At 48.4% G+C, this 68,997-nt stretch overlaps 14 protein-coding genes across 14 annotated transcripts in view; 9 read left to right on the top strand and 5 right to left on the bottom strand.

Moving 5' to 3' along the window:
• The window catches only part of F5J12DRAFT_787214 (uncharacterized protein), a gene marked incomplete at both ends in the record, with an annotated part of 2,246 nt that extends 1,982 nt beyond the window's left edge, over positions 1-264 (top strand). Inside the window, one exon of the mRNA XM_051743601.1 lies at positions 1-264. This exon is cut by the window's left edge and continues 116 nt beyond it. Coding sequence (XP_051594517.1) covers positions 1-264 — 264 coding nt within the window.
• A 574-nt stretch (positions 265-838) lies between these two features.
• Positions 839-2,149, top strand: F5J12DRAFT_787213 (uncharacterized protein; the record flags this gene model as incomplete). The annotated part of the gene is made up of 6 exons (XM_051743600.1): positions 839-1,006; positions 1,052-1,120; positions 1,161-1,677; positions 1,725-1,794; positions 1,834-1,864; positions 1,916-2,149. 6 exons carry the CDS (start codon positions 839-841, stop codon positions 2,147-2,149), a joined length of 1,089 nt encoding a protein of 362 aa, XP_051594516.1.
• Positions 2,150-8,784: 6,635 nt separating this feature from the next.
• Positions 8,785-11,795, top strand: F5J12DRAFT_973704 (TPR-like protein; the record flags this gene model as incomplete). The annotated part of the gene is made up of 2 exons (XM_051750127.1): positions 8,785-9,431; positions 9,943-11,795. Exons 1-2 carry the CDS (start codon positions 9,212-9,214, stop codon positions 11,793-11,795), a joined length of 2,073 nt encoding a protein of 690 aa, XP_051594515.1. The 5' UTR covers positions 8,785-9,211.
• A 5,085-nt stretch (positions 11,796-16,880) lies between these two features.
• Positions 16,881-17,612, top strand: F5J12DRAFT_728770 (uncharacterized protein; the record flags this gene model as incomplete). Its single annotated transcript, XM_051741911.1, has 1 exon — positions 16,881-17,612. A coding segment is annotated over one exon (732 nt), but the record flags the coding sequence as incomplete, so codon positions are not given.
• A 2,588-nt stretch (positions 17,613-20,200) lies between these two features.
• Positions 20,201-22,116, top strand: F5J12DRAFT_787210 (uncharacterized protein; the record flags this gene model as incomplete). Its single annotated transcript, XM_051743599.1, has 7 exons — positions 20,201-20,261; positions 20,414-20,562; positions 20,611-20,772; positions 20,823-20,942; positions 21,003-21,130; positions 21,195-21,289; positions 21,710-22,116. 7 exons carry the CDS (start codon positions 20,201-20,203, stop codon positions 22,114-22,116), a joined length of 1,122 nt encoding a protein of 373 aa, XP_051594513.1.
• Positions 22,117-22,454: 338 nt separating this feature from the next.
• F5J12DRAFT_787209 (uncharacterized protein) lies at positions 22,455-24,560 on the bottom strand (the record flags this gene model as incomplete). The annotated part of the gene is made up of 12 exons (XM_051743598.1): positions 22,455-22,526; positions 22,581-22,658; positions 22,690-22,881; positions 22,906-23,004; positions 23,058-23,219; positions 23,349-23,461; positions 23,511-23,585; positions 23,641-23,794; positions 23,897-24,120; positions 24,171-24,248; positions 24,303-24,470; positions 24,518-24,560. The coding sequence occupies 12 exons, from the start codon at positions 24,558-24,560 to the stop codon at positions 22,455-22,457; spliced, it is 1,458 nt and encodes a 485-aa protein (XP_051594512.1).
• A 22,136-nt stretch (positions 24,561-46,696) lies between these two features.
• Positions 46,697-47,250, top strand: F5J12DRAFT_787208 (uncharacterized protein; the record flags this gene model as incomplete). Its single annotated transcript, XM_051743597.1, has 3 exons — positions 46,697-46,809; positions 46,884-46,935; positions 47,110-47,250. The coding sequence occupies 3 exons, from the start codon at positions 46,697-46,699 to the stop codon at positions 47,248-47,250; spliced, it is 306 nt and encodes a 101-aa protein (XP_051594511.1).
• Positions 47,251-47,700: 450 nt separating this feature from the next.
• On the bottom strand, positions 47,701-47,886 carry F5J12DRAFT_728758 (uncharacterized protein; the record flags this gene model as incomplete). Its single annotated transcript, XM_051741909.1, has 1 exon — positions 47,701-47,886. The coding sequence occupies one exon, from the start codon at positions 47,884-47,886 to the stop codon at positions 47,701-47,703; it is 186 nt and encodes a 61-aa protein (XP_051594510.1).
• Positions 47,887-49,044: 1,158 nt separating this feature from the next.
• F5J12DRAFT_577002 (uncharacterized protein) lies at positions 49,045-49,890 on the top strand. Its single transcript, XM_051740138.1, has 3 exons — positions 49,045-49,251; positions 49,300-49,820; positions 49,874-49,890. The coding sequence occupies exon 2, from the start codon at positions 49,302-49,304 to the stop codon at positions 49,791-49,793; it is 492 nt and encodes a 163-aa protein (XP_051594509.1). The 5' UTR covers positions 49,045-49,251; positions 49,300-49,301; the 3' UTR covers positions 49,794-49,820; positions 49,874-49,890.
• An 849-nt stretch (positions 49,891-50,739) lies between these two features.
• On the top strand, positions 50,740-56,252 carry F5J12DRAFT_787205 (uncharacterized protein; the record flags this gene model as incomplete). The annotated part of the gene is made up of 16 exons (XM_051743596.1): positions 50,740-50,795; positions 50,830-50,917; positions 50,955-50,990; positions 51,063-51,141; positions 51,263-51,734; positions 51,975-52,003; positions 52,110-52,197; positions 52,233-52,311; positions 52,502-52,685; positions 52,773-52,891; positions 53,056-53,132; positions 53,187-53,281; positions 53,323-53,966; positions 54,001-54,432; positions 54,565-55,264; positions 55,468-56,252. The coding sequence occupies 16 exons, from the start codon at positions 50,740-50,742 to the stop codon at positions 56,250-56,252; spliced, it is 3,963 nt and encodes a 1,320-aa protein (XP_051594508.1).
• Positions 56,253-59,430: 3,178 nt separating this feature from the next.
• Positions 59,431-60,201, bottom strand: F5J12DRAFT_728752 (heterokaryon incompatibility protein-domain-containing protein; the record flags this gene model as incomplete). The annotated part of the gene is made up of 1 exon (XM_051741908.1): positions 59,431-60,201. A coding segment is annotated over one exon (771 nt), but the record flags the coding sequence as incomplete, so codon positions are not given.
• Positions 60,202-61,617: 1,416 nt separating this feature from the next.
• F5J12DRAFT_868325 (uncharacterized protein) lies at positions 61,618-61,927 on the bottom strand. Its single transcript, XM_051747078.1, is given in 2 exon segments — positions 61,618-61,873; positions 61,885-61,927. The coding sequence occupies 2 exon segments, from the start codon at positions 61,894-61,896 to the stop codon at positions 61,655-61,657; spliced, it is 231 nt and encodes a 76-aa protein (XP_051594506.1). The 5' UTR covers positions 61,897-61,927; the 3' UTR covers positions 61,618-61,654.
• A 1,764-nt stretch (positions 61,928-63,691) lies between these two features.
• F5J12DRAFT_576838 (uncharacterized protein) lies at positions 63,692-67,399 on the top strand. Its single transcript, XM_051740136.1, has 4 exons — positions 63,692-63,734; positions 63,784-63,845; positions 63,891-63,949; positions 64,005-67,399. The coding sequence occupies exon 4, from the start codon at positions 64,052-64,054 to the stop codon at positions 67,184-67,186; it is 3,135 nt and encodes a 1,044-aa protein (XP_051594505.1). The 5' UTR covers positions 63,692-63,734; positions 63,784-63,845; positions 63,891-63,949; positions 64,005-64,051; the 3' UTR covers positions 67,187-67,399.
• A 91-nt stretch (positions 67,400-67,490) lies between these two features.
• Positions 67,491-68,469, bottom strand: F5J12DRAFT_868318 (uncharacterized protein; the record flags this gene model as incomplete). Its single annotated transcript, XM_051747077.1, has 1 exon — positions 67,491-68,469. A coding segment is annotated over exon 1 (476 nt), but the record flags the coding sequence as incomplete, so codon positions are not given.
• Between the last annotated feature and the right edge of the window lie 528 nt (positions 68,470-68,997).

Below are 68,997 nucleotides of genomic sequence, written 5' to 3'. Positions count from 1 at the left end.
GAAAAGGCAGCCAAAGATCTCAAAATCACTAGATGTGCCAAGTTCACATTCCTTAATGACCTGTCCAAATTGAGGCTGGATTCCAAGGTCTCACAATATTTTCAAGATCTAATCCCTCTGGCTAACAAGTGGCACATATTGCTTGGGCAGTCCCTGCTGAGTGGAACTGCAGTGCAGTTCTCTGATGTTATCTCCCTTTTTGATCATTTCTTGGCCAGCATTCCATATGAGAAACCACTGGAGATGATGAATGCATTCCAGTAGATCATCACCCAGCACAAAGTGCTTAATTCAAGCATGTGTCCAAGTCAGGAGAACAATATGGATGTTATGTCTTTGGCAATTATGTCTTCTAAACACCTTTGTGAAGAGGTAAGGAGCATGGATAACCCTCCTATACCCAATAAACACTTCAAAGGCATGTAGTCTTAGCATGAATTTTATGTTTAGTTCATGTTCTGTGCATTATGTGTAAAGTGTTTCAATTCATTTTCAGCAGGTAACCATCTCCATGCATCATTTTGTTTTACATCTTGCAATGAACCTGTCAATGTTTATATAGATTCACAAGATGTCATTTTGTCATGGTCCCCAGGCTTCCATCTTATACTGTTCTCTGCTTAACTGCTTGTACCTTCAGATGTCCACCCAATCTGGAACAATCCTGCCAAAAAAGAAGGATAGCAAAAAAGCCAAATGATGACCAGAGGCCAATGGAAGCACTCGACCTGCAAAAAACCAGCATCTAGGAAGCCCACCCATCAATCTCAAAGAGTCTCAGTCTGTTGCCACAGCAGGACTCCATCATAGTGGAAGGGCAAGGGTGGGTTCAGGTGGAATGGCCAAGCAATTGGAGTGGATTGGTACTGCCCTTGAAGGCCAAGCTACATGGCCACAAAAGTCAATGGATCTCCCCAACAATTCTGTTGTAAATCCTCTTGCACCTCCACCCACTCAGTGGGAAAAGGGTGGGGGCTGCAGTGCTGGCCAGAATGCAAAACTGAAGGTCAGTTCTAGTTATTTGCAAATATCAAGCTAACTGCTTGCAAAGTCCAATGTTGCCCCACCACCCTATGCACCTCCCATTGTGAATGGTCCTAGCCCAGCTGATATGCCTCTGGTGAGTGTCTTTTCATACTGATATACAATGTTCATTTCAGAATCCTGTCCCTCAGTCTTCATCAGCAGTAGCAACACCTATCTTCCATCAGTGCCCCACAGACTCCCATTGCTTTGGTTTCAGTGTTCTGGCTCAACAGCCAGGTCATATCATGCCTCCCAGGATGGAACCTGACCTTCAAGTGCTCAATAATCCTTATATCACTGCAATTCAGGGTGACCAAGTTCCCAGTAATACATCTTGTCCACAAACACCCCAGCCCAACTACCAGTCTCAGTTTATCCCCCACCAGCTGCCTGCTACCAACCCCAACTCTTGTATTGACCCCTCCCTTGATAACTTGCTCTCATTGAGACAAACTTTGGCAACTGCTGATGTTTGCCACAAGAGTTTGGAGAAGCTGTCATCAGAGGGCTCCTCAGAAGAGGAGTCAGAGTCCTTGAATAATAACCCATCAGATGCAGAGGCTGGTGAGGTCTCCAGCAATGAGTCTGACAAAGATGAGGACAATGCATTTGGATGGGGTGCAATGAATCTTAGGCAATCAACTCATCCTGGTATGTGTCAGAGGTTATTATGGTATTGGCTCAACATTCTTTGTTAGGCTTCTCCCAAGAAACAATGACAAGCAATCCTATTCACCACAATTCCTTACCCCCTGACCACAAGTTTCAGTACTCACATGACAAGGATGATGATGTGGCTCTGTGAAGCTTACAATCCAAGGACAAGGCTCAGCCAGAGGTATGAAAATGCCATTCCTGCTAGCTTTATTCATTCAGATTGTTATTTTAGGGTTCCCAACATGGCACTCTCATCAATGTTCTTGAACACCACCATCACACTAATGGCTGTCCTTCTGTTCCCAATTGTGATCTTCTGACCCTTGCACATGACTCAGTCAATGAAGTATCTCAGCACACCAGAGCCCCTCATAACTCCAAGAAAGCTAAGGATGAGGGCCCATTGCCTTCACAACTGAGATTTTACAAGGCAGTATGGAAGGACTGTCTCAAAGACACTAAGTGAGAATGCAGGGCTGCACATGCACTTTCTAACCTGTTCCCATCAAAATCTCATGACCTCAACCTCTCCATAACAGAGGTGCTTGTCACTGTTGTCATTGAGCAGAATCAACATGGTGTGCAATTTGAAGATGGTGAGTAACAATATTTTCACTTTATGCATGTCTTGTTATCCTAACTTTATAGGTTACTGGCCTGACCACAAGCAAGATATGACATGCCTCATAAGTAGTCCCATCTTTCGGTTACAGCTACTGACATACCACTAGTAGTTCCTTGGTGATATATCTACCTGGTGTTTGGAATTGAAGTCAGTTATGCTGGCAACCATGCCATCCACATTCAATCTTATCCCTCCTTCTGATGTTGCACCATGGGTTCATGTACAATGGATAGAGACTGCTGCCACAAAGCTCCTTGACAACTCACTTTTCCTGCAAGACAGTTTTGACAAGAATGTACATTCACATGGTTCATTGTCTGCACTACTAACAGATTGGTTTATCAGGGAAAAACCAGGAATTTCGCTCACCCTGCCCTCAAGGAAGCTGTCATACAATTCTACTATACTGGGACCTATTGAATCACAGATAAGCGTCCTGAGTCCTTCAAAAATTCAGTTCCCCTTTCCTGTCTGGCTCTCATTGCAGCTGCAGTGAGTTATTTTACACCCCAAGTCACAGCAACTCAAACATTTCTCACAGTATCATTGTGTGTTGGACAGATTTGCAAAGAATGGCACAGGAAAGATGATGCCTCAATTCTCTAGCAAGGCTTACAATTCCATTTTCCATGGCACATCAGGAAATTAACACTTTACTATTTTTGACCTTTTTGTGTCTTTTTTTGACTTTTTTGTGACTATTGTAGCTATTTGTGACTTTGGGAAGGAACCTACTATCTGTACTTTTTTTTGACCATATACAGCATTTTGAAGAATGAAAAGAGAACAGAATCTATTGAGACAACTAAGTGATGATATATCTAAGCCAAGAAGACTAGAAAATGTCTGAAAATTCAGAGATATTGAGCCATTGGTGTGATGCACACTGTCTGAGAGAAAAATCACAATATCTCTTTGGAACCTCCATCAATTTGAATGTATGTGGTATCTACTGAAAGCTATGAATTAGGTGGTTTGAAAAAGACCAAAATCAGCAAGAAAAGTACAGCCATGCTTGCAGGACATGGGTAATGATAGTAGATTCCTTCCCAAAAAGTCACATTAGTCACAAAAAGTCAAAAATAGTAAAGTGTTATTTTCCTGATGCATGATGAAGGTGCTGAACAACATCCTTCATAATCCCTATCACAGTGTGAGGTTATGTGTCACAGAAATCTATAGCAAGATCTCAGTCGAGTGCGTGAGCGGCAAACATCTGTATTCGCATTACCTATAGCAAGATCTAAGGTAACGATGTGAGCGTGAAGTACACAAACATGGGAACAAAACACTATACCCACCTCAGTCGAGTGCACGAGTGGCAAACGTCTGAGGTGGTGTTACTACAGTAATGAGTTAAATATGCTGTACGAAACAAAAGGGTGAGACACGGGTGTTGAACCTGGTATTGAAACTACAAGCACGGTCATAGCGTGAGTGCTTGTACAGTTAATTATACATATGAAACATTTGGAGACAATGAACCAAAAATTACCACGCTGTATTGTCAGCGCTCGAAACAACTAAGTACAGTGGTCTTGTAGACCCGTAAACAGGAAGTGTTTCCCATGGTAAGGAAAAGTAGCATCAATTAGTGAACGAAGGCTATGAGCAACTTGCCAAATCTAACAGTGTGATCAGCTTTCTCAGTGGGCAAAGGAAGGATGGTAAGTACTGGGGTGGCTGATGTGCTTGCACTGACTCCTCATATCAGGGCTGCACTGCAAGAGGTTGATTCAAATGTAGAGAGGTACCAGCACATTCAGGCAGTCCTTGATTGATTTCATAATACCTAGTCCTGTCATACCTGTCATTACACATAGTACACAATTGATGCCAATGCTCCTGTTCCTGTCATACCTGCTGTGAACTGTTCCTAGTTGTGGAGTGATCACATGTTTGCGAAGTAAATATTGAGATGGGGAGTACTGGACAACACCCCAAGGAGAATACAGTCTGGCCAGTTTTGTACAGTGATATCTAAGCATGAAAGTTCCATAGCAATCCATAGTAAGTAAGATACTGGACAAAGTTCCATGACAATGTGACCATTCCATAGTAACAGGCAACTAGCCATAGCAAAAAGTGTTGTTGGGTGCATCTGTCCAGCCTGGACCTAGCTAGGGGACTCTGTGTATTATGGAGCACTGTGGAGAGCTCCACAGCTCAAAGTGATTTACTGATGTTGTGTTTAGTGTCCTAGGCCACATTGACAAGCCTGTACAAGTGTGGCCTGTGCTTCCCTAATCACCTGCCCTCTCCCAAGTCCCACACACAGGTGAACTTCTCTGAGCCTGTCTCCAACTTGTCTGCTACTCAGAGGACCATAGCCAAATTTACTCAGGCCTTTCCAGAGAATTCACACCTATCGGTGAGGATCCTATTGGTCTGTCATTGCACTATATGCATTTACCTGTGTGTAGCCTTACCGATTTGAGAAGCACTTAATTGACAATCACGATTGCTCACCTTGTGCGTTTGCTAGTTCCAAGGATAACGTATAGTTCAACCTTTCCTGTCTTGTTACAGCTGATCACCAAACCTAGCACAAAGGCAGAACCACTGACTTTCCACCTCCTGTATCCTCTGCAGTCGAGCGCTTTATTTATCAAAGTGGTAGCAATTCAGTGCTTGAACTGCATTTACTCCAATGCAAGAAATAATAGCAAATTTAAACCTGGCCGCTACTACGAAAAGGGAAGCCTCTTCAACATCTTCAACAGGCGACATTTCCTGCAAATGAGAAGAGTCGGAACACTATCATCTAGGGCAAGATGGCCAGGACGTTGCACATGCCCTCTTCGAGAGATTCAAAGAAGATGGTAAAATTGATGACTTGAACGAGGCAATCGATTTATGCCACACTGCTGGAACTCACCACTGTGGGGTGAGTACACTCAGAACGGCTCACAACGACGACAGAATGTGGACAGGTGTGTGGGGATTAGAAAATCAAGCATATATGCTGATACAAGATGCTCAACAGAGCAAGTGAGAGGAAAGAGAGAAAAGAAGAGATGACCTGTGCATACATGCAGCACCAGTATATATACCCCCAGGGTCCAAACAGTGCAACACAGCAGGAGGGATCTGCATGCCCAGACAAGGGCACAACTGAGGGAATAGGAGATGTGACAATGTGAAGCGATAGCATGAACAGTGCATATGGCGTGCGAGTGGCAAGCAGTAAGTGGTAAGGTAAGTGAATGCTTACACCCTCCCAGCCCATAAAAAAAGGCAACCAGGGGGAGAGGGAGCGTGAGTGGGTGTGAACCCTGCATCTTCTTCAGCATCTTCTTCGTCAACCTCAACATCTTCTTCATCAACCTGTTCTTTGTCAACCTCAATGCCCTACGGTGGGTGTTCCCTTTCCCAAACATCTAATGCCTCGCAATCCTCCAGATCCTTCTTCGTCAACCACTCATCATCCTCCAGTCCATACCCTAACCACTACACCAAATACTTCTTCATCCTCCCAACCCGCTTCTCATCCAAGATCTGCTCAATCAAGTTCTCCAACTGACCATTCTCTGTGACCACAGGGCCCGGGCGAGGTAGCTCGTGAGAGGGGAAGAGTGTTGTATCATTAGGCACGAAGGTGTGTAGTTGACTGACATGGAACATGGTGCATGCGTTGGCTGCACAAGGCATGTCTAAGACATAGGAGGTTTCGGGCAAAGCCGACAAGATGGTGTAGGGGCCATCATACCGTGGCATAAACTTGGCTACACAATTTGTTCCATTAGTAAGATATTCATGACAACGATGTTTCGTAGACAGCCAAACCTTGTCCCTGACCGAAAACCTTGGGTCGGGGACGTGGCATCGATTAGCCGCATGAGCTTGAGCCACCTTTGCCACGAGTAAGTTGTCATGCGCTTCGAGGATGTCCATCTCCAGATGAGCCAAAAAGGCAGCAGCGTCTGCATGTTCTGTTGTCTCAGTGTCCAAAGTGGAGATGGGGGGTAAGAGACATGGAGAACAACCAAGGTGGAGCTGAAATGGGGAGAACCCTGTACTATTGCTAATGGTGTTCATAATATGGAAACGTACATGAGGCAGGGCTTGTGCACAGGGTAATTGAGTTCAGCACTGCGAAGGGGAGTGGAATCAAAAGCAACTGGCCGAGCCGTCTCCCAAGTGGGTCCCCAAGAGAGAATTGCCCCAGTTCGGAAGTCTGAGGCATTGCATGTAAGGAAAATGTGGTTGTCACCTGGATTATCATGATCAATTGTTGTCAAACAGTGGGGACTGACCACGAGATCTTTGATGGCCTGGAAGGCCTGCTGATGGTCATCATTCCAGACAGGGAACTTGAGTTCCGTGGCCTTGGTTGTCAATGCGTTCAGAACACACGTGTGCTCTGCAAGATTGGGAAGATGATCTGCAATGTAACAAACAAGGCCCAGGAAGGCCCACACGTCTGTAACTGATCGTGGTACCAGCCAATCAAGGATCCTTGCGATCTTGGAAGAGTCAGGCTCGATTCCATGAGCAGAGATGCGATGGCCAAGAAACAGAACTTCAGTACAAAACAACTGAGTCTTCTTAAGAGAACAATATAACTTAGCATCACGGAGAGCCTGGAGGACTGCATGGACGTTGCGTTCATGTTCCTCGAGCATCTGCGACCAGATAATAATGTCATCGAGATACACGTGGCAAATGCGACTGATTAGATGATGGAGGGCAGCAGACATCTGACACTGATGAACCACAGGGGCATTCTGCACCCCCATAGGCATGACAGTCCACTCGTACAGGCCCCAAGGTGTGTGCATGGCTAACCATTTAATGTCGTCTGGATGAACCTTGGTCTGAAAGAAGGCATTGGTTATAACCAGTTTCGCAAAATACCTGCCTTTAGCACAATCACGAAGGATCTCATCGATGTGGGGTAATGGGTGGTTATCAGGGATCATGTTCAGATTGAGTTGTCAAAAATCGTTGACCCAGCGTGGCAATGCGGCAGGATCTGCCTTTGGAATAATGAACATGGGTGAAGAGTGAGTACTATTGGAAGGCCGTAAATGCCCTGCATCCAGATGTTGTTGTAGTAATGTTTTCCATGCTTTGCGATACTTCTTTGGACAATCGTATGACCGAAGCTGGATCACCTTGTTGGCGTCCTTGGGCTGGACCCAGAAGAGTACATCATCAGGCTGGGCATCCGTGGGTGGGATGTCACTTGGGAAGTGATCAGCAAACTCAACCTTGAGTCATGCATCGTGCATTGTCAGCTCCTCAGCAGCTGTGAGGACCTCAATGCGATGCTGTACCATGCCAATAACATCCACCCCACATACCGGGGTGGACACCACCTCCACAAGTTCACGATACACAGGCAGAACGCTATGTAGCTCTGCAAGGACTGCACCCTTAAGTTGTTTGACAGCCTGAACAGTAGGGGTTACTGGTGAGGGGACAGGAGCTGGGACGGGAGTTGGAGGATTCAACAAGTCATAACCAGTATCTTTATTAATACATGTACGGAGAGTGTGATCGACGATGAGCTGATTATGTGTAAGGAACGGAAGTCCTAACAAGAGTGGTGTACACAAACGGGGTGCAATGACTGCGCAGACGGACCGAGAACGAAAGTGTGCATCTGGGGAAAGACAAGATAGCACAATGTAACTCTGCAGAGACATGACCTCCCAGTTACCAGAAGAAAGTGCTACTGAAACGTCGAGGGACTTATGCAACTGATGGCACCATAACCCTAGCTTCGAGACAAGGGTTTCATCAATCAGAACTAAATGAGAACCACTGTCAATCAGTGTCTTCACAGGTAGAGGGAAGGTCATGTTAGGTCCTTCCAGGAGGCAGGACCACCGGAGATGGGGAATGGAAAGAGGTGCAACGTACTCTTCACCTGAGTCAGTTCCATCCCCCAGTGCAGCAGAGGGCATGATGACAGCAATGGCATCTGTGTTGTCATCCACTTCAGTGATGCGGGAGCGCTTTGCTGCAGGCTCCTCTTCAATGATTGTGGCAATAGGTTTGGCACATTTCTTATGAGTGGCCTCAACATTGGCAGCAGTCAGCGCTTTGTAGTTTTTTGCGTCAGGGAAATCATTTGGGCAATCACATGTGGTATGGTTTTGAAAGAGACGGTGGCATTTGAAACAGCCCGAGTTGTCCCGAAGGAGCTGGCATTCCTCGACAGTGAGGGCAGGAGGGCGAGTGCGGGTGCGACCATCTGGTGCCTTCGAACCCAATGCTGCAGTGTTAGCTGAATGGCTAGGTTGAAAAGGCTTTCTACAAAGAGCTGCATCGAGTTTTGCAGCATCATGAATGTGTTTCTCATCAAGCAAGCGGACCAGGTTGAGCCAAGCATGGAACTGCTTCTCACAGTGGCCACCAGACAAGCGATATTCTGCAGTGAGATCTGGGTGCATGTGAGACTCTAGGTGAAAACAAAGATGGTCTTCAGTGAGGTGGAACTCGCTACCCCATAACAGAACATTCAGGCTCTCCACCTCGACAGCCCACAAGTGGAAGGCTTTGTTACCCTGCGTTGACGAGAGCATTTTCTGCTGGATAGCTTCCACCCAGTCACTGGGAAGCCAGTACGTACAGACTTCATCCATAAACTCTGAGAAGGAGAGGGCAGTCAGTCAACTGCCGTTGTTACTAATCTAGTCCTGCACATGAGGATCCAGAAGGTGACCCACAACTTTGGCAACCTGAACGTCCTCTGCTACGCTTTTTAGCCGAAAGTAATTCTCGCAACCTAGTTCCCAGCTTCGCAACCCTTCCGGGGTGATGTCACCCGCTGTCAAGAAGGGAGGGGTTTTTCCAGGAGTGGTATTTTCACATCACGCTACCTGAGACTGTGTTGAGGACATCGCAAAGACAGGGAGAACCACTGTGAAGCTATCAGATGACAATGAGCTATCCATGGAAGTCGGAGACGGTGGAAGGGATGCTGGTAATGGGACGTATGCAGGGGAGATAGGTGGAGACGGAGCAGTGCTGGGCAGGGCCACAGGTGGTGGCGTAGATGGCAGGGGAGTAGAGGCAGCGTGTGACGTAGACAGCGAAGACAAAGACGAGCACAATGGCAATGACAATGATGTCGTGGGCAGAGGGTTATTCCCTCGACTACAGGTAGTCAAGGGTACGGGGACAGAGGGAACACGACAGGACAGCAGTTTATGGGACAGCAGTTTGACACCTCTAGCAGGCATCGACACATGCTATGGCACGTTCAAAAAAAGTGGAACTCACCACTGTGGGGTGAGTACACTCAGAACGGCTCACAACGACGACAGAACGTGGACAGGCATGTGGGGATTAGACAATCAAGCATATACACTGATACAAGATGCTCAACAGAGCAAGTGAGAGGAAAGAGAGAAAAGAAGAGACGACCTGCGCATACATGCAGCACCAGTATATATACCCCTGGGGTCCAAACAGTACAACACAGCAGGAGGGATCTGCATGCCCAGACGAGGGCACGACCGAGGGAATAGGAGATGTGATGACATGAAGTGATAGTGTGAACGGTGCGTATGGCGTGCAAGTGGCAAGCGGTAAGTGGTAAGGTAAGCGAACACTTACAACTGCTTTGGATCTCCGGTTACTTGAGAGTGTCAATCGGTCCTTGCTTCTCAACAATCTTGCAGTCTCTCTTTCGGTTAGATTTGGCATTCGGGGGGTAGTCGATGATTTGGAAGAAGCCATCACACTCAGACATGCAGCACTAGAGCTCCGTCCATCAGGGCATCCAGAACGTGGCATGTCTCTCCACAATCTTGCTCTTGACCTCAGGGTGAAGTTCACGAAACAGGCTGTGATCCACGATGTGGAGGAGGCCATCGAACTCCTCCGTGCAGCTTTGGAACTACGTCCCCCTGGACATTCTCTTCGGTCTTCGTCACTCCATGCACTTGCTCTTTGTCTGTCAAATAAGCATGACAAGCTGGGGGCATTCAATGATTTGGAAGAAGCCATTATGCTCGGACGTGGAGCACTAGAACTCCGTTCACCAGGGCATCCAGATCATGGCATATCTCTCCACAATCTTGCTTGTGACCTCAGGATGAGGTTCACGAAACAGGCTGTGATCCAAGACTTGAAGGAGGCCATCGAGTTCCTCCATGTAGCTTTGGAACTACATCCCCCCGGACATCCTCTTCAGTCTTCATTGCTCCATGCACTTGCTCTCTGCCTGTCAAATAGATATGGATGTCTGGGGCTAGTTGGTAACTTGGAAGAAGCCATCATGTTAGGATGTGTAGCACTAGAGCTCTGTCCACCAGGGCATCCCGATCATGGCATATCCCTCCACAATCTTGCTTATGACCTCATGAGGAAGTTCACGAAACAGGCTGTGACCCGGGACTTGAAGGAGGCTATCAAGCTCCTCCATGTAGCTTTGGAACTACATCCCCCTGGACATCCTCTTCAGTCTTCATTGCTCCATGCACTTGCTCTCTGTCTGCCGAATGGATTTAGCAATCAGAGGGTACTTGCTGAATTGGAAGGAGCAGTCATAGCAGTCAGACGTGCAAAACTAGAGCTCTGTCCACCAGGGCATCCATACCATGGCATATATCTCCATAATCTCGCTTGTGACCTCAGGGTGAGGTTCACGAAACAGGCCATGATCCATGACTTGGATGAGGCCGTTGAGCTGCACCATGCAGCTTTGGAAATATGTCCCTCTGGACGTCCTCCCTGCTCTTCATCGCTCCATGCACTTGCTCTCTGTTTGTCATATAGATATCGCAATCAGGGTCGAATCGGTGACTTGGAAGAAGCCATCACACTTGGATGCACAGCACTAGAGCTCTGTCCACAGGGTCATCATGATCATTGTGTATTTCTCCACAATCTTGCTTGTGACCTCAGGACGAGGTTCATGAAACAGGCTGTGATCCATGACTTGGAGGAGGCTATCGAACTCATCCATGCAGCTTTGGAACTATGTCCTCCTGGGCATCCTCTTCGGCCTTCATCACTCCATGAACTTGGTCTCTGTCTGTCGAATAGATATAATGCTCAGGGACTAGTTGGCGACTTGGAAGAAGCCATCACACTCGGATGTGAAACACTAGAGATCTGTCCACCAGGGCATCCTAATCGTAGTGCACTTTCCCACAATCTCGCTTGTGATCTCCGGAGCAGGTTTGTGGCACAGGCTGTAAATTATGACTTGGATGAAGCGATCAAGCTGCATCATGCAGTTTTGAAACTACATCCCCCTGGACATCCTCTTCGGTCTTCATTGCTCCATGCACTTGCTCTCTGTCTGTTGAATAAACATGATAAGCTGGAGACATTCGATGATTTGGAAGAAGCTATTACACTCAGAAGTGCAGCACTAGAGCTCTGTCCAGCAGGGCATCCTGATTGTGGTGAATCTCTCCACATGATTCAGTCACTTGTAAGCCTAAAAGTGGGTCATCCGATGTGCACATTTTGTCCTGAAACTGGGACTAACCGACATCGGCCAGTGGTCCCTAGGGGTGGGTAGGCCAGACTGTGAAGGTGGGGTCGGCCGACCTGGCTGGAGGGCAGACCCACTGCCTGAAAGTGGGGTTGGCTGACCTGGCTGGAGGGTGGACCCACCTCCTGGAAGTGGGGTCGGCTGACCCGGCTGGAGGGTGGACCCACTGCCTGAAAGTGGGGTTGGCCGACCTGGCTGGAGGGTGGACCCCCTGCCTGAAAGTGGGGTTGGCTGACCTGGCTGGAGGGCAGACCCACCTCCTGGAAGTGGGGTCAGCCAACATGATTGGAGGATGGACCCACCTCCTGGAAGTGGGGTTTGACATGATGTTGTCATGACATCATTGTGGCTGTGTACCCCATGCCATCACTTTCCCACCATCAAAGCGGAGTTTGAATTTCTCATTGATGTGACTGTGTTTATTATGTACACAGCTGTATTCAGCCCAACAAATGGCCCCTGATGGTATTAAATATCAATATGCTTACCTAATTAGATGTAGCGGAGTTTCAATCTGATTCTGTCATGACATCATTGTGGCTGTGTACCCCTTACCATCACTATCCCACCCTCAAAGTGGAGTTTGAATTTCTCATTGATGTGGCTGTGTTTATTATGTACACAGCTGTATTCAGCCCAACAAATGGCCCCTGATGGTATTAATATCAGTATGCTTATGTAATCACTTGGGGCAGAGTTTCAATCTAATTTTGTCATGACATCATTGTGGCTGTGTACCCCTTACCATCACTATCCCACCCTCAAAGCAGAGTTTGAATTTCTCATTGATGTGGCTGTGTTGACATATGCACAGCTGTATTCAGCTTCACAAATGGCCCCTGATGGTATTATTATCAGTATGCTTATGTAATTAGTTGTGGCAGGGTTTCATTACAAATTTGACATGACATCATTGTAGCTGTGTTTTCATTACCAATTAACTACTGGTCCGCTTTTGTGATTACATAAAAGTAATGTTGTGCTGTGCAGTGTGCCATCAGCATGTCACGTGACATGCTTCACTGCACATGCTGCGACCAGTGGCTGATGACCAAACAGCAGCAAACAGAAAATTTTATAAAAGACGCACTTCAACACACTGCTCTTCATCTTTCTCTCTCCCATGTTCCTCTTACCACTCCCTTGATGCTGGACTTCACCTATGTAGACTGCAGCTGCATGGGTTTAAGGTATGTCTTGTAGTATCCTGTTGTTGTCCTGCAGCCCACTGTGTGCCTGGCCAGCACATTATGGGTGTGTAGGTTACTGATACTATCTTCCTGTGGGTTCTGGGGGTTTAGTCTGTGCCTGCTTTTGCAGGCCAGCTGGGGTTCTGGGGGGTTACATAGTCTGTACCTGCTAGTGCAGGCCAGCTTAGGACTTTTTCATTGTGGGACCTGGGGGCTTAGTCTGTGCCTGCTAATGCAGGCCAGCTTTGTGGGTTCTGGGGGATTTATAGTCTGTGCCTGCCAGTGCAGGCCAGCTTCTGACTGACATCTGTATTATCTTTGTACTAGTCTTTTAAATACCTTATTTTCTCTAGAGATCTCAGTGTCTTTCTGGGGAGGGGCCCCTCCAGGATGCCTGAGGTCTCAGTTCCAATTGGAACATTTGCTCTGTAACTTAGTCCTGTATTTTTCTTGGCTGTGTATTTGCTCAATCCTGTATTTTCTGGGCTGTGTATTTGGTTGGTCATTCCTGTATTTCCTTGGCTGTGTATTTGGTTGGTCAATCCTTGTAGTTGCTAGGCTGTGTAACATGAATTGCTCCCATGCTGCTTGATTTTTTGAAGTTGTGTAACCCTAACCCTAACCCTAGCAAAGGACATGCACTGGGCAAAGTAGAAATCCCACCACCCCAGTGATTGAGTCAAAGGGTAAACCTGAGGGTCAGATAAGAGTGAAATCTAAGGGATCCATACCACATGGGGTGGGGGTGAGGTTGTGTGTAAGTAGTAGGCAAATGGGTATGGCATAGGCCAAAGACTTGGGACCCAAGACCAGGGTAATCAATCCATTGGTCTAAGCTCATGTCCAATCCATTGGGTCTAACCTTTACCATACTGGACCATACCTGTCAGTCTTTGGATTACCGGCACTTGGGATCTTTGTATTGGCTGTGCATACCTACATTGTAGCCTGCATTGCTTGTTGGTAGTACATACATATGTTGGTAACTCATGTGGTAGATACCTCAGTTTGAATAAAAACTGTAATACCTCTATAGGTCTTCTTTATCAGCCTTCTGTCAGGACTTGTACAAGAACACTGCTACATAACATGTCAACTACAGAGCAGGTCCACTTTGTGTTCAGTACCATTTGATCAACTTCATAACATCTCAGCTGTAATGTCCCACCCTTGGTACTGCATTGGTACTTGTCAGTGAACATCAGCAGATCCCTAGAGCTTTATACCCCCCTTGGGTGAGAGGATCAGTTCTAACCTGATAAGAGACTTTAAAAGAAAACAAGCAGATAGACAACTAAGTGCAGAATGTTAGATTAGGATCAAACATGAAGCATGGAGACATGGAAAGAGACTGTCAAGATTGGTTGCTCCTAGGGACAAAGGGGGGGGGTTCCACAACACTTAGTGATGAATGCTGATGTGGTACTGGCTACTGGCAGGCACAACCAAAAGGTGCCTAGTGGTGAAGGGAGACCTGCTGAAAGGCCAAAAAGCAAGTAATATGGAGGGGGCTTACTCTGTACATTGCCATGCTATCTTGCAATGCCCTCATACAAGTTTTCACAGAAAGCTGAAGGTACCAAAATTGAACCTCTTATTGGTATGGGTATGTGCATCTCCCAGTGAGGTCAGCCAACTCCACTTGCAGGAGGTGGGTGCATCCTCCAAACAGGTTGGCTGACCCCACTTCCAGGCAGTGGGTCTACCCTCCAAACAGGTCAGCCTACCCCACTTCCAGGCAGTGGGTCTACCCTCCAAACAGGTCAGCCTACCCCACTTCCAGGCAGTGGGTCTACCCTCCAAACAGGTCAGCCTACCCCACTTCCAGGAGGTGGGTCCATCCTCCAAACAGGTCGGCCGACCCCACTTTCAGGCAGTGGGTCTACCCTCCAAACAGGTCAGCCTACCCCACTTCCAGGAGGTGGGTCCACCCTCCAGCCAGGTTGGCTGAACCCACTTTCAGGCAGTGGGACCATCCTCCAAACAGGTTGGCTGACCCCACTTTCAGGCAGTGGGTCTACCCTCCAGCCAGGTCAGCCGACCCCACTTCCAGGCAGTGGGTCTGCCCTCCAGCCAGGTCAGCCGAACCCACTTTCAGGCAGTGGGTCTGCCCTCCAGCCAGGTCAGCTGACCCCACTTTCAGGCACTGGGTCCAACCTCCAGCTAGGTCAGCCAACCCCACTTTCAGGCACTGGGTCTGCCCTCCAGCTAGGTTGGCCAACCCCACTTCCAGGCACTGGGTCCAACCCACTTCCAGGCAGTGGGTCCAACCTCCAGCCAGGTTGGCTGACCCCACTTTCAGGCAGTGGGACCATCCTCCAGCCAGGTCAGCTGACCCCACTTTCAGGCACTGGGTCTGCCCTCCAGCCAGGTCAGCTGACCCCACTTTCAGGCACTGGGTCTGCCCTCCAGCCAGGTCAGCTGACCCCACTTTCAGGCACTGGGTCCAACCTCCAGCCAGGTCAGCCAAACCCACTTCTAGGCAGTGGGACCATCCTCCAAACAGGTTGGCTGACCCCACCTCCAGCCAGGTCAGCTGACCCCACTTTCAGGCACTGGGTCTGCCCTCCAGCCAGGTCAGCCGACCCCACTTCCAGGAGGTGGGTGCACCCTCCAAACAGGTTGGCCGACCCCACTTCCAGGGACTGGGACCATCCTCCAAACAGGTTGGCCGACTCCACTTCCACACACCAGCCTACCCACCTTTTGGGCACCATCGGCCAACATCGGTTAGTCCCACTTTTAGGACAAAATGTACATGTTGGATGACCCACTTTCAGGCCTACAGGTGACTGAAGGGTCTGATCTCTCTACAATCTGGCTTGCGACCTTAGGAAGAGGTTCTTGAAACAGCTTGCGATACGTGACTTGGAGGAATCAATCAAGCTGCTCCGTGCAGCTTTGGAACTACATCCTACTGAACATCCTGATTGGCCCTCAATGCTCCATCAGCTCTCTCTCTGTTTGTCAAATAGACATGATAAGGAGAGAGTAGTCGATGACTTGGAAGAGGCTATCACACTCGAACATGCAGCACTAGAGGTCTGTCCAACAGGACATCCCAATCATGGCACAGTCCTATACAACCAACCTCTGGAAGAAGTTTCAACATCAGGCTGACACGCTGGGGTGGATGTCGGTGATCCATCTCACTCGAAGCAGGGCTGATTTCTCCCCTTCACTCCTTCGGCTGTCACTGCATCTCTGGGGCAGATTTCAGAAGCAGGCCGTGACGACCGACTTAGACGACGCTATTTTTCTTGCAACGTGTGCTTTGGAGTTCCAATTACCTGGTGAAGTTATGTCCGTTGGAGCATGGGTTCAGAGGCTGTCCCAGGGAGCAAACTCGGACGAACCCGTCATGCTCGGTCGAGCTGCAGACAATCTATCCGATCTTGCGAAATATCATAAGACCAGATTCCACACTCAACATGCAATTGTCGATTTGAACGAGGCTATCACGCTTTACAGATATGTGCTGCAACTCCACCCGATAGGGCATCCCGGTCACGCTTCGTCCCTCCACAACCTTGCACAGTGTCTGGCAGACCGGTCTCGTCAACAACCTGCAACAGCAGATCTGGATGAAGCTATTGCGCTGGAGAAAAAAGCCCTGCAGTTGCTCGTGCGTGGAGGCCCTGATTATGACACATTTCGGTGTTGTCTTGCAGTCTATCTCCAGATGAAGAGTGGCTCACAAGTTACTATGATGTCTTCGGATGCCCCAGGTGTTACTCCCTTTGATGTCGAGCGAGTCATCCGCCATGTTGCATTTGAGACCCTCACAACCACACCAACGAGGCTGTTGCACACGCATACTGGCATCCTGTGCAACCGCGATGCACAGATATCGCATTTTATGAAAAGTCAAGAATATTGTCAACTGCTGACCTCATGCACAACGTGTGAACCAGATCAGCGAATGGACCTTATCCATACTGCCATCTCGAGGCACTTCCAGTACGTTACCCTTTCTCACCGCTGGGGTGAAGGTGAGCCATCATTGCGCGGAATCGAAGCCCATTCAATATATAATATGCCAGCGAAGGGCGGCTTTAGAAAGCTTCAAGCCTTCTGTCGTGTTGCTTTGGAGCGGGATTACTTATGGGTGTGGAGTGACACTTGCTGCATCGACAAAGATAGCAGTGCAGAGGTGCAAGAAACGATTGGATCAATGTTTGCGTGGTGTCGGCAGTCTGCTCTGACCATCGTTTACCTTTCTGACGTTCCCGATACTGGTTCGTTTGGGAGCAGCGAATGGTTCAGACGGGGTTGGACCCTCCAAGAACTACTGGCTCCCCGAGCCGTACTGTTCTACACCCAGAACTGGTCACTTTACAAGAACATCTCGTCTTCGAACCATAAAGCCGATGTCGCTGTGCTGGATGAGCTAGAAAGGGCAACTGGAATAGAGTCCCGGTTCCTCACCAACTTTTTTCCAGGTTTGGATGATGCCCGTTCGAGACTCCAATGGGCGTCTTCGCGGCGTACCACCCGGCCTGAGGATATTGCCTACTCACTTTTTGGGATCTTTAATCTTCACCTACCGGTTCTGTATGGCGAATCTACTGAGGACTCGCTTGGCCGTCTCCTAGCCGAAATCATATCGCGGTCTGGGGATATCTCGGTTCTGGACTGGGTCGGAGAGGCGTCACCGTTTCATAGCTGTTTCCCTGCTCGCATTACCTCGTACCAGATGCCACCATTGCCTCCACCCCAACATGACGCAGAAAAAGGGGCACCGTCGATGAGTCAAAGGCCTCCATCACCATTTGGAATACTGCGATGGTTGCGTGGCTCATTCGAGCTCACTGCGTCGCTCCTCCCCTACTTTCTAAGCCGCCTACAGACATCGTCAGGCATTGTCCAACGTTTTCCGGTGGTCAGGCTGCAAACCTCAGCTTCGTACGCCCCACGCGACGTGTATGATTTCCATTCACTTCCTAAAGCGCCTCCTCCGCGATTCATCAATCGTCGCCTGATACTGCCATGTATCGCCCATCCTATTACAGATATTCAACTGAAAGGGGCAGATTCTTCGGTACCTAGTTACACGTACAAGATCCAGGCATCCGGTCTGAGGCCACTTGAAATCACGCTGCCAGACAAACTGGAAAGTGCAACGAGGTCGCAGGATGCTCTACAGCTCGTGCGCCCTTGGCACTTGAAGTTGCTTGGTTTATCCGTCGAGTTAGATGCCGTGACTGAAGAGCAGCTACTCTTTACATTGGATAGGCCGTTTAATGCTCTTCTGTTGACTCAATTACCTCACGACGAGCACAAAAGGATCGCGTCTTCTACCCTCATTACTGCTCAGTCGATGAACCGGACCAGTATCCTGACAAGCAAAGCTAGGATGTTCAATATTGTGTAGATAGTCACAGCATCACGACATTGACCGTTGTACATACCCGATTTGCTTGCACAGGTATAACTGTTACAGCCATGTATTCACAATCAACAGGGCCTAATTTAGGTGTGAGGTATGGGCGAACCGAGTTCCTCCAATTGATAATCAAAGCATAGCTTGGGGATGATGTATGTAGTGCAGACCATTCAACTAGAACAGCTGTGCTGAAACCCAAGCATCTTCCTGTTCCCAAGACTGAAAAATGACCCCATGTAGTCCATTTAGTCACAACATATAGGTAGCCTGCATGCCAAAATGCCAACACTTCTATAGACCCTGCAATGGGCCCATCTAAATAGATTAGCCATGACACATGAACAGGCCTGAGGGCCTATAGTGACCCCATGTAGTCCATTTAGTCACAACATATAGGTAGACTGCATGCCAAAATGCCAACACTTATATAGACCCCACAATGGGCCCATCTAAATAGATTAGCCATGACACATGGACAGGCCTGAGGGCCTATAGTGAGAGCAACATATGTATGGGCCTGTAAGTGCAATTCCACAACATATGGGAGGGCCTGTGGAGGGTAAGGATGCTGCAACATATAGATGGGCCCATAACAAAGTAAGTATGCTGAGCTACTGTAAGACATGGATGGGCCTGTCCATGGTAGGGTGTGCCCCAGTCACAATATCAGGACAGGCCTGCCCATCATATGCTTTATAGGGTCACAACATGAAGAGGGGCCCCTCTATGATAGATTACAGAGTTGGCAACATATGGAAGGGCCCATCTTTGGGATAATATACCCCTGTCGCAACATTTTTGGAGGATGACGAGCTGCAGGATTGTCAAGTCTATAGAGAGGAATATACTCAGACTTCAAGTTGGTTGAAGCTGAGGTGCAGTAAGGAAAAAATAAACTGCTAAGTGTCCGCTCTTGGATTACATAATGCTGTGCTTGGTGAACCACAACTAAGGTAAAGGTGATAAACTCCAACAAACATATAGATGGGCCCATCCATAGCAAGATGTACACCTGTTGCAACATAAGGACAGGCCCATCAGTAATATCATTTACAGTGTCACAACACATAGACAGGCCTGTCCAGTAAGATGCACCCCTGTCACAACATAAAGACAGGCCCATCAGTAATATCATTTATAGCATCACAACATATGGATGGGCCCTTCTGTAATATCATTTATACCATCACAACACATGGGTGGGCCTCTCCATTGTAAGATGTACCTGTCACAACATAAAGATGGGCCCTTCAATATATATCATTTACAGGGTCACAACACATGGATGGGCCCATCTAGTAAGATGCACCCATGTCACAACATAAAGATGGGCCAGTCAGTATTATCAATTACATTGTCACAACAGATGGACAGGCCCATCTAGTAAGATATGCCCCTGTCACAACACATAGACAGGCCCATCTAGTAAGATGCACCCCTGTCACAACATAAAGACAGGCCCATCAGTAATATCATTTATAGCATCACAACATATGGAAGGGCCCTTCAGCAGTATCATTTATGTGGTCACAACATAAGGATGGGCCCTTCAGCAGTATTATTTATATGGTCATAACATATGGACAGGCCCTTCAGTAATATCTTTTATATCACCATAAAACAAGGATGGGTCTGTCTAGTAAGATCCACCCCTGTCACAACATAAGATGGGCCCAACACCAATAGCATGTATAGCATCACAACATATTGATCAGATCACAGTAAAATATTGAGGCAAGTGTCCCAACATGCTGTAATTTTCCAACAAGCTGCAAGCAGCTCACCCACTATACAACTCCAACCTCATCCACCCCAAGCATGAATACTATGCAAGACATGTCTAAAACCCCCCACAAATGGTGAATGGAACTAACAGACTGCATTGTGTCATACATGAAAGCCAGATTTCAAGAGGAGGTATTCAGCAGACCTTGCACCCTTCCAGATATATCGATTCCATTTCTGGTGTTATGTGAAGCAGATTGCATATCATCAGTAATCTCACAGGCCTATCATTGCCAAAGGAAGTCCATCATAATGGTGTGATGGAAGATTTCATCTTTCTGCAGTCAACATCAGGAAAAATCAGGGTGGAAAAACCTGCAATGCAGGAGCTGCTGAGAGATATGCAGAAGTGACTGAGCCATCCATTCTGGTGACTGACTCAAACACCATCCACATTTGGTATTTGCTGGATGCTCTCAGCCCAAAAAGAAGGGTAAGGGAATGCAGAATCTCATATTCTACTGACTTAATGGAATGGCAGGCCAACATATGGAACTGCTTTCATCTTCTGGGGAAACCACTGCAGGAGAGCATAAAGGCTTCCCCACAGGCATGGCAGATGGACAAGTCATATTTCTGCAATAATGCTGAGTTGAAAGGTGCCATCAACCTGTCACCCACATGGTTTCAACAGGGTCATGGGGTGGGTGATCATTTCTTGCCTTGTGAATAAAGCGCTCATCTGTCTTGAAGCCCCAAAATGGCTTCCCAGAAGCCTCATGGCTGCTCAAATCCAGGAAGGAAAACACTTCTACAAGGCAATGGGTTGACCAAATGTCTGACACCAATGCCCTGTTATCTGCAATCCTGCATGTCATCCATCTGTGAATGTATGAAGATGGCAGGGAAGTGTTGATCTGCCTTGGCAAACAGGTGGAAAAGTGGGCAGATTTGGATATGAGTTCCATACTGCCAATATGGAGCTCCATGTATAGCAGCATGTCCATGATGGTGAATCAGGCAACTTGTTACTACAGGGATATCAATGGATGGGATCCATGGTATGACATGCTGGTAACTGTGGGCTGTTATGCTCGAGCACAGTGACTTCTTCAAATGGAATAGGCATGAGGCATGCAAGAGAGAGTCTACAGGCCAAACATGTCATAACCCCTGTGGCTCAGTTATCACAGTCATTGGTCAGAGGTTTGCTCCTTCTGGTGAGTTCCTTTGAGATCACACAGAGGAGGGAATGAAGATGAGAGTGAAGGGATGAAGCTGAGTTGCAAGCTATCAAAATACTGAGGATACAGGACAAGGTACTCGAGACTATATACCCATACAATGAGAGTACTGTACCAGTCATGACATGTATCCACAGCAATCAACAAAATTATCAGTTAAATAAGCAAGTCAGAAGGAGTCATACAGTGTCATATGATGGGGGTGGACAAGGAAATGAAGGCTATACCAGCTGCACCATCAATGCACAGTGAGGAGCCAGACACTGGAACTATAGTACAACATACAAGTAACATAACAAGGTTAGAAACGAGTCAGAAAGGAGAGATTGTAACATGTTGTCCATCAGAGAATTTCCCATGAAACACTGGACCAAGGCAGATGCATGGTTTTGACAGGTACTGGAACCATTATGGCAACTGGGGACCTGAATGAGCCCTTCAACAAACAAGCCCCTGGGACAGTGACAACCACAAGGGACACAACAAGGCATGTGATGCATGTGACCACAAGAAGCCAAAAGAGGAAAGACCGCTGGCATGGGCATAACATGGGTGACTACCCACCCTTGGACTTTGTCATTCCAATGTTGAATCTGCAGCTGCACTACAACCCTGGGATGATCATTGCATTTTCAGGTTCAGCATTGGAGCATTGGGTGGGAGCTGTAGATGGTGACAGAGCATGCCTGGTGTACTACATGCATGCCAATGTACATCAGTTGGTGTACATTCCCATGTGTCAATCACTGCAGATGGACAACCTACTACCTAGACCAGTTGCAACTGGAGAACTGTTGATTTGAAGCTGCAAAATTTAATGTAAGATTTAGTAGGCAATGCAGATTTGTATTTTATTAGGATATGCTGGCTCTCTAACTTTGGACAGGTGGTGTTGCCAAGATTTTGCAAATGGGCAGGTGCTTTGACATCATAGATTGGGTGGGTACTCAGAGCTAAAGGGTGTGCATCATAAACTGCAAAAAAAGTAAACCTACTCAGGCCATCATGCAGATGGGCAGATTGTCAGACATTGCATGGATGGGCAGGGGTTCAGACATCATGTGAATGGGTGGTATCTCATAAATGATTGACATTCGCAGCAATGTATATACAACCAACTCCACAGTCAAAAACATGTAAACTATTGAAGTGGCATGCCCAACAACCTGCACAATGCCCACCACCTAGCATAGAAATGGTCAATTTGTTTACCCTGACCATTGACAACATCAGCATATTTCCAAATATTTTTGATGCAGTAGTTTACCTGCTCCTCAATATGGCCATTGAGATGGTCTGTGATTGGTGCCTCAGGCAATGGCCATAAGCCCTGGGCCATCATCAACTATTTGCAGCAATGAGAATAAGTGGCATACCTTAAAAAAATCCCAGGCCATGGAAAACAATCCCTTGCCTTGCAATCTTTGGGAATCCACTGTGTATTCCTTGGAATGATATAGCCACCAAGGGACTGCAAAGCCAGAATTGGGATCAGCTGCATGTGGGGTCCAATGTGGGATGATGGCACTGATATTGTCAATTATGCAAAATGCACTAAGGGGAATTAGCTGCATTTGATTGCAGAAGCTAACCTCATCATCTTGGTGTCTGAGGTATGCATGGTAGCATGCCAGGAGGGGAGTATAAATGGCATGCAACACTGTCACCAGAATCAAGCTATTAAGCTGATTCTGAAGGAATTATGTATCAGTCCCACATTGTGAAAAATTGATGTAAAACCTACCAAGTCCATTGCTAGGTTTGCAAACCAATGCACAGGCCATCCCATGATATCAGCAGTCTGCTTCAGATGTACAGAGGCCACCTCGATCTGGCATGCCAAGTAGAGGATACCCATCTCTACCACAGACTGGTGAGATGGGTGTGATTGGCTGGCAATGAACAGCTTGGGACAATTTTCAAAGGCAGAATGCAGATAATGAACAACTTCCATCAAATCAAGCATATTGACAAGTCAAAGGCCCTGAGAGGCTGCACCATACTGGTCCCTTGCAGCTGTGCCCAATTCTCTCACAATGGCATTCACAGCCCACACAAGGTGCCTATCAAGGGTGGGATCAAACAGTGTGTTGCTGGGAGTGGTGTTTCCACAATAGTGAGATACTGCAGCATGCAAGGTGTGCAGGACTAAAATTATCAATGTCAAAGGTGTATCAGATCAAGCTCATGCCCATACCTTGACTGCAATGTGGAACAGGTGCCAATCCCCATTGTTCCATTTGAAGAGATTGCTGTGCAGATGGAAGTTCACCTACATAATTGATGGATATCACCAATCACATGAATAGAACCAAATAAATGCTCACCATTGCATATTTCTTTGAAAAGATTGCTCATCTCTGGTTGTTTGGGCATGCCAAAAGTCAAATGGTTTGTGCCATTGTCCTCATCTGCTGCCAAGTCAAAAGATTCAATGGGTACATTTGAAATGAGTGGGGGAGGTGTTGGTTCCCTCATATCCTGCAATTGAGCAAGCAGGTTAGTTGGAGAATCAGGTCAAGGAGATTGGTCCTTCAGATTTGATGATTCATGGGTGATGGGCAGAGAAGATGGTTCCCACACATTCTGCAAGTCTGCCAGAAAATCGACCTGCATAGTAACATCTTGTGCAGGTGTTGAAGACCTGTCCATCCTGTTTAATTGTTCATGCATGACTGGCAGTGCCAATGGTTCCTGCACATTCAGCAATTGCTTGAGTAGATCCATGTTCATACCATCTGCTGGGGGAGTAGTTGGTTCCTGTTCATTCAGGAACTGATTCATTGAGTTGTCATGTGGATCTATTACTAGAAAATTAGTTTGTTCATTAGCTTGAAGGGCAATTGTGCCAACTCACTGGCCATGATTCTGCACTCTGCCAGAGCAGTTGGCTCCCTTTCCTGCAGGAACTGATCCAGCAAGTGTTCGCATGAATCTATAGTGAAAGAACATTTGTTGTTTAGCTTAGGGAGAAATCATGTTCACTCACCAGCTGCAATATCCATGTTTGACCCTGCCATATCCGCCTTTCCACTGGAGACAATTGGTGGAGGGGTTGGCTCTTGCAACTCATGTAGTTGTACTAGCATCTCCTCCATATTTTTGGACTGCTTCATGCAGGAGCTAGATTGCCATGGCTTGATTGGTCTTACATTAGCTGCAGATGGCTTAGGTCACTGGATCCAACAATGAAGACAACCTCACCTTGATGATGGAAATGAACTTGGTGGGACTGTTTGGTGGACATATTTGATGATGTTGGGTTCACTGATAGGTTGATGATCAATCAAGATTTAAACTTGTAGGAACAATGGCAAGAATATCATTCACACTGTAGGAAGCAAGGTTGGACAATGGCAGATGGAGCCAAATTTTGGGTAACAGCAATACATGGGAGATGAGCAGCAATATCTCCCTACATAGATAGCTACCAGTCACTTCCACATGGCCAATATGTAGACCTGTCCCACTCAGCTCTCTGCTCAATTGTCCTGCTCAACTGTCCCACTTAACTATCCCTCCCTCTGATATCAGAGACACCTCTCACAACCACCATGGTGTCATCAGCTACTGTACATGCCATACACTTGTATTCTAATGTGTCACACTAGGCTAAGCCCTCTATAGACCATACACAAATTCTAAAAAAGGTTTCCTCTCTGACTGTTTGAGGGATTTGACAACTACTTCCACTTCTGATTTCTGCCATTTGCTTGCATGATCTCTTTGCATCAGGAGATGGAACATCTGCATCTGGCCTTGCAGGGGCCTTTATGACATGAGGTGACTTCCAGGTGCTCCCAGGGATGCCCTGTTTCACATTTGCAGATGCTGCATTGGTGGTCACAGATCCATTATGGTTGGACTTGGATGAGTATTTGGCCCCAGGTCAACATTGATTCATGTCTGGCTCACTTGATTTTGACAGAGCCTGCTTAATATACAGTGCAAACTTGTTAGCCATAACAGCTGATTCAACATGACTGAACTTGCCTGGTGTGTGCACTTCAGGGTGGATTTCAGCTTTCTGCCTTTTTTTCTGCTCTTTAACCCCTCCTCAGTTGGGTGGTCAGTGAAAGGAATGCTCTCCAATCCATCTCCATCTGCATATTCTGAGTGGTCCTGTAGTTCAGTTGTGTACTTGTTCCCTGAGTGCAGATCAGGGTTTGCTGCAAATACAAGTTACAGTGGGAAGCTCACTATTCAGGGATGTTGCTGATTTCTTTGAATTGGATAGGGTGGGCAAATAAGGTGCTGTTCACCCTGCAAATGCAAAGTCCAAGTTTTTGACTTCAGCTTTGGTTAAGAGGGTCACATGATGTGAACTATCACATGCATCCACCTGAGGTATGCAACCATTGTCACCCAGTTACTGTGATCATCAAATGTCTGGCTCATCTGCAGGATCAACCCACTTGTTGCACTCACATGGCCTTGCAATCAATCCTCTAGACCTGTGGAACCCCCTGCCTCCCCCCAGGACTCACAAGAAAGCTGTGGTATGGACAACAGAGGAGGAAGGCATGTTACTGGATTTCTTGGCCTCTCATCTTTCACAGGCTGGCAATGGGAACTGTAAGAAGGCTACATGGAATGCCACAGCAGCCCACATGGCTCATAATTATCCACCAGGTCTGGATAACAGTGATAAGACAGCTGAATCATGTGAGCAGAAGTTCAAGGTGATAAGTCATCATATCATTCTGTTTTTTTTGCCTTGCTAACAATTATCCAGCTTAAAAAATCCTACTATGCCATCACTGATCTTAAATCAGTGGCCTCTGGCTTTGCTTACAATGATGATCATGGTGTGATGGTCTCACTGGACAATGCCAATTTTTGGGATTGCTATGTAAAGGTGATGTAGTTTTTTTCTTGTCAGATCATCCACTAACATCTAGTCAGGCACACAAAGATGCAAAGCCATTTCACAATTCCAGGTTCCCCCACTTCACCAGCATAGAGCTCCTTCTCCCCTTGCATGGCTGAGGTTGGTTTATCTACTGGCCACATGCCACTACCATGCCTTCTACAACCCTGACACAGCATACAAGGTTCAGCTCCAGGGAGCTGGCTGCACACCATTCTACCGAGGCACTGATGGCCTTGTCCTCCTTTGCTGGCCTATTTGCAAGCATCTATGTTCACAAGGTGTGCATGTTTTCACTACTGCCTCCCATGACACTATGCATCATCAGGAAAATAACACTTTACTATTTTTGACTTTTTGTGACTAATGTGACTTTTTGGGAAGGAATCTACTATCATTACCCATGTCCTGCAGGCATGGCTGCACTGTTCTTGCTTATTTTGGTCTTGTTCAAACCACCTAATTCATAGCTTTCAGTAGATACCACATACATTCAAATTGATGGAGGTTCCAAAGAGATATTGTGATTTTTCTCTCAGACAGTGTGCATCACACCAGTGGCTCAATATCTCTGAATTTTCAGACATTTTCTAGTCTTCTTGGCTTAGATATATCATCACCTAGTTGTCTCAATAGATTCTGTTCTCTTTTCATTCTTCAAAATGCTTTATATGGTCAAAAAAAAAGTACAGATAGTAGGTTCCTTCCCAAAAAGTCACAAATAGTCACAATAGTCACAAAAAAGTCAAAAAAAGTCACAAAAAGGTCAAAAATAGTAAAGTAGTGGCACTCAAGGTGGTGCTGGAAGTGCTCTGTCTGTGTTCTGGCCACTACATTTTCAACTCCAGCAAGCCAAACAGTGCAGCATCCCATCAGACTCAAAATAAATTACAGTAGTTTTAGCAGTATATCAAATAATTAAATAGCTAAGTCTTGAAGAACAATGCCCCACAAATCTCTCCACAAAAATCTCCTCAGACAACTTGATGAAGCTAGCTTGCAGGTAGCAATGGCCAGGCTGGAAAATGCACATTGTGAAATTGATAGTAGTGATAATAGTGATTCAACTGCAACATACAGGGATTCCAATTCATCTCAGAGCGTCCTCTTCATTACTCCACCATCTCTGATCTCAATGGATTCCAACTCCAGTGTTTCTGATGATACAGACTCAATGGTTGAGAGGGATAGGCAGTGTGTATGGCTCCTGAATGCAATTGAGGCTCTGAAGGACAAAGTAGAGTATGCATGGGTTCTTGAAAAACCTGCTGTACCATTGATGTGGTCATTGCAGCTTGGCCTGCTCAACCATTTTGCTGACCATCACCCTCATCTGTTCCTTAGATGCCTTCATGTATTGCCAGAAGTTTTCAATCACATCCTTGATCAAATAAGTAGCCACCTGATATTTCATAGTAGCTCTGAAAATCATCAGTTGCCAGTTGCCATTCAACTCACAACTTTCCTTTTCTGTGTGGGGCATATGGGAATGTGGCATCACCAGAGGATGTGGCCCAGTGGGCTGGGGTTAGTGTGGGATTGGTGATCAATTTCACCAATCAGGTCATGGTCGCAATACTGGATGAGCATGATACATTTGTCAATATTCCCCCTCATGACTCAGAGGATATGGAAAGAGCATGTACCTTCACTAAATTGTGGACATGTCCAGCATGGAGAAATGGAGTCTTCACTGCAGACAGCTCATCGATTCTGCTCTTTGAAAAGCCCCAAATATTTAGGGAGAGCTTCTATGACAGAAAATCGAGGTATTCACTCAATTGTCAGGTGTGTATTCCAATGCATGCAAAATGGAATACTTACTGCTCATAGCTTGTTATCATGCCACACAACCTTCTCGTGGTTGACTATGGGCTTGGTCACCCCGGAAGCATCCATGATGCATGTGTTAGATTTGGCAAGTCGCTTGTAGTCTTCATTCATTAATTGACGCTACTTTTCCTTACCGTGGGAAACACTTCCCATTTATGGGTCTACAAGACCACAATACTTAGTCGTTCTCCAGCACTGACAATACAGCGCAGTAACTTTTGTTTTATTGTCTTCAAATGTTTCATATGTATAAATTAATGGTACAAGGACTTGCACTATGACTGTGCTTGTAGTTTCAACACTGGGTTCAACACTCATGTCTCACCCCTTTTGTTTCGTATAGCATACTTAACTTGCTACTGTAGTAACACCACCTCAGACATTTGCCACTCACACACTCGACTGAGGTGGGTATAGTGTCTTGTTCCATGTTTGTGTACTTCGCACTCACATCGTTACCTTAGATCTCATTATAGGTAATGCAAATACAGATGTTTGCCGCTTGCGCACTCGACTGAGATCTCATTATAGATTTCTGTGAGGTTATGAGCCCTGAGCTCTAATAGCCTATAAAACATCTCACCTGAATTTTCGATACTCTCACTGTCGCTCATAGCCTTCGACCCCTATGTCAACCACCATTCCCCTCACTACAGACACTCTCCCGGGCAATGTTCTGAAGCTCGACATCAAAGGTGTGAACTGGGCGATTTTCTCCCTTCACTTCCAGACCACCATCAAAGCCAAGGAGCTGTGGGCTCACTTTGATGGCACCTCACCCTGCCCTGCCAGCACAACCTCCACTGATGAGGATGGATATGTGACTGTAATCCCCCCCGATGCTGATGAGCTTGCCAAATGGCAGAAAAGAGAGAGTATGGCAAAACATTTACTCACTCAACGAATTCCAGATTCCACCACTCTGCGGGTACACAGCCTCGGAAATGTAGCAGGCATGTGGAGTGAAATCGTCTGTGAGTACACCGAAAAGGGAGCTTATGCTCAGATGGATCTTCGAATGAAGTTCCTGGGCATGCAATGCCCTGTCGATGGCGATGTCTGCCAATTCTTGGACAATCTGCATATGAAAAGGGACAAGTTAGCTGCCATCGGCATACAGATTGAAGAAAAGGATTATCAATTGACTATCATTCAATCCTTACCTAAATACCTTGCCAGCTTTGCGTCCAGTCAACTCGCAACTGCTCGTCTGTACAGTCCAACTCAAACCATTGACCCCAATATCCTTATTTCCCTCATTATCAAGGAGTCAGAATGACAAAACTGCAAAGAGATGCAGCACTCACATCATAAACATAGGGCTCGTGAAGGTGACAAAGCCTTGGCCATGACCCCCGGGAATTCCTCCAGTCATGGGTGAGGAAATTGGAGAGATGGACAATGGGGAGAAAGTTCCACAGGCCCTGCTCATCAGTGCGGCCCTTGCTGGAACTGTGGATCGAGAGAGCATTTCAAATCTAGATGCCCGAAACTCGATAGGTCAGCCAATCGTGGTGCAACAGATGACATGAAAAGGGACTCAGCTAATGCAGCGATTTTCAACTCCGAGGAGGAAGGAGCGTTCTCCGTCATTGCTGTGAACAACCTCGACGACGATCTTCCTATCCCTGACCTGCTGAGCATCTCTGACAATGATGGTGAAAAAAGGGCAAACTACGCCCCCACTGAGGAAGACTTGTTCAGCAAAATAGGAGACACTGGAAATGATGGAGATTACCTACCACCTGATCTGGTCAATCTTGTGCATGATGGGCCAGTCAGCGTGACCACTGTAGAACTCTATGACTCTGGCTCCACACGGCACATCTCTCCATACAAAGATCGCTTCCTGTCCCTAACTGACATCCTGCCCAAAATGTTTGTGGCCGCTAACAAACAATCCTTTAATGCAACTGCAATCGGTGATTTAATTATTGAGGTCCCAAACAGATGTGATGTAACAAAGTTAAGACTCACCAAAGTCTTATATTCTCCCACGGTGGGTTACACCCTGGTGTCCATCGGATGCCTTGATCAGTTGGGATATTCCATTACCTTCGCTGATGGAACCTGTACCATCTGCAGTCCTGATGATGACATTATCAGGTGCATACCAAAGACCCAAGCAGGTCTCTACCGAGTCATCCATGATGGTGTGCATGATGGAACAAGTGCAGCAGTTGAGACCATCACCATCATGGAACTCCATCGCAGGATGGGACATATTTCACCCACCATCGCTCGTTGCCTGGCTGAGAATGGGCTCGTGTCAGGTTTGAAATTCGACCTGTCAAAGGATGAACCTACTTTCTGCGAAGCCTGTGTCTATGCAAAGGCCACTAGAAAACCCATCACCAAGGAGCGCACTGGCAAATGCACCACAGAGTTCACTGCTGAGGTCCACACTGACATATGGGGACCAGCTCCTGTTGAAACACTCAGAGGAAGATGTTACTACATTACCTTTACAGACGATAAGACTCGCCTCATGCACATCCACCTCCTTCACCAGAAAAGCGAAGCCTTCACAGCTTACAAGGACTTCAAGGCCTGGTGTCGCACCCAACACAACGCTGTCGTCAAAGTCTTGCACTCTGACCATGGAGGTGAATATCTAGGAAAAGAGTTCGTCATGCACCTCAAGGAAAGCAGCATGAAGCAAAAACTTACCATTCATGACACCCCACAACACAACAGCATTGCTGAATGCCTCAATCGTACCTTGCTGGAAAAGGTCAGAGCTATGCTGCACAAGAGTGGCTTACTGCGCACCCTATGGGGCAAGGCCGTTCGTCACACTTTCTGGTTGAAAAATCAGACACCCACGAAAGCACCTGACGGTGGAACCCCTCTCAAAGCCGCCACAGGACAGAAACCCGACCTTAGTCAGGTACACACATGGGGCTCATGCATTGTGAGTCAAAGTGAGGTTCAGTGGTGAAAACCAACCAAAACCAACACAAAAGACAATGAAAGTGAGTGGTGGTGTGCCTATGCGGTACCTAGATGGTAGAACCTGTTCTTTGGGAGGGTTTTTGCGAGCTACAACACTCAAAGATGAGTGCTGAGGGTTGGGGGTGCTCCTGATGAAGAGGGAGCAAGAATGTGATAGAAAGTGATAGGGTAGACTGCTGTCAGCCTACAGAAGGATGGATGGTGACTTAATTCAATGTCCTAAGCTGTACTGAGCTCAGGGAGGGCTTGGAGCAAAGTATATGGATGATAGATGATGATAAGTGAAGTAGATGATAGCTAGACCCTTAATAAAGTCTCAACTATCAAAGCTGATGAATGATTTACTGAGAGATGATAAATTGCGAGCAAGAGGGGCTCTCTGATGTCTTCTTTTTTTTTTTTGCTACCTAAGTACAGTGACTTATATACAGTACAGGGGCATTGCCTGTGGAAAACAAGGTGCAAAGACTTGGTAAGTGATTGGTAACTGATGAGTAAGGAATGTAAGCGATGGGTAATCGTCTTGGAAAGCATTGGTAAGCATTGGTAAGGATAAGTAAGCCAAAAAGCGAAGAATCAGTAAGCAAAGTCAAAAGATTGGTAAGTATTGGCAATAGGTGAGTCAAAGACAGTCAGAATGTCACAGTATGAGTCAAGCAATGTCAGGAACTGGGAAAGTGCACTGGAATCACATTAGGGGGAGGCTGTGCATGTCACATCTCAAAGAGATCACTTCTAGGCCAAAGTGGGATGACAGAGAGGCAGCACTGATCTGATGCCGATATAGTACATCCAAAAGCAGACAGGGTGAGTCAGATGTTAACAGGGGTCAAGCTTTTGGGGTCTGTGGGGTGACAGGAGCATAGGGGATCGCAACTTTCCCCCCCAAACCATCCTCTCAGTGAAGCAAATAAAAACTTCATGAATGAGGCTCTGTTGGAAGAGAGGATGAAGGGGGAGCATCTTCTGCTGTATCTTGCAACAAGGAGGCAAGATGTGCATCATACTTGTCATGGATGCGATCAGGGAGAGTGGAGAACAGTAGATTATACTGTAGCTGTCGCAATTTTGGAAGAATGATGGACGAGACTGGTATGAAGATGTTGCAGGGGGCAGGGAGGAAGGATCCATATGCTTCTTGGACCGGAGAGACTGAAACGACCACATAAGACCTTTCCAAGCGAATGACAGACCTGAGGCAACCAAAGAATGTCCTCCTGGAAGGGGACAAGTGAAATGACTGATGTGGAGGCAGCCATATCAGAAGAATTAGTAAAATGAGCATCTTTTGGAGGGAGTGCTGTAGAAATGTGTGGAGTGCACAAATCCTTTCCAATCTTGGAAGGTAGGATCACATGGCTGAGCACTACAAGCGAGTGTGGGAATGGTTTCGGTGTCCACAGAACTGGTGGAGATACATCAAAAACTGGAATGCTGTACACAGGCGCTTAAGAATTTTATTGGCACTTAACCTGCCTCCTCTTTTTTCTTTGGCATTGACAACTTGTTCTTGTGCGAGGGATGACTGCTGACATTGCTGGCTGTCCTTCTTCGCATGAGGGCTATGATCTTCACCTCCATTCATCAGCTACATCCATGTCCACCTCACCAAACACCTTTGGTGTGTGACAGCGTATGGGTACATACCAAGGGAGGAACCAAACTGGGAGGGCATGTTGTCAAGGGTCGTTGGGTTGGAATTGACGATAACAGCCCCAACAGCTGCTGAGTGTACTGGCCTGAAAAGAAGTCAGTTACAATTGAAAGAAACGTGTATTGGGATCCCTCCTCCACTGAGTTGTTACCTCACAAGGGGGAGGAAGAAGAAGGGTACTTACCAAATGCGATGTTAACGCCTCCAGCTCCCATTGCAGTGACCAACACAGCCCCATCACTCTCACCTGTTTCTCCAGAATCCATCGCTCCAGACCATCCCATACCCCCATCTCTTCCAGCCAACCCACCCACTGCAAAGCGCATTCAAAAGCCCAGTCAACGACTTGCTGATATCCTTGCCGGTAAAGGCAGTACTAACAGTCGCAGTATATTCAACATACCCAAAGGAGTCCAGCTCCCCACCACAGTCGAAGACAAAGCCGATCCCACCAGGCTTGAGGGGGAGGACAGAGCCGCAGCCTTGCTTGCATCCATCATAGATGATCCTGACAATGCCCTTTGCAATATCGACCTTGCTATGGCCATGAATGAAGTCACCGCTGAGTCCGAAGCCCTTGAGCCCACCTCACTAGCTGAGGCTCGTCATCAGCCAGATTGGCCGCAGTGGAGGCCAGGATAAGAGAAGAGTTAGCAATGTTACACATGGCAGGTACTTGGGAACTCGTTGATGCACCTCATGGTGCCAAAATAGTTGGATCCAAATGGGTGTTCCACGTGAAGAAAGACGCTGCTGGAAATGTAGTACAGTACAAAGTTTGACTCGTTGCTCAAGGCTTCTCTCAAGTTGAAGGCATTGATTATTTCGATACCTTCGCCCCAGTTGCAATGCTCACATCCATTCAAACCGTCCTTGCCATGGCAGTGCAATCAAACCTAGAACTCCATCAGATCGATATCAAAGGCACATATCTGAATGGCACACTCACCAATGACGAGGTTATCTACATGCAGCAGCCCCCAGGCTTCAAGTCCACTGATCACCCCAATAAAGTCTGTTGCCTCCGAAAGACATTGTACGGTTTGAAGCAGAGCAGCTGTCACTGGTACCAAAGATTAGTGGAGATCCTCATCAATGAGCTGGGCCTTACCCAGTGCTTGGTCGACCAGGCTGTCTATTTCAGATGATGCACCACCAGTGAGCTTGTCATCGTTGTCATCCATGTTGATGATTGCACCATCGCCACAATGTCCCTAAATGAGATAGAGGAGCTTAAGTGCAATGTCAGGAAATACATTGAGATTACCGACCTTGGGGAACTTCACTGGCTGCTGGGCATTGAAGTAACCAGAAATAGAGACAAACGTACCATCTCCCTGTGCCAACACCCCTACATTGAGTCCATCATACAACGCTTTGGCTTCGACGAGCTCAAGCCCATGTCAAACCCAATGGAACCCAGCACCAGACTGCATTCTGGGCAGTCACCATCAACTGGTGCTGAATTTGCTATGATGTGCCACATACCCTATTGAGAAGCCATAGGATCGCTCATGTATGCCTCCCTTGCCACTTGTCCCAACATCTCATATGCCATAACAACCATCTCACATTTCTTGGGCAACCCTGGAATCGCTCATTGGGAAGCTGTAAAGAGAATTTATCGGTACCTTCTTGGGACGAAGGGCTTGCGACTCACATATGGGGGATCACCAAGTGCGTTGACCAGGTATACAGATGCAGAGGGCAGTATGGCAGAAGACTGCAGAGCGGTCTCAGGGTATGCTTTTCTAATAGATGGCGGAGCAGTGTTGTGGTCTTCTAAAAGACAGGAAATCGTCTTGCTCTCAATGACTGAGAGTGAGTACGTGGCAGCCACACATGTGGCCAAGGAGGCCTTGTGGCTTTGGTTGCTCATCAGAGAGCTTTTTCAGCCATTCATCAAGCCAACCACGTTGTTTTCCGATAATCAATCAGCCATCACGCTCACCAAAGACCACCAGTATCACACACACACCAAACACATCAATATCCGTTTTCACTTCATTCACTGGGTTGTAGAGAACGGCAAAATTCGCCTCATATATTGCCCAACCACAGACATGATCGCCGATACATTAATGAAGGTGCTGCTGTCTCCGAAGGTGAAGCATTTTGCAGTTGAACTCGGCCTATGTCCGACTTGAGGGGGAGTGTTAGATTTGGCAAGTCGCTCATAGTCTTCATTCATTAATTGATGCTACTTTTCCTTACTGTGGGAAACACTTCCCATTTATGGGTCTACAAGACCACAATACTTAGTCGTTCTCAAGCACTGACAATACAGCGCAGTAACTTTTGTTTTATTGTCTTCAAATGTTTCATATGTATAAATTAACAGTACAAGGACTTGCACTATGACTGTGCTTGTAGTTTCAACACTGGGTTCAACACCCGTGTCTCACCCCTTTTGTTTCGTATAGCATACTTAACTCACTACTGTAGTAACACCACCTCAGATGTTTGCTGCTCATGCACTCAACTGAGGTGGGTATAGTGTCTTGTTCCATGTTCGTGTACTTCGCACTCATGTCGTTACCTTAGATCTCATTATAGGTAATGCAAATACAGACATTTGCTGCTCACGCACTCAACTGAGATCTCGTTATAGATTTCTGTGAGCATGGGCATTTCAAGGTACTCGCATTGCATCATGACCGGGAGACCTTATCCCTGAAGATCACTGGACCTGGGCAGATAGTGCATATCCCATGGAGGAATGGTGTGCTGTTCCTTTTAAAAAACCCAAGGGTGGGTGGCTATCTTGCAATCAGAATTTATATAACAAATATCTTTCTAAGGTGATACTTACCTCATACTGGTATGCATGCTAATCATGTTGAAAGGTCTGTGTCCACGTTGAGCACACATTTGCTGCCTTGAAGGGTTGATTTCAGAGTCTCCACAAGCTGTGCTTGAACATCCAGAACAAGAGGGATGTTAAGGTTGCAGTTTACTGGGTAATGTGTTGCATCATCTTGCAAAACATGGTGATCCATTTTGAGGAGGAGATGGTTGGCATCATCAAGCCCTTGAGTCAGTGGGCAATGGAGGAGGGGTTGGGCCAACAGGACAGTGACATGGTCATGGTAGGAGAGGCTGTGGGAACACCAGGTCAGTGATTTCAAATGAGGCTGTTAGATGAGCTGTTCCAATATCTGGGGCACAAACATACCTATTATAAATGGACCAAAATGGTTGCCATATAAAGTTGAAGGAGCATAGCTAGTGATGCTGTAGGAATCAGCTAAGTCCCACCCATTGACAACAAGGGTGCATAAAGGGTCTTCACAGGATCCAGGCACTTTACGACTGACCTTGGAGAAGTCACTTATGATACCACACACATTCTGCAAATGAAATGTACCCTACATTGCATCTTGATACAGTGTTGGGGTGAGTATGGGGGAGACAGAGAAGTAATACAGTATGGGGCGAGCATGCACTTAATGATCATGCAATGCACTGGGACTGAGACACAAGTACAACAGAGAAGATGATGAGCCAAGCTGAGATGTGACAATGGATTAAAAAAAGAAATGGACATGATCATGAAGGGTGGCTGGCCTAAGCAGTGGGGTCAGAAGACATTGAGCCAGAGCTGCTGCCACTCTTCATGAGCTCTGCGAGTTGAATCTTGAGTCGAAGGGTTTCAGCCTCCCTCATGAAGGCATTTTCTTCAGCATTCTTCAGCTCGATATCAAGCTTCCAGAGCTCCTGCTCCCTTTGATGCTTATCCTCCACATCTTTCCACTGCATCCTGAGCTTCTCCTTCCTCAACTCAAGCTCCCAATCCTTCAGCATATACTGCATTTTTGCCAGGTACCATTCAGTCTTACCAGAAGACAAGGATGCTAGTATTGACTCAGCCTCTTGACTCAAGTCAATGACCTGGCTTTGAAGTTGAGACTTGTTGTGAGCAACTGGGAGAGAACTTGCCTCTGTTGATGTTGTCTTGGATGATGAGGACCATGGGGTCCTCATGACAGCCTTCCCCTTACAGGAAGAGCTAGATGATGATGATGCAGAGGAAATGACACTTCCAGTGGAAGTGGGGGGACGAAGGTATGGTGATTGGCAGAATGCAGAGCAGTTATCCAAGAAAGGTGTGTGAGACTTGCAAGGGAGGGAAAATTGAGACCACACTTCAGGAGTCAACAGCTGAGGATATGACTGCTGATTCATTAACAATGATCCATTAGTGATGTCCCAATAGAAACACACCTGATCACTGTGAACTGACACTGAGTCCATGTTAACATCCTCTCCATCTCCAAAGCCAGGGTCTGTGCCTTCCAGATCAAAGATACTATCAGCAAATTCATCCCCCTCATTCATGACTAGATCACCAACATGAGACATCCTCTCATCAACTTCACCATCCTCCAGATCTTGATTGCCACACATTTCCTTGGTCCCAGTATTCAAAGGGGTACCTTCATCCACCAGAGCAGCAGGTGACCCCACTCCCAAGTCTGAAGTCTTCTGTGTACCAGATGATTTATTTTGGACAATGGCTAAAAAATCTTCAGCATGATTTTTGTCCAGCTCAGAATTAATCAGGTCAGAGTCAAAGGAGGGGTTGCCCTGCCAGATGGAATGCAGATCATCATACCAGGGTAAAGTGTTGAGAACAGCTTCTGTAATCATACACATCAGTGACTGTAATCCCACTAGATTGATTGATAACTTACAATGGAGATTTGCATAGCTTGCATGACCAGGCATAATGCCTTCCCCTGATTGTTTAAAGTGTGCACAGCACTTGCAATATGATCCCTTCAGCCTAAATGATCATTAAAAAATCACAGATAAAATATGAAGAGGAGACTGATGTAGTGATGTGGTTGCCTACACTAACTTGGAACTTAGCAGTGCCCGCCATGTACATTTTGGAGGATGATGTGCTGCAGGATTGTCAAGTCTATGGAGAGGAATATACTCAGACTTCAATTTGGTTGAAGCTAAACAATGAACTACCTATGGAGAGGAATATACTGTAGGTAGGTAAGTAAGTGTTCCAATATAATGAATGGAAGGAGTCCCACCTCAGACTTCAAGTTGGTTGAAGCTGAGGTGCAGTAAGGAAAAAATAAACTGCTAAGTGTCCGCTCTTGGATTACATAATGCTGTGCTTGGTGAACCACAACTAAGGTAAAGGTGATAAACTCCAACAGTACATGTCTGTTATGCTGACAACTCATATCATGCCATGAATCGAGTGTCAATGACACAGGCATGTGACAGCACAAGAAGGGGCGCATAATTTAACTTCACTAGCAGAGGAACACTAGTCTTGGCCAACCAAAGTCATACTGGCAAGTCCTTGTTGGTTCAGCGTGCAGAGCTAAGGGTGGTTGCAAAGTAGATTTCAAATGAGGGACTGGTACGATACATGTGGGTTTATATACATATGTACAGTATCATACCATAAACATTCAAAAACATGGTTTAATCGCTCACCAACTTCCAAAGGCGGCAGGTGCAAGGGCAACCCGACTGCAGACCTAGCTTTGCAGGTCTAGATGCTAAACCATTGGTTTAGAGGGGGAGGGATTAAATGTATATGAGTCAAAGTGGAGCATTCACCTGGGGTGAACGTGTCATGTGACCATGTGGATCAGAGCCACCAGCAGATCACGGAAGAAAGGTAAACAGGCATAGCCTGACTATAGTACAATCCTGGGTTTGACAGGGGATTACCATAAAAGGGAAAGAAAGGAGAAATATATGGAACGTAAGTCCAGCTGCGAAGACAGCAGCTTACGGGATACAAGAACATCCCCACAGGCAGGATGAGGCATGAGCATAGTACATAAGCATCTATGAAAGGAAAGAATGTGAGCGCAGCATAACATCACCCCCCTCTCAAGGCCTGAGGTCCTCTGAAGGTGGGTAAAGGCCTTGGATGACCCATGAGCAAATCTCAGTGTTAGTTGTGACCACAAGTTGGGCAGTCAGTTGACCAATGTCCAAGGCATGAACATCAGTAGCAGGCGAACTGGTGAAGGGGATGCTGCCAATCGACAGGAACAAGCCCACCAAGTTCTCTCTTGTTGAGGGAGGACATAGGTACTGCGATGAAGGGAGTTGCTGGTAGAGCTCTTGTTGTCTGATGAGCATAGAAGAGGGCTCTTCCAGCAGCATTGCCTTGTGCCTGGGCAAAGAAGTCAAGCCAGTCCCTGGGCGATCCATTGAAGGGGACAGCAGTGAGGGCATCTGCAATGGCCTGGTACAATCTTCTCCCAGCAATCGCAACACCTCAGTTCGACATCTCCATCAGCCTTTCCACTTCCTCCGGCTCCAGTTCTGGACCTCGCTTCTTGGCTCTTCCATGGCACTTCTCCGAGAGGGTTCTCAGGTAAGCATGGTCCTCCAGTCACTGTTTGAGTCTCCGGAGGCAGGAGCCCACGGACCACGACATCAAGAGGAGTTTGGTCAAGGAAAGAGCAAAAGGAAGAGATCAGAGCAGGTCTGTAGTCCTCGTGGACGATTTTCACCATGGCTTCTTGGGTTTTAAGAGCTTCTTGGAGGATGGTGGAGTTGGCTTTGTCGATATCTTCGTACATATGTGCTTCGAAGCTTGCCTCTGCAATCCCTACCTGGTCATGGATATGCTTTCCAATTATTTCTGAGCTTTGGAAGACCTTAGACAGCACCCATAGATGCTCGTGGCATTCTCCTGCTCTCCAGCTGTGTGATTCCCAGTGCTCAAAGTTGTTAAGCAGCCGCACATAACCAAGGAAGATGCTTGCCTCAGGAGCCACCCATCCAGTTGTTGTGGGGGCTGCTGGCATGAAGGCAGGGGCTGTGACGACAGAGGGCGAGAGAGAGGGCCTTGGAGCAGATGGGCCATCTCGAGGGAGTGGTGAGGGGGATCTGTAACCGGCTTGGGAGAGTGGAGGGGTGTTGCACACCCTGAAAGAGGCGTCATGACGAGGCTCAGGTGATGTGGCGGGAGCTTTGGACTTTCCCTTGCAGGTGTCCTTGTGGGCTCTCTGCGAAGCAGGGAGGGAGCACATGACTGGGTACGGGTAAGGACAGGTGGCAGAGGCGATGGAGTCGTGAAGGGGTTGGTAGGCCCCAGCGAGTGCAGAGTGGGTGGATACAATGGGGAATGGGGTACATAATGCATTGCAGGTGCGTACTGGTGGTTCTGAGAGGTGAGGAGGGGTGCTGGGATAGTGATTGAAGTAGGGTCTCGAGGGATCATAGGGTTCGTCAATGTCGGCATGGAAGTCATTGTTGAAATAGTCAGAGCTGGGGTTCTCAGTGTTGGGGGTGTAGGACATGTCACAGTTAGAGGTCATGAACACGCTTGTACTCCCCTAAAATTTCTGGGGCATTTATAAGGTTTTCCTTGCTCTCCCAACTGTTCTGGGAATGTGGGTAACCGAGCCACTTGACCAGATAGAGGTATTTTTGCTGAGGGTTTTCACTGGGACCTTTTGACGATGATTTGATTTTGCATGCACATTTGTGCTTAAGTATAGCCTTGACTTCCCATTCGTTCTCGTCTCCAACCAACTTGGGGGGAGGTGGGGGAATTGCCGGTCCATACTCTTTTGTTTTGACAAAGGGGGTCAGCTTGGACATGTGGAACACAGGGTGTACCTTCCAGTTAGGGGGTAGTTCGAGCTTGTATGCCACCAGGCTGATCCATTCAGAAATTACAAATGGGCCATGGTGTTGGGGTGCAAGCTTCTTTGACGGAACATCCCTTTTTAGGTCAGACGTGTCAAGCCAAACCTTATCTCCTATGGAGAACTCCATATAGGTTCCTTTTGATTGCTGCTTCATTTAACTCCTGTGCTTCTTTGTGCGTGACTATCATGGCATCTCAGTTGGCTGCCAGCTGTTTGAGTTGATCCCTGGTGAGAGACCCCTGTGGGGGTTGCCTGGTAGGATAGGGGGCGGGATTGAAATTGTACATGAGGGAAAATGGTGTTTGGTAGTGAGACGAGTGAATGCAAGAGTTATGCGCCATTTGAGCATCTGGGAGTTTGGTGTGCCACCCATGAGGGTCCATGTCGGCATACATCTGAAGATATGTGCTGACCTCCTGATTTACATGTTCAGCTTTGCCATTGGTCTGGGGGTGGTAAGCCATGGAGGCTTTTAACTCGACTCTGAGGGAGTGGTAGAGGTCCCTAGTGAAGGCAGAAACGAATTGCAGGCCACGATCTGAGATGATGGCTTCTGGTACCCCCCAATGCGGGTACATGTACATGTGGTAAAGGTCCACGACTCTGACACTACTCACGGTTTTGGTAGTCGGTAGGAAGAAAGCTCCCTTTGTTAGCCCTTGGTTGACGATAGTTAATATTGAGTCGTATTTTCCTCCGGACAGGGGCAAGTCCGTTACCAGGTCCATGGAGACCTGTTTGAAGGGGAAGGGGTTCTTGGCTACATCATGTGGGGTAACCAGTGGAGTGGTCAGGTGCGTGTTTACTTTGTTCACTTGGCAGACAGGGCACCCTTTGCAGTAGTTTCTGATTGATTGGTACATTCCAGGCCACCAGATGTATTTGTTCATTTTCTTCATCATGGCTTTTACTCTGGGATGTCCAAAGGTGGGTAAGTCGTGATACTGCCGAAGGATGTCTTGGCGAATGGGTTCAGGTACGAAGATCCTTCTCCCTTTTCTCCTGACTCCATCAGACCCTTCTGTTGTTTCCAGTGCAGGAGAGGAGCTGGAGGCTTTCTTTACCTCCTGGTACAGATCCACATTTAGTTGGTAGACATGTTTCTTCCCTTTGGCCTTCTCTCCGGGCTTCTTGATGGGCTTGGCAGCTTCCCTTTGGGAGCATGAGATGGTCTTTTCTGGCATATTTATTTTGAAAAGGGAAACGACCAAGGGCCTCACCCCCCCCCCCCTCAAGCCAAACAGCCGTTGGAAGTAAGGTGGAGACAGTTCCAGGCTTGGCGTTGAAATCCGAGCAGCAGGAGAGGGTATCAGTGGCGGAATTTTTGGTTCTGGCAATGTGGATGAAGAGTAACAGGTACTCCTGAAGTGTGGCCTGCCAGCGAGCCTGGCAGGCCATTAACTTCTGCGGTTGCATGTAGTATGTGATATTTTGGTGGTTGGTGTAGACCATTGTCAGTTCTGGGGGCAAGAGCAAGTAAGGGTGCCATTGCTTGAGGGCGCACATGACTGCTAGCATTTCCAGATCATAGACCTGGTAGTTTTGCTCTGCTCCGGTAAGGGATTGAGACATATATGCACAGGGATGAAGAGTTCCCGAGTCATCAGCCTGTGATAGGATGGCTCTGGTACCAAGCTTGGAGGCGTCCATGTGAAGCATGAAGGGCTTCTTTAGGTCTGGGAGGCAGAGGACTGGCTTTGACAAGAGGGCCGACTTTAGAGTCTCAAAGGCTAAAGCCTGTTCTGATCCCCAATTCCATTTTCTTGGACAGGTCATGGAGAGGATGAGCGACTTGCAAGAAGTCAGAAATGAACTGTTGGTAGAAGTTACAGAAGCCTAGGAAAGAGCAGAGTTCTTTCAGGGTTGTCAGTGTGGGCCAAGTTTTGATGGCTTCGATTTTAATATCCGATGGTTTGTACTGACCCTGATGGATCACGAACCCCAGGAACTCTATTTCCTCGGTTTCGAAGACACTTCTTGAGCTTGAGTCGAAGGTGTTCTTTTGAGGCGATCTCCAGAAACCTTTGGATGGTGTTCTGCAGTCCCTCTTTTGTTTTTGAGTGTATGGTTACGTCGTCCATGAAGATCACAGCCTTCCTTTCACCCTTCAGTTCATGGAACATGTGGTCCATGTACCTCTGGAAGGTAGGCAGTGAGTTGCACTGACTGAAAAACATTACAGTCAGTTCGAAGAGTCCTCTTGGGGTGACAAAAGCTCCCTTCCACTCATCACCTTCTTTCACCCTTATGTTAGTGAATCCCCATCACACATCGAACTTGGCGAAGTAACGAGACTTGGCAAGCTCATTGAGGAGGGTTTTCATGTCAGGAAGGGGGTAAGAGTCAATGACGGTGTGGGAGTTTAGGTACCGATAGTCTTGTATGAGTCTTCTCTTCCCATCCTTCTTTCCTATGAAAAACACAGGTGCTGCTTGAGCCAATTTGGAGGGGCATATCTTTCCACATTTGAGATTTTCTTCAATGAACTCATCAAGTCCTTTGAGTTCATCTAGCAAGAGCGGGTAGATGGCTCCTTTCTTGGGCTGGAAGCTGGGCTTCAGGCAAATTTCATGGTCGAGGAAACCTCAATGTGGCGGAAGAGGGACTTCTTCTTCTGAGAAGACTACCAAGAAGTCTCAATATTCCGATGGTAAATCAACCTCTGCTTGGACATGCGATGCTTCGAGCTTTGTGGAGATGGACGTCTGGCTTATCTTGACGGTTCAGGCAAAATCCGTTCTGCATACTTGATTTTTCTTGTTGAGGCCATGGTCGAGCTCCCCCCAGCCAATCAGCTTTCTTGATGTCCAGCTAATGATGGGGTTGTGCTCCTTTATCCAGGGCATTCCCAGGAGGAGGGATTCCCAATTTCCGAGCTTGAGGACATACGCACAGATGCACATAGTCTTCCCCCAGATCTTGGCTCTGAAGGAGGTGATATGGGTTACCCAATCTCCGGTCTTCCCTTTGTAGCTTCAGGATTCCCAGGGCCTCATGATTTTTCGCATTGGGATGTCGTACCTCTCTACAATGGCAGGGTCAGTGATATTTGTTTCTGCACCCGAGTCAAGGATTGTTCGGACAGTAGCATTTTTGCAATCAACGAGGTAAGCAAAACTGGCAATAGAAGTGATGGACATATCTTGCTCGTAATTGTACACTTTCTTGGTCTCTAGCTTAACCTCTATCTTTCAGGATACTATAGGCTCTCTTCCTGATGCTACACAAGGTGAGTCTCTCAAAAATCTGGATTCCCTTTTGGTCCTCCGTCATCAGTGGGTTCATCATTCTCCCCATCGTAGTGGTTGGTCAGTTCTGAATCTTCCTCCTCTTCGGAATTCTTGTCAAGCTCTTCAAGCATAGCCAGGATGCAAGTATGGAGCTTGTGGTTCAAGGGGGACCTACCATTCGTTGTGGATGAGGGGCAATTTGCCTTTACATGCCCTGTCTTACCACATCCATAACAGGTAGGAGCATCCTTCTGTGATTGGACCTTAGGCTTCCGATCAACATCCATGGCATAAGGGTCTCAGTTCTGAGTTTTCAGAGATGAAGTGGATTTTGATCCGTAAGAACCGTGCTGTTCCTGTTTCCATAAATAGGAACAATCTTGGAAAGATACCTTTCCAGTGAAGACTTTGAGTGTCACCATTGCTGCCCTAGCTGCTGTTGCTTGTTGGATCCAATCTTGTATGGTGTCGGGTTTGGGTCCCGACATGAGGATCCATTTGTTGATTTCTTCATTGAGTCCTTTACTGAAGAAAACAGCTGCAGTGGTATCTCTAGTAGAGATCCTGGCTTTGTTGAGGCAGTTTCGGAAATCCGCAATGTATTCATCAAGGGAGCAGTCCCCTTGGCAGATAGCAGACAGATAAATCAAGGCAGTGGCCTTGGCATCTCCAACTTGGAAAGTTTCTTTTAATTTAGCGACAAACTCATCCCATCCATCGAAGATCTTGAGGTTGCCTAAGGCTGTCATGTTTTCGTTGACATAGGCTTCCGCAAAGGCGCAGGCCAAACCACTTCCCATGTAGGAAAGGGTGAAGGCAATTTTCGACTGATCTTTGTAGTAGATATGGTCATTGGTAGCGAGGTAGAGTTTGACACTGCTCAACCAGGCTGAGAAGTCCTGGTGTGCTCCGTTGTATGAGAAGGGTTTGTTGAGACCTATTTCTTTCATACCTCCTCCCCTAGAGTCATGTTCCTTTTCTCTCTCCTCGGAACCTCAGGAGGGGCCTTTAGGCCTTACCACATCTCAGTTAAAGAGCAACTTGTAGAATTCGGCAGCCATTTCAGGAGTGACCTTACTCTGTCTGGTGAAGGGATCTTGAAGGGTTAGCCCAGTCACATGGTGGGTGAGTTCTTCTGCCATCTTGTTGACTGAAGGAGTAGGAAGGTGTATGTCGGTAGATGATGATACTGAGGGGTCCACTGGTCCGGCTATCCCTGGAGTTTTGGTGTATGGGCTCAGAGGCCTAGGTTCACGATATGAAGTGAAATTAACTGGTGAGGTCAATTCTACCACTTGCCCGAGCTGGGGTCTTACTGGCAGGTCTTCAAGACCTATATGTGGGTTGGGTGTTTGAATAGATGGATGTCTTACAAGTGGTCTTGCTTGGAGAACCTCTTTTCCTTTTCGGGATGGTACAGGAGGTTTGAACGGAGAGGCTGCTGATGGAGGCCTCTTGCTTCCTTCTTCTTGGCGGTGTGAAGACATGTTGATGAAGTGGAAGAGTTAGTGCCTGAAGATTAGGGGCTAGCTCACTGACGAATCAGTGGTTCCTGTTGGAGTGGCGGGAGGTGGTCATTTTGCAGGCTATTTTGCCTAGCAAGGATTCCAGACCACAGGTATCCAAAGTGATTTGAAATCTTCTGTTATGCCGACGACTTGTATCATGCCATGAATCGAGTGTCAATGACACAGGCACATGACAGCGTGAGAAGGGGTGCATAATTTAACTTCACTAGCAGAGGAACACTAGTCTTGGCCAACCAAAGTCATACTGGCGAGTCCTTGTTGGTTCAGCATGCAGAGCTAAGGGTGGTTGCAAAGTAGATTTCAAATGAGGGACTGGTACGATACATGCAGGTTTATATACATATGTACAGTACCATACCATAAACATTTGAAAACATGGTTTAATCACTCACCAACTTCCAAAGGCAGTGGGTGCAAGGGCAACCTGACTGTGGACCTAGCTTTGCAGGTCTAGACACTAAACCATTGGTTTAGAGGGGGAGGGATTAAACGTATATGAGTCAAAGTGGAGCGTTCACCCGGGATGAACGTGTCATGTGACTGCATGGATCAGAGCCACCAGCAGATCACAGAAGAAAGGTAAATGGGCATAGCCTGGCTATAGTACAATCCCAGGTTTGACAGGGGATTACCATAAAAGGGAAAGAAAGGAGAAACATATGGAACGTAAGTCCAGCTGCAAAGACAGCAGCTTACAGGATACAAGAATGTCCCCACAGGTGGGACGAGGCGCAAGCATAGTACGTAAGTGTCTATGAAAGGAAAGAATGTGAGCGCAGTGTAACAATGTCCTTGTAGTAGGGATCATTCTTTAATATGACTTCAGTGATAATTGCTTGAACTTCTTTCTTGTTATGGCCCACTGGCCCCTCATCAGGTGAAGGTGGTGAGACAGTTGTGATCTTATCACTAAAAAGGATTCTCCAGTTTGCAGGATGGGTGAGCAACCAGTTGACAAGTATATCAGTACAAGGAACATCCCAGTTGATGTTCTTCAGCTGAAGACCTTCTGTAGTAGATGCATTACCAGTAGTGGTGACAGCCTGCTGGCTGGATGAAGCCAGGTTCTTGCCCTTGGTTCCACCACAAGTAGATCTACCACTTGATCCATGACCAGAGCCTGAATTCCCAGTGGGTCTGTCAGATCCTCCTCAATGGGCTTGTTCACTTGAAGATGCCATGGGCTGACCTGAGATTGCTTGCAGGCAAGCAGAGCACCAAATGTGTGGTCATAGAGGAGACATAACTTTTCAAACTCCACAAGGCCAATGCCAGTTGCAGATGCCATTCCAGAACAATTCCAGAGTGCTTCCAGCACCACCTTGAGTGCCACTAGTGTTAATTTCCTGATGATGTGCGAGAGAGGCAAGGGTGCTTCAAAGCCACCTATCCAGACGAAGGTTTCTGCGACTCTCGTCGTTACACGTGCTGTCTCGAGCCTTTCGCGTACTACGGCCATACACTAAAGCGAGAGACCAGGTGGTGGGGAGGCCCAACGTGCAATATTTTCTTCGGTGGAGGGCAGCGGCATGCCGGCTACGAAGCTTTCTGAATCCTAGGAGGATGGGTTGTCGGCGCGTTCTCAAGCGCAGCAATGTCAATCTCGACGCCGGCTATGCTTGAGGGATGGGGTTGGTCTTTGAAGTGACTCGGAGAAAATGCCAGGATGGTCGTATCATGGCAGGCGCATGGCTTCATTCATGGTGTCATCAATACGGGCAAGCTAGCTAGTTTCCACGTTATAGCATGCTGTGGCTATCTGATCCCCCACAGAGTATGGTAAGCTCGTAGCGCTAAATTTGGGCTGGTGTTTCACTTTGTGCCGAGACACACGCATTTATGGATGTTTTTAGCCCCCACCACATATGCGACCACTCCGACCAAGAAGGCCAGTATACTTACAATGTGAGTCCCGTCTTCTCTCAGCCTTGCTGTCTTGCCTAATTGGTATCCCGCATCAGCAACTTAACACGATGTGTGTCTCGCATATCATGAACTGATTGACATCCATTGATTCTTCGTGGTGTCTATGCTTGCTGTGCCCTGCTTAACACGCTCGCCTTACCGATGTACAATCAGAGACTTAGTTTCCATGGTATATTCAAAAAAAAAACTGGCATTCTCCTTATGGGAACACGGGAGCCGAAACGCCTAGACACGGGTAACGCGACGGAAGGATGGCCCGCATGGCTCGATGTATATGCCGCTCGCATCGAATGAGAGAAAATAGACAGCGAGTATGCTAGAGAAGATTTCAACGAAGGGCGGAATGGCTTCAAACTCTTGCTTGACCAGGTGATCAAAATTGTTGGTTTCCGTGGTTAGGATTTGCCTAAACATTTGTGACAGCTGGCTAATGTTGCAACACGTGATTCCCTTCGTGTCACTACTGCTGCGTAGCCTAACTAGTCTGGTGACCAGACCGAGACCTCTATGACGCCCGTTGAGTACACTAATGAGGCAAGCTAGTCTACTTAGATATAAGATTTAGTCTCCTCTTCCAGGGCATGCGCAGCCACCAGGTGTGCAGAGATCTGGGTCAAGCCAGACTCAGAGACTGCGCTACACAAAGCATACATCGTCGTAATGGAGATAACGAAGGATTTGATATACGGCTTTGATTTCCTTCTCCCGATGCGGACCTGGGAATATGCGGGCAAGGACGTGAGCCTATGCAGGCGTCATCAACCTTGGGTCGTGCATCCGGCAATATTCCCAGAACGCGGGATAGTAGCCGGCGGTCTCCCAGTCGATGATCCCTGTAATCGTGGAGCCTTCGACGAGAATACTCTGGGGGAGAAGGTCGCCGTGAGTAAGGTGGACATTTGCCTCTGGGAAAGCAGCTGAACAGTTCATTCACGAATTCTTCTCCGCAGAAATCGAGGAATATGCTGCGATAGTAGTCGAGGTACTCCTGGATGCTCGAAAATGCGTGTGGAGGTTGTCGGGGGTAGGGCATGAACCGGTTATTGTACGGACCACCAGTGACGGACCCGATCATCGTGCTCGTGTATGAGCGCATGTCTTTGAGAACGACAAGCAGCCGATCAGCGATGTGGTTGAGTTCGATAGGGGACATGCTGCCAATAACGGTATTCAGGGGCACGTCACGGCATTCTTCCATGAAGAAATACCACACGCCCTTCGTGTTCCAGTTCCAGGGCTCGACGACGGCGTTGGGGAAGGGGGCGTGATGTAACACACGAGGTATAGGGACAGAAAGGCGTCCGTGAACGAACTGCAGAGCACGGACTTCAGCGTCATGGTCCCAACCGAACTTGACCAGAATACCGAGTGCGAATCTAGAGACGGGCTTTTCTCCACCTGGAGTGACACGTTCCAGGGCTACAAGCTCCTCCGCGTTGGCCGGTGAAGGGAGAATACCCTTTGAGGTGTCTGGAGCACACTGAACAAACGAATATGAAAGACAATATCGGGAGATTGTAAAGGACTTGCAGTCGCTGATGGCATAGCTGAAGATGGGCGATAGGAGAGGCGCGGAAGGCGAGTTCGAGAGCGGTCGAGAGCCGAAACTGGTTTACTTATTTACATAGGGAGTGGTACAAGCGAAGTTCGAAGTTCGAATGTCCTTTATTGAGTCGTGCGCGTGAGGCATGCATGACTCCTCGTTCATATCACTCTTCCAAGTTCCATCCCGGAGAATTGGATCAGGGATTAAATACCCATTACAGAGCATGCCTATGTTCTTCGAAACAACCGTTCCACAACGCTCAGAGGTGGGTTCGTCACCATCTGTTTCAATGATCCAGAGCGGGTGCTTGATCAAGTGACTCCCCGCCATCATACTCTTCGAAGCTTTACTCCGCAGAATCGGATCGAAGTGGTTCTTCGCTACAGATCTATTGTAGTACTCATTTAGGGCATGTCTATTGTTTTTCAAAACAATCGTTCTACTGCATAAAATTCAACAGAGGTGCACTCGTCACCATCTCTTTTATGTTGGGAAATATATAAATCATTGACAAGGGAAACTTCTGCATTACTCATGTTACAGAACTCGAGCGGGCAGGACAAGACACTTGCTCTGCCTAGGCAGTCACCTCCCAGAAAGGAGGGTTGCGAGAGTGGAGTAGCGCCAGTCCCGTAAACTGCATGAATAGTCGCTTCCCTGAGTCTCAAGTCTGCCAGGCCATCTACGTTTTGAACCTCTTTCAGGTTGTCACCGCTTGTTTCATTGAACCCGCTTCTACTTTTCCCTCAGTGAGCCCTTTTACCGCAAACTACATTCCTTAATCTCATTTCCTCAAGACATGGCTGCCGCAGCTCGTCGTCTCGCTATCAACCCGTTTGGTAATCAGTACCCGGATAACGACACCACGAAGGAGATTGTGCTCCAGGCAGACGGTTTGGTGGCAGAAAACCCCGATGACCGTCACGTTCTTCTTCAATGGACGAATGGGGTTGATCTAGAGGGAAATAGCTACACTCAGATTATCCACCTCACCGGTGGACCAGGCAACTACCAATTCCACACACCGCAGGTCAAGATTGACTCCGATCGATCCACACAGGGAAACACATCTTACGTTCTTGGCCAGTACACCCGGGCACAGCGCGACCAGATTATAGCACTTGCAAAGGCCGTTAAGTTCAACAAAAAATCCCGTGTCAATAACTGCCAGACCTGGATGCGTGACTTGCTTGAGGCCATGGTCAATAATGGACTCCTCTCTTCAGAAATATTCAAAAAGCTCGATGCTGGCGTTCCGCTCAAGAAACGTGTTCCTGAGCTCTCGCAATAAATTACCTAGGCTATTGGTGCCACTCAGGTATTTATTGTGTGCCCTCTGAACCTGTATGCCATGCTTATACAGATCTGCAGCGGAGCGTGCACGTGTGTTGCACCTCATTGCTTCGGATATCCTGACAGCGTCTATATGGCTTAAGGATAGCGATGTACTCTATATAAAGGAACGACACTGTCAAGTACTTGTACACTTACTACATCGTCTGGCACGACTGACTTTATCGTTTGGCAATCAAGATGTTCATCCGTCATTTTTCCGCTGATCGACTTCCCCGTACCTGGCTTTCGAATCGGGGTGCCCTGCATCGCTTTAGTTAATTAGTGAATTAGTATGGGAACTAGCAACCTGTTGTCTCACAGCCCACTGGCGATTCACAGCTATGTTCTTCATCACCAGAGTGGTGAGGTACAGTACACCGAAGCGCCTGGCGAAGATCAAGCACGTCTTCTCACCCGAGCGCGACGGAGCACCGTTCGACTTCCTGTATGCCACATCCACGTATAAAACAGAGGGCTAATTGCCATACCTTTTGGGTGCAAGTAACCCGCGAAGCCCGACACTAGCTGGTGCCCTCCCTGACAATCCCACTGTAGGTGGGCACGGCAACTCTTGCGGGGTGGAAGACCATGCTGGTGTTTGCTGTGACACCGTCTGATTAGGGGTTAGCCCGGAAACAGGGTTGGCAGTAATATGTAGGAGATTGTTCTCGAAGAGCACATTCAAGAAATAGTGACAATACAGCATGCATGACGACGAGGCTACCGCGATGCCCCACTCGGCTGTAGTCAAAGAGCCATCAGTATCAAAGTTATCAGTCTTATCATCTCCAAGCAGCTATTAGCCTTGACCCGGGTCCCTTGAACGTCGTACTTGCACTTCCCCTTACACTGCAAAGACATCTCAGCAACCAGGTCAGCATGGTATTCCGCAAAAGGTTGTAATGTACCACAACATTCACGAATACGAGGGCCCTTGGATGATTTTTTCCCAGAATTGGTACAGTTGGGGAATGACTGAACATCGCTGCCAGCTTCTCAGTAGCGCTTGAAGGGGGGAATTGTCTCATGGATAATTTTTCTTCTCAACAATCCTCGTTGACATCTGGTAAGCGACCCCGAGTGAGTGATGTGAGGCATTATTTGCGACGTCACGTAGCAGGAAGATGGAGAGCACTTAGAACAAAGAAAATGTGTAAGTTAGCAAGAAGAAACACGGCCGCACACGCACAAGTGACAGTGCTCAAAGAAATCTGGCTGCCTGAAGAGAAGGTGGATGCGGAGTTCGCAGTCGGATACAGCAGTGGTTAAGGGTGACTGGGAGTTATCTGAGGTGGTAACGTGTGGTATGTACCAAAAGCTCTGGGCGAGAGCAGACGCCGGTTGGAGTAGGGCAACAACCATACGATGCAATCTGAGGCCAGGAGCAGCGCTGTATCTTTTGATCTGACTCGGAGTGGCACAGAGGCAAGTGCGAAAGCAAGGCACGTGATCAGGCAACGCATGAAAAATTCTCTTTTGTGGCCGTTCCGCTGAAGAGACTGGCAAGTAACCCCTTCTTTGATGCACAGGAAAAGCTGGTTCAACGAACGCTACTTCCGAATACTACTGCAAATCCCCTCGCCGGCTTATACTCTATCACTGCACCTCCTGTAGAATCTACCACCAATCCGCCCCCGACCAGCAATGCTCGATCCCTACGATCTCTCACTCGAACGTCTCCTGCGGTGGCGGAGGGGCGCCTTCGCGTCATTTTCATGCAGTCGTCTATTTATTCCCGAGGTTCGTATCTAGCGAATGAAAGCGGCGAGGATGGCACCGGTGTAGCAGCTTTCCCCTACCTTCCGACTCAGATTTGCACTCATACTTCCGCTCCTGTGGTGCTCAAGACTGTCCAATTATATCCTCAGCCATACCTGTACACCTGTCCTGCTTCCGAGTACGTATGTTATTTCGTTTTATGTGCCATCTGCTGTTTCCATGTTGTGTCGCGTACGGGCCAGGGGTGCACGCCGATCTGGCATCGACACCCACTTGGTCATTCCTTTCATGTGTTGCCTTGTGTATGTTTTTCTCGCACCTTGATTGATAATGGAATGTGCGTTTTCCTTGTGCCAGTATGTCCTTCCACTTGCCTTTTTTTCAATTTCACCCTTCGTTCCGTCTTACGTACTACCAGAATGCATGCAAACACATCTGGTGAACCAGGTACCACATTGTACGGCCTCTGAACGGTTTCACACCATCACAGGGCAGGAAGAGACGCATACATTGGAAACCGTGCTGTGCCAAGCAATGTAACAAGTATATACAGTATACCAATACCGAGGAATTGCGGCACACCTAATGATCTGCCGACTATCCCCTGATACGTGTCGTGGAGTAGCCCCTGGTGTCACCCTGTATGTCCTTTTCTGCATACACCACAAACGGCCAGTACGCAAACTCCCAAGTCGCTGAGATGTACTTGTTGGGCAACGATAGGAATATATCTCATAACTTCCTCTGCGTTCAAGGTGCGTGTGGTACGACCTCGAGTGGGACGAACGCGACTTCATGCACAGTAAATCTGAGTGCAACCTGGGAGACACGGCGCTATGCTATTCATTTCATTTGTGGCACGAGGCAGGTTGTGAACTCTATCAGTCCGACGCACTCGGTAGCTGACGTTATATCAGCAGTCACGAGCCTGCTCATGTCCTTCAGAAGAAAGGCAGCGGTAGTTCCGCAGACGTTAATTTCGCCAACAAGGGTCCCCACCAGCGACGAAGTCAGCGATCGGCTATGGGTCGGCATAGGCAGTACCTGGAGGTCCACCAACGAAACCAGTTTCAGGAAGGGCGCATAGCCAGTTTCCCTTACGAACGGCGGCCTCGCACCACTGGATCAGGTGGGCATGCAGTATCGCAGAGTATCGCCATTGCGTTTGTCACAGAGGGGGACTGACTAAGAAGCTTGAGTTCTTGGGGAGCATCAGACATCCAGGGACGTGTACGGCAGGGCCTAGAGAAGGGGTGGGGCCTATGCTTTTCGCACGCCTGCGCCAGCCCCGTGCCCTCTCTCTCCCACAAACGTCCACCAACCGTTGCTCTGCTGGTGAGCGCCTTCCCAGTTCTTCAAGTTGTGTGACTCACTCGAGCAGCAGAGCCCAGTTTCTTCTCGCCTTTCTAACCAACTTACGCATTTCGCATCTACTGGTGAGTTCCTATCGGACGATCGTTGCGTTATATGCATTGACCTGCGTGTGACGTTATCCACAGTTTGTGCTTCGTACCGACATCCAAGGTTGCCTGCTCGAGACTTCGTGTCTTTACTGTGGGTTCTTTTGGGTTGCTTGGTTAGCGTCGCTGATTTGAGCAGCGTTCAGCTGACCCTCAAAATCGCTCACCAGGTTTCTTTCTCGTTTCAAAGGGTATGACTTTTCTGTCCCTGTCTTATTGCAAGTGATCACCGAACCTAGCACGAAGGCAGAACCGTTTCCGTCGTGTATATCATCCTGGTGTAACGACGTTCAATGTCTTCGACAGACGAGGTTTTCCTCAGACGAAAAAACTTGGAACAGTATCCTCCAGGGGAAGGTGGCCGGTATGATGCCCTCTTCCGCCTGGCGTGCGCACTCCATGAGAGATACAAAAAAGAGCGTGAAATCGACGACTTGAACGAGGCGATCGATTTGCATCGCGCTGCTTTGAAACTCCGACCAGTCGAAAGCGTGTGGTATCATCGGTCCAGGTCACTCAACAATCTTGCTTGCTGTCTGTCGGATAGATATGACGAGCAGGGAGCAGTCAAAGACTTAGAAAGAGCCATCACGCTTGGACGTAGAGCACTAGGGCTCCGTCCACCTGGGCATCCTCTTCGTGGTGTCACTCTCCACGATCTCGCCGCCTACCTCAACAGCAGGTTCGACGAACAGGCTGTAATCGGCTGCTTGGAGGAAGCCATCTCGCTTTCACGTGCAGCACTAGAGCTCCGTCCACCAGGGCATCCTGATCGTGATGCCACTCTCAACAATCTCGCTCTCTACCTCAAGAACAGGTTCAACCAACAGGCTGCCATCTGCGACTTGGAGGAAGCCATCTCGCTCGCACGTGTAGCACTAGAGCTCCGTCCACCAGGGCATCGTCATCGTGATGCCACTCTACAATCTCGCTCGCTGCCTCAAGGGCAGGTTTGACAAACGGGCTGCCATCAGTGACTTGGAGGAAGCCATCTCGCTCTTACGTGCAGCACTAGAGTTCTGTCCACCAGGGCATCCCGATCGTGGCAAATATCTTTACGACCTTGCTCACAACCTCTGGACAAAGTTTCAGAAACAAGTTGACATGCCTGCGTTGCACGGCGCAAATTCTCTTCATCAAATCGCGCCGGTGGTCCATCCAACAAGCACGGCTGATCTCGCATCTTCGCTTCTCAAGCTCTCACTCCACCTCTGGGACAGGTTCCAGAGGGAGGCCGCGGTAACTGACTTAGACGATGCTATTTATTATGCAACGTATGCTCTGGAACTTCGGTTACCACGAGACTCCCATCGCGAGAGAGCTTGGGTTCAGAGGCTAGCCCAGGGCACCGAATCAGATGCACCTGCCGTACTTGGTCGAGAGATAGACAATCTAGGCGCTCTGGTCAATTACTTTGTGAGGCATAGATCTGGCGATTAACGTGCGACTGTCGGCCTGAACAAGGCCATAATACTGTGTCGATATGTACTGCACTTCCGCCCCACTGGCCATCCTATTCATGCTTCATCCCTGCATAGCCTGGCACAGTGTCTAGCAGACCGGTTTCGTCAACAATCCGCCACAGCGGATCTCGACGAGGCTATTTTGTTGGAGCAAGAAGTCTTGCAGGTACTCATACCTGGAGATCCTGGTTACGATTTATCCCAGTGCTCCCTTGCTACCTACCTCCGCCTGAGGGTCGAGTCACGAGCTGCGGTGACGTCCTCCAATGCCTCACCTGTTACCCACTTTGATGTCGAACAACTCATCCGTAATGTCGCATTCGAAATCCTCAAAACCATACCAACCAGGCTGCTGCACACGCATACTGGCATCCTGTGCAACCGGCATGCGCAGTTGACTCAGTTTATGAACAGCCAACAGTACAAACGGCTGGTGTCACTGTGCACAGTATGCGACCCAGGTCAGCGAATGGAGCAGGTCCATACGGCTATCTTGAAATACTTTCAGTACGTCATGCTTTCTCACCGTTGGGGTGAAGACGAGCCATCATTACGCGACATCGAGGGCCACCTGATATATGATATGTCAGCAAAGGAGGGCTTTAAAAAGCTGCAAACCTTCTGCGCTGTTGCTTGCGAACGAGGTTTCCTGTGGGCATGGAGTGACACGTGCTGCATAGACAAAGACAGCAGTGCCGGATTGCAAGAAGCCATAGGATCGATGTTTGTGTGGTATCGGCGGTCTTCCCTAACCACTGTGTATCTCTCTGATGTTCTGGATACCGGTTCGTTCGGGAGCAGCGAATGGTTCAGACCAGGTGGACTCTCCAAGAACTACTAGCCTCCCGAAGCATATTATTCTACACTCAACCCTGGTCACTTTACAAGAGCCTCACGTCTTCGAACCATAAAACTGATATCGCGGTGCTGGAAGAGCTGGAGAGGGCGACTGGAATAGAATCCCGGTTCCTCACTCATTTTTCCCCAGGTACGGATGACGCTCGTTCGAGACTCCAATGGGCGTCATTACGTTGTACCACGCGGCCTGAGGATATCGCCTACTCACTTTTCGGGATCTTTAATCTTCATCTTCCCGTTCTGTATGGTGAATCTGCTGAGAACGCGCTTGGGCGTCTCCTGGCAGAAATCATCTCGCAGTCTGGGGATATCTCAGTTCTGGATTGGGTTGGGGAGGCGTCGCCGTTTCATAGTTGTTTCCCTGCACAGATCACCTCGTTCCAAACGCTACCGTTGCTTCGACCTCGACCTAATGCGGAAGAACCGTCAGCGGCGATAAGTCAGGGTCCCCCACCAATATCATTCGAAGATTCATACTCCCCAGGTGACGCGTACGACTTCCACTTGCTCACTAGGGTGCCCCTTCCACGTTTTCTCAATCGCCGCCTCATACTACCATGTATTGCCCATTGTGTCACCTTGGTTCATCTGAAAGGGTCAGATCCATTCGCAACGAGTTACACGTATAACATCCAGGCATTCGGTCTGAGGTCACTTGAAATCACACTGCCAAACAAGCTAGAAGATGTAACGCGGCCACAGGGTTCTCTGCATCTTGTTCGCCCTTGGCACTCGAAGCTTCCTGGTTCATCTGCCGAACTAGATGCTGCGACTGAAGAACAGCTGCTCTCTACACTTGAGTGGCCATTTAACGCTCTTTTGTTGAGTCAACTACCTCATAACGAGCACAAAAGGATGGCGTCTTCTACTCGCATTACTGCTCAGCCCATAGACCAGGCCAGCATTCTGAAATAGCAAAATTCGGATATTCAATATTGTGTAGATAGCCATGGCGTTATGATATCTTGGTATCAGTATTCACGTTGTCCTGCCGTTTACTTTTTGTTCTCCTTCGTCCGGTCGTATCTTGTAGGAGTACGTGCGTGTATATGTCCAGTGAACTCCAGTCTGACTGCTGTGACTGACGGCCTAATGTCGCAAATTTATTTGGTCCATTGTCACGTGCCCCCATTGTAAGCAGCGTGTAATGGACCACTTGCCATTATAATGGTCAGGTTTGGCTAGATTATAGCAAATATGTGATATTTTATCTAAGATATAGTGCAAATGTGTAAAATATTATGTACAAATACCCATTTTTGGCAATCTTTCAATGACACATGGGTGGCATTGGCATGGCTTATAACGGAAGTGTGAACAGCCACCCTTAACATGTATTATAAGGTTCTTATCACGTGCCCAAGAAATTTGCGACAGGGGACGACTACGGAGTACACGAACTCTGCATTGTAATGAAATATTGCAGGTGGACTCATAAATACATACGAACCGAACACTATATAATGGGCCCCCTTTGACCATTGGAGCACAAGTTGGCATAACGAAGACGATTTACCTACGTAAAGATCTCAAAAAGTGAGTAAGCGATATCCTCTGGCCGAATGGTGGAACGTGCATCGTCCACACCCGGAGAAAAGTTAGTGAGGAACCGGGACTCTATTCTAGTTGTTCTTTCTAGCTCTTCCAGCACAGCGGCATTCATTTTATGATTCGGAGATGTTAGGTTCTTGTAAAGTGACCACTTTTGGTTGCAGAATGGTACGACTCGGGGAGCCAGTAGTTCTCGGAGGGTCCACCCGTGCCTGAACCGAATGCATTCACTGGTCCCGAACAATTTGTTCAAGAGGTAAGTGTTGGTATCAGCCTATACACGTGTACCATAACGCGGTGGCTTGAAAACGACCTTGCAGCGCAACACACCGATGGCGACAGCGCGACCCGTCTCATGCGAAGCTGATGGTTTGCTCGCAGGTGATGCCGCACTCGTCCGGCCGGCCTCCCCTGAGGCACTCAACATGGCCCATGCATCGCTAACAGCAGACATGGCAGTGCTGCACGCGACCTTGAAAGAATTCAGTTATTCATTGTCAACAGACGTAAGGGAGATTCGACAACAGCTCAGCAACCTCAGCAATTTGGTTGTAAATACTCGCCTGCACAGACCACGACCTCGATCCTCCGGCGATCCAGTCTGTTTGTATCCCAGCCACCCAGTCCCTGCCACACCCATCGCCTGCACACTAGACCGGCACAACCTTGTCGTCTCCAGTGATCCAGTCCGTTTCCATTCCACTTGCTCCCAGTGTGCAACCGACTCGGATGCAGTTCAGGGTGCCACAGGCCCTCAAACTGTCAGACGTCTCCATCTGGGCGACCCTCCCTTCACATACTACACCCCAGAGGACCACCACCCGCTCCTTTTCCTCCTCTTAGGAGTGTCCATTCCAAACGTGCCTGTCTTCCATGTGGATAGGGTACGGACGCCAAAATCCGACTCCTGGAGGGGCATTGTCCTGGAGGGGCATTGTCCTGGAGGGGCATTGTCCTGGAGGGGCATTGTCCTGGAGGGGCATTGTCCTGGAGGGGCATTGTGCGCCATTGGACAGTGGGTGAGCCCCGGCTTGGCCAGCACATTCCGCTCAAGAACTGGCCACGCCACTACTACAACGGGAAGGATGGACGGCGATTCAACACGAAGCACTACCAACGAAAGGTCATCGCGACGGAATTTGTCAATGAGTAAGTTAGTTCGTCACACTGCCAGGCTTCTTCCCCCCTCTGAGTCTATTTTCCCCCAGATTTCAAGGAGATGAGGAAGCCTTCCTCAAGGTTTATGGAAGTGCCGCCCGTCTATGACACACAAGGCTCCTCAAAGCAACCTTGGACGCCCGCAAATGGTATTGTGGGGACAGGGAGCGCTGTCGTTGCCTCCCAAACGATGTCAGCAACAACTCGTCGATACTGCCAAGCAGCGGCGAGCAGCAGTGATGGTGATACACGTCGCACCGGTCCGACATTCCACCTCGGCGGCCCTTACTGACCATACTTCTTCTCTTGTTCTTTTTTACTTAAATTTTCGGTAATACATTCCATCATGACAATGTCTCATCCCCGGATTGTGTTACTACTATGTCGTCAGGTTAGGCTGATACCTCCGACGTGCCAGCACGCGCCGCTAGTAGCACTACACGTGAATAATCATATCTGTCCGTCCGACTCCGTTGCAGTGGCATGTCTGACTGGCACCCACCATAGCGTGCGGCGTAGACGGTGGAGTATAACAAAGTGACTCGGATACGACGCTCAGCAGTTCAGTACTATCGACCGATTCAAACGTGCGACGACGCCGATGCATGTACACACCATACATACATACCCTGGTCTATACACTGATACGTCCGTTACAGACAAAGCAGTACTAGATCGATCCCGCAGACGCATCTCAATCACGTCATGGATATCCCGAATCGCCATAAATTGAACATATCTACACAATATGAAATATCCTGACTTTGCTTTTCAGAATGCTGGCCGAGTCTGCGGGCTGAGCAGTAATGAGCGTAGAAGACGCAATCCTTTTGTACTGTGAATGAGGCACTTCAATCAGCAGAAGAGCATTAAATGGCCTTCCAAGTGTAAGAAGTAGCCGCTCTTCACTTGTGGCGTCTAATACGGCAGATTGACCCTTCGAGTGCCAAGGGCGAACGAGCTGCAGAGCCCCTTGTGAGATGGTTGCACTTTCTAGCTTGTCTGGAAGTTCAACCTCCAATGGTCTCAGACCGCATGCCTGGATTTTGTATGTGTAACTCGGTGCCGATAGATCTTCGCCTCTCAATTGAGCCGCTATGACGCGGTGGGCGATGCACGGCAGTATAAGGCAACGGTTGCGGAATCGCGGAATGGGTACTCTAGTAAATGAGCTGAAATCATACACGTCGCTTGGTGCGTATGAATCCGGAGTTCGCAGCCGATCCGCCGGAGCAATGCTTGATGGTGTCAGAGAACGACTGAGAAATTGGGGGAGTAGAGACGTGGCGAAGTTACGCAGTACCTCGAATGACGAGAGCCCCTGACTTATCGCCAATGACTGTTCTTCCGAATTAGGTTGGAGTCGAGGCGATGGCAATATTTGATACGAGGTGATGTGAGCAGGGAGACAGCTATGAAACGAAGATGCCTCCCCAACCCAATCTAGAACCGAGATATCCCCAGAATCTGATATGATTTCCGCCAGAAGACGGCCAAGCGCGTTCTTGGCGGATTCGCCATACAGAACGGGAAGGTGAAGATTGAAGATCCCGAAAAGCGAATAAGCAATATCTTCGGGTCTGGTGGTGCGACGCGATGATGCCCATTGCAGTCTCGAGCGTGCATCATCCATACCGGGAAAAAAGTTGGCGAGGAAACGCGATTCTATTCCATTTTCCCTCTCCAGCTCTTCCAGCACGGCGACATCGGTCTTATGATTCGACGGCGTTGAGCTCTTATAAAGTGACCAGTCTTGGGTATAGAATACTACGGTTTTGGGAGCCAGTAGTTCTTGGAGGGTCCACCCGCGTCTGAACCATTCGCTGTTGCCGAGAAAACCAGCACTGGGAACATCAGAGAGGTATACGATGGTCAAGGCAGACTGCCGATACCACGCGAACATTGAACCTATCGTTTCTTGTACCTCGGCACTGCTGTGTTTGTCGATGCAGCACGTATCGCTCCATGCCCATATGTAATCCCGCTCCAAAGCAACACGACAGAAGGCTTGGAGCTTTCCAAAGCCTCCCTTGGTTGACATGCCATATATCGAGTGGCCCTCGATGTCGCGCAATGATGGCTCTGCATCACCCCAGCGGTGAGAAAGCGTGACGTACTGGAAGTGTCTCGAGACATTAGTATGGACGAGTTCCATTTGCAGGGCCCGACTGCCTGTTGTGCACAGAGACACCAGCCGTTTGTACTGTTGACTGTTCAAGAATTGTGACACCTGCGCATCACGGTTGCATAGGATGCCGGTAGGTGTGTGCAGCAGCCTGGTCGGTGTAGTCTTAAGGGTTTCAAATGCAACATTACGGATAAATTGCTTAACGTCAAAGAGGGTAACACTTGAGGCATCCGTGGACATCGTAGCAACTTGTGAGTTGAACTTCATCTGGAGGTAGGCCGTAAGATAGACCCGGGACTCGTCGTAACCTGGATCTCCACGTACGAGTAAATCGAGGACTCCTTGCTCAAGGGCGATGGCGTCGTCCAGATCAGCTGCTGTGGATTGTTGACGAAACCGATCTGCTAGACACTGTGCAAGGTCGTGAAGGGACGAAACGCGGCTAGGATGTCCAGTAGGGCGGAGTTGCAGCATATATCGGTAATATGTGATGGCCTCGTTCAGGTCGACGATTGCGTGCTGAATTTGGTATCTGGCCCTATAGCAATTTGCAAGGACACATAGATCGTCTGCCGCTTGACCAAGCATTACGGGTTCGCCAGAGTCTGCCCCCTGGGCTACACTCTGAACCCATGCTCCTACGGAAGCATCTTCATGAGGTAGTCGGAGCTCTACAGCACACGTTGCAAGACAAATAGCATTGTCTAAGTCGGTCATCGTGGCCTGCTTCTGAAACCGGTCCCACAGGTGTAGTGAAAGCTCGAAAAGGGAAAAGGCGACATCGGCCCTGCTTGTTGGACAGACCACCGACACCGACTGATCAAGGAAAATTTCCCTGCGCAACTCGGGCATGTCAGCCTGCTTCTGAAACTTCTTCCACAGGCTGCACGCAAGGCTGTAAAGAACTACGCCACGATCGGGATGCCCTGTTGGACAGAGCTCTAGTGCCGCACGTCCAAGCGCGATGGCTTCTTCCAAATCATCGACTACCCCCAGCTTGTCATGCCTATTCGACAGACAGAGAGCAAGCTCATGAAGCGATGAGGACCGATCAGGATGTCCGATGGGACGTAGCTCCAAAGCTGGGCGGAGCAGCTCAATCGCCTCTTGCAAATTGCCGATCACAGGCTCTTTCGCGAACCTCCTCCTGAGGTCGCAAGCAAGGTTGTGGAGAGATGAACCATGATCGGCATGCCCAGGTGGACAGAGCTCTAGCGCTTTACGTTCAAGTGTGATGGCTTCTTCCAGGTCATCAACTACCCCTAGCTTGTCATATCTATTCGACAGACAGAGAGCAAGTTCACGGAGTGACGAAGACCGACGTTGATGTCCAGAGGTACGTCGTTCCGAAGCTGTATGGTGCAGCTCAACGCTTCCTCCAAGTCGCATATCGTAGCCTGTTTCGCGAATCTCTTCCTGAGGTAGCAAACGAGTTTGTGGAGAGACTCGCCACGATTGATATGCCCTAGTGGACAGAACTCTAACACTGCACGTTCATGTATGATAGCTTCTTCCAAGTCGTCGACTGTCCCCAGTTTGTCGTATCTATTGACAAACAGAGAGCAAGTTCATGGAGCGTTGAGAACCTATCAACATGTCCAGGGGGACGGAGTTCCAAAGCTGGACGGAGCAGCTCAATTGATTCCTCCAAGTCGCGAATCGCAGCCTTTTCTGTGAACCGCTTCCTGAAGTCGCGAGCAAGGTTGTGGAGAGATGCAGCATGGTCAGGATGCCATCGCGGACACAGTTCTAGTTCCGCACGTTCGAGTGTCACGACTTCTTCCAAGTCATTGACTACCCCCTGATTTTCGTATCTATTCGAGAGACAGAGAGTAAGTTCGTGGAGTGTTGAAGACCGATCACGATGTCCAGGGGAAGAAAGTTCCAGAGCTGCACGATGCAGCACAATCACTTTCATCGAGCTCACGCATGGCAACTTGTTCCGAAACCTCCTCCAGAAGTTAGTAGCAAGGTTGTAGAGAGATAGACGGCGATAGGGATGCCTGGGTGGACGAAGCTCTAGTGCCCCACGTCCAAGCGTGATGGCTTCTTCTAAATCGTCGACCCCCCCGTGTTTGTCATATCTGTCCCTCTGATGCTATGCCGCGATTCCTCGAGCCTCGGTGCTGTCATATACACTAGTTGCATTACCCGTCACGGTATGGTTTACAATGTGTATGTTTTTCTTGCCCTATGATGGCGTTCAGAGGCCATGTTGCGTGGCACTCAATTTACAAGACATGTAACTATTTATGTCTACTACTACGCATGACGGGGAAAAGGCAAGTGGAAGGCTATATTTGCACAAGGAAAACGCACATTCCAGTAGCGATCAAAGTGTGAGAACAAGGTACTCGAAGCAACGCATGAAAAGGAGTGACCAAGTGAGTGTCGATACCAGATCGGCGTGCGTGCTCGGCCTGTGCAGAGTCGGGATGGTATTTCTCGAAAGGTTGTAATGTGCCAAAAGATCCGCGAACGTGAGGGCCCTCGGATGATTTCTCCCCAGAGTTAGCGCTTCTCAATAGGACTTGAAGGGGGCGTTGTCTCGTAGATAATTTTCCTTCCCAACGATCTTCACTGTCCTGTCGTCTGGTGAGCGACCCCAAGGCTCGAGATGCGAGCGACGGCGCGAAGATGGAGGACGCTTTTGGTTTAATTTTTGGCGCTTAGAACAATAGGAGGCGAGTTGGACGCCGAGAATGAGCGCTGCGAACGCTGAGGCGCATGCTCCAATGACCGCGCTTAAGAAGATCTGACTGCCTGGCGGATGCGGAGTCGGCTGTCTTGTAGTACGAGTCGAATACAGTAGCGGTTGAGAATGACTGAGTATTATCTGAGGACGCGACGAGTGGTATGCCGGAAGCTCTGGGCGAGAGCAGATGCCGATTGGAGTAGGACAACGACGAAATCAGAGACCGGGAGGAACGCTATATCTTTTGATCCGAGTGGTATGAAGACGAAGCCACTTCCCGCCTGCGCGTGGTTGCGAGAACCCGATACTTACATGGTGAGCCACGATATGTCCAACTACACGCCGATAGACCTGGTAACTGCGGTAGCGATGGCGCTCGCCTCCAATCATTAATGGCATCTTGTTTAAAGGTCACCACAACATGGCTCTTCTGCGCCTTGCACCAGAGTTGTCGGTACCGCACATACATGAAACCACTCGTTCAAGGCTATATTCTTGTGCTTTTTTGCACGTTTGACCTGTTGTTGGCAAAGGTCCGAATCACAGAGAGGCCGGACAGGCACAAACCTACGTTGTTTAGTATGGAGACAGTCCACAGTTTGTCCACCTAGATGATCGTATTCGTTGTCACTGAAAATATCGGCGAGCTGAGAGCTAAGTCGCATCCTCCAACTCGCGCATGTCAACTTGGTTCTGGGACCTCGCCCCGAGGTGGAAAGCAAGAGTGTGGGCTCGACCGATACGCCACGAGGCTCTGAAGCTCAGGCTATGCCCCCGTCAGTTCTCCAATCTGCGTAACTTACCCAAGGAGCATAGCCAAATTCCTCTCGGCTTGCCAACCACCTTGCACTTCTCTCATCCATCGGTGAGTTCTTATCGGAGAATCGCTGCGTTGTGCATTGACCTGGATGTAGTGCTATTCACACTTCGTTCTCCCCGGTACCCAAGATCGCTGTTCTATACTCTGTCTCTAGCTGTGAGTTCTTTCGGGTTGCTTAATTAGCCTCACTGATTTGGATAGCATCCTGACATTCAAGATTGTTGATCCCGTTTCTTTTTCGTTTCCGCTTCAAGTGTAACGTATGATTGTACTGTTCCCGTCTTATTGCAGCTGATTGGCGGACTTGGTCCAAAGGCATATTCATTTCCACCGTGTATATCCTTCCTGTGTAACAGCATTCAATGGTTTCAACGGACGACAGTTCGAACCCCCATGCCCCGGCCCACACGCACCCTGCCACCCCTCTGAAACGCTGTCCTCCACGGGAAGATGGCCGGCATGCTCCCCTCTTCGAGCTGACTTGTGCCCTCTGCCAGAAATACAACAGAGATAACGAAATTGAAGACTTGAACGAGGCGATCACTTTCCACCGCGCAGTTTTAGAACTCCAACCAGTCGAAAACGACATGTATCATCAGTCCACCTCATTACACCACCTCGCTCCCTGCCTTTCATATAGATATGACGAGCAAGGGGAAGTCGACGACTTAGAAGAAGCTATCACGCTTACACGTGCAGCGCTGGAGCTGTGTCCACTTGGGCACCTCAATCGTGGTGTATATCTCTGCAATCTCGCTGGCAACCTCAGGAGGAGGTTCACGACGAAGGCTGTGATTCACGACTTGGAGGAATCGATTGAACTGCTCCGTTCAGCTCTGGAACTGTGTCCCCCTGGACATCCTGATCGGTCCTTGACGCTCCATGGGCTTGCTCTGTGTCTGTCGAATAGATATGACAAGCTTGGGACAGTCGACGACTTGGAAGTAGCTATCTCGTGTGGACGTGCAGCACTAGTCCTCCATCCGCCAGGGCATTCCGATCGTGATGGATCTCTTCACAATCTCGCTTGTGACCTAAGGAAGAGGCTCGTGAAGCAGGCTACAATACACGACTTGGAGGAAGCGATTGCGTTGCACCGCGCAGCTTTGGAACTACGTCCCTCTGGGCATCCGTGTCGGTCTTCATCACTCCGTGAACTTGCTCTCTGTCTATCGAATAGGCGTGACAAACGAGGGTTAGTCGATGACTTGGAAGAAGCCATCACACTCGGGCGTGCAGCACTAGAGCTCTGTCCACCTGGGCATTCCGGTCGTGGCACAGTTCTTTACAACCTTGCTTGCGACGTCTGGAAGAGGTTTCAGGGACAGGCTGACATGCCCGGCTGGATTTTGGTGGCGCGTCCGAAGAGGAGAACTGATTTCGCCTCGTCACTCCTTGAGCTCTCGCTACACCTCTGGGACAGGTTTCAGAAGCAGTCCACGATGTCCGATTTGAACAATGCTATTTGTCTTGCGACATATGCTTTAGAGCTTCGATTACTACCTGAGGATATTTCCGTTAGGGGATGGGTTCAGAGGCTGGTCCAGGGGACAAACTCAGACGAACTGGTCGAGCTTGGTCGAGCGGCAGACGATCTATGTGTCCTTGCGAATTACCTTAGGGCCAGATTCCAAATTCAGCATGCAATCGTCGACCTCAATGAAGCCATCACATTATACAAGTGTGTACTCCAACTCCGTCCGACTGGGCATCCCAGTCGCGCTTCGTCCCTCCACGACCTTGCACAATGTCTAGTGGAACGGTTTCGTCAACAATCCACCCCAGCTGATCTGGAAGAGGCTATTGCGCTTCAACAAGAAGTCCTGCAGCTACTCATATCGGAAGACCCAAGTTACGCCACGTCTCAGCGCTGTCTTATGGCTTATCTCCAAATGAAAATCAGGCTACAAGTTGCTAAGGCGTCCCCCAATTCCTCACTTGTCTCCCATTTTGACATTAAGGAAGTCATCCGTAATATCGCATTGGAGACTCTCGGAACCTCGCCGCCCAGGTTGCTGCACACACCTACTGGCATCCTATGCAACCGGGACGCACAGATATCACATTTTATGACCAGTCAGCAATACAATCACCTACTGTCTTCGTACGCAATGTGCGACCCGGACCAGCGAATGAAACTCATCCATACCGAAGTCTCGAGATACTTTAAGTATGTCACGTTCTCTCACCGCTGGGGTGAACGCGAGCCATTAATACACGACGTCGAGGGCCGGCCGATATATGCTATGTCAACAGATGGGGGCTTTGGAAAGCTCCAAGCGTTCTGTCTTGTTGCCTGCGAGTGGGATTACTTGTGGGCATGGAGCGACACGTGCTGTATAGATAAAAATAGCAGTGCCGAGTTACAAGAAGCTATAGGATCAATGTTCGCATGGTATCGACGGTCTTCCCTGACTATCGTGTATCTTTCCGACGTTCCCGATGCAGGTTCGTTCGAGGGCAGCGAGTGGTTCAGACGTGGGTGGACCCTCCAAGAACTACTGGCTCCTCGCCGCATATTATTCTACACCCGAATCTGGTCACTTTACAAGAACCTCACATCTTCGAACCATAAAGCCGATGCTGCTGTGCTGGAAGAGCTAGAGAGGGCAACGGGAATAGAGTCCCGGTTTCTTACCAACTTTTTTCCAGGTATGGATGACGCACGTTCCAGACTCCAATGGGCGTCACTACGTTGTACTACTCGGCCTGAAGATGTTGCTTATTCGCTCTTTGGGATCTTCAACCTTCACCTGCCCGTTCTTTATGGCGAAAGTGCCGAGAACGCGCTTGGCCGTCTCTTGGCCGAAATCATATCACAGTCCGGAGACATCTCGGTTTTGGATTGGGTCGGAGAGCCATCACCATTTCATAGCTGTTTCCCTGCCCAGATCACCTCGTATCAAAAGGTGCCATTGCCTCCACCCCGCTCAAGCGCAGAAGAGCAGTCATCGACGAGTCAGCAGTCTACGTCGTTCAAAGCAATGCAAAAATTGCGTCGCTCACTTGCCACGTCTCTCCGCCCTCATTTTCTCACTCGTTCCGTGTCCGGCTTCTATACCCTTCCCAGCGCACCCTTCCCACGATTTACCAATGGCTGCCTTATATTATCATGTATCGCTCACCGTGTTACAGCTGTTCAGCTGAAAGTGGCAGATCCATCCGCACCGAGTTACACGTACAAGATCCAGGCATTCGGCCTCAAGCCACTTGAGATTGCACTTCCAGACAAGCTGGAAAATGCAACGGGGTCGCAAGGTTCTCTGCAGGTTGTTCGCCCTTGGCACCCAAAGTCGCTTGTTCCCACCGCGCTAGATCTTGCCGTGAATGAAGAGAAGCTGCTTTCTACACTTGGGCGGCCATTTAATGCTCTTCTGTTGTCTCGACTACCTTTCAACGAGCACAAAAGGATCGCGTCTTCTATTCTCATTACCGCTCAGCCTATAGACCGGGCTAGCATTTTGAGAAGCAAAGTTGAGATATTCAATATCGTGTAGATAGCCATCGCGTTATTATATCCCACGTCGCGAACACTAGTCTGGAAAATATTTGCATTGATTCTGTTAGTGAGGAAAGGGCGGACGGGTCGATTAGCTCCCTCGAAGATGCTTTCTATGAAAGTGCCAGACTCCTATGTATTGTATGCAGATCTCTTGAAACCTTATGTAAATATCTTCCTAACGTTGTCTACCGCTGGGGCGAATCTTGAGAGAATGTGTATGGTAACTATTCTTTGGATTAGCATGTATGCATGTTGCATTGCTCGTGGAGTTCATCTGCAGTGCAAGACTTTAGGAGAGGGCCAAGTATATTTGAGACTGCCCTGCGATGGTGTGCCGTCGTTGAAAGGCCACATTGTGAGCTAGACATTCGATTCACCAGATGTATATTTGCATGTACTCCTACGTGTGACGAGACGAAGGGGAAAAACGGGCAAGTGGGAGGCCATGTTTGCACAAGGAAAACGCGCATTCCAGTATCGATCAAAGTGCGAGAACAAGGTACACGAAGTAACGCGTGAAACGGAGTGACCAAGTGGGTGTCGATACCAGATCGGCGTGCGCGCCCGGCCTGTACATGTGTGAAAACATAATAAAGGTATAGATATGCACAATATGGAAACAGGAAACAACACATAAAAACGAAATAACATACGTAGTCGGAAGTAAGGATGTGCAAGGAGGGCGTATGGCTAGCGATGCAATTGGACGGTCTTGAGCACCACGAGAGCAAAACAATGCGTGCGGAATTTAAGTCGGAGGATAAGGAAAAGCTGCTATACTGATGGCATCCTCGCCGGTTTCGCTCGCTAGGTACGAACCCCGGGAATAAACAGACGATTGCATAGAAATGGCGCGAAAACGCCCCTCCACCTCCGCAGGAGACGTTTCGAGTGCCGCAATGAGAGATTGTAGGGCTCGACCATTGCCGGTAGGAGGTGGATTGGTGGTAGATTCTGTAGGGGGTGCAGTAATTGAGTATAAGTCAGCGAAAGGATTTGCCGTAGTGTTTGGAAGCAGCGTCCGTTTGGTTGGCTTTTCCTGTGCATTGAAGAAGGGGTTACTTGCCGCCATCTTCAGCGGAACGATCGCGGTGTCCGCGAAAGGATTCTGTTTACCATCTGCACGTTCCAGATGATCTGTGTGCAGGACTTCTGCGCTTTGCCAGCGATGCAGATCTGACCCTGTCGCTGCAGGGGTCACCTTTTCCTTGCACATCATAGTGGGTGACATATTCCTGATAACCGTGACCCTCTCGACAAGAAAGAGTCTCCCCGGACAGTTTCCCCGTCCCATGAGAAAGACTCTACATGGCCCACAAATGTCCGTGCTGGAGGTGGTTTCGTGATCTTGGCATCTGTTTCTGCGATAGCAGCCTGCGAAGCCATCTCAGCAGCCAAGTCAGGATGGTATTTCTCGAAAGGTTGTAATGTGCCAAAAGATTCGCGAACGTGAGGGCCCTCGGATGACTTCTCCCAGAGGTGGTACTCGGGGAACGATTGAACATCGCTGCCAACTTCTCAATAGGAGTTGAAAGGGGACGTTGTCTCATGGATAATTTTCCTTCCCAACGATCTTCATTGACATCTGGTAAGCGACCCCAAGGCTCGAGATGAGAGCGACGACGCGAAACATCATTTGCGGCGTTACGGTGGCACCCAGGCGGAGAACGCTTTCGGTTTAATTTTTGGCGCTTAGAACAATAGAGGGCGAGTAGGGCAGCAAGAATGAGCACTGCGAACGCCGCGACGCACGCGCCAATGACCGTGCTTAAGGGAATTTGATTGTCTGAAGTGGTGGCGGCGGCG

This window comes from Pisolithus orientalis (genome assembly GCF_024613125.1).
Source record: "Pisolithus orientalis strain OTSU chromosome Unknown F5J12scaffold_92, whole genome shotgun sequence".
Classification (NCBI taxonomy): Eukaryota; Fungi; Basidiomycota; class Agaricomycetes; order Boletales; family Pisolithaceae; genus Pisolithus; species Pisolithus orientalis.
This window is presented reverse-complemented; position numbering and strand designations above follow the sequence as displayed.

Coding starts and splice junctions, on each gene's coding strand:
- F5J12DRAFT_576838 (XM_051740136.1), top strand. CDS start 64,052: ATGGTTTCAACGGACGACAGTTCGAACCCCCATGCCCCGGCCCACACG.
- F5J12DRAFT_577002 (XM_051740138.1), top strand. CDS start 49,302: ATGGCTGCCGCAGCTCGTCGTCTCGCTATCAACCCGTTTGGTAATCAG.